Source organism: Cibotium barometz, chromosome 5, assembly GCF_041138505.1.
Source record: "Cibotium barometz isolate CiBa-2024 chromosome 5, ASM4113850v1, whole genome shotgun sequence".
Lineage (NCBI taxonomy): Eukaryota > Viridiplantae > Streptophyta > Polypodiopsida > Cyatheales > Cibotiaceae > Cibotium > Cibotium barometz.
Window position 1 is genome coordinate 4,689,371 of NC_141050.1, and position 72,089 is coordinate 4,761,459.

Genomic DNA, 72,089 nt, shown 5'->3' on the forward strand with positions numbered 1-72,089 from the left:
AGAATATGTGTCTCGTGAGTTTGAGAGTTATTGTACGGACCATGGTATTCATCATGAACATACAATTCCATATTCACCTCAACAGAACGGTGTTGCTGAACGTAAGAATCGCACTATTATCAATGCTATACGATGTATGCTGATTCATTCTGGGTTATCTCGTGTCTTCTGGAGTGAAGCTCTCTTGACAGTAGTCTTTGTTCAGAATCATCTTCCTACTACTGCTCCTTCTGGTAAGATACCCATCACAGCATGGACAGGTGAAATTCCTTCTGTATCTCATTTTCGAACCTTTGGATGTATTGCTTACATTCATGTTCCTAAAGAAACACGAGCAAAGCTTGATGCTCCTGGCCTTAAAGTTATTTTTATTGGGTATTCTGACACTTCCAAAGGCTACAAATTCTATGACCCGTCCTCCAAGAAAGTGCTTGTGAATCGTGATGCTATTTTCAATGAACAGCTTATGGGCGGTACATGGTCCATGGATGATTCTGATGATACTAAATCTTTGCTTCAAGCTTTTCCATTCTTGTGTGATGATGAATCTTCTTCTATAGAGCAAATTTCCTCTTCACAACCATCTAAAGAGCAACTTTCCTCTTCACAACCATTGATTCCGAATGCTGTCATTGATGATGTTGACATTTTTATTGATCTGCCTATTGATTTTGAGCATGGTTCTTGTCATGTTTATGATGAAGATTTTGAGGCTAATGTTTTCTCTACTTCTGAAGATCCAGCCACGTACAGTGATGCTATATGTTCTCCACAAAAGGATCAATGGCAAGAGGCTATGGAAGCAGAGTATGATTCTCTTATCTCTAAAGGTACATGGAGACTCACTGAGCTACCTCGCCGTACTGCCATTAAGTGTAAGTGGGTATATAAGACAAAATTTAAAGCAGATGGATCCTTTGACAAATTAAAGGCACGTTTAGTTGCCAAAGGTTATTCTCAAGTTGCTGGCGTTGATTATCACGAAACCTTTTCACCAGTTGTTCGCATTACTAGTATTCGGGTTTTATTGGCATTTGCTGTTCAATTTGACTTAGAAATTCATCAGATGGACGTGCGCACAGCTTTCTTGAATGGAGATTTGAATGAAGAAATTTATATGGAGCAGCCAGAAGGATTTGTTATTGCAGGGAAGGAAGATCTCGTTGCTCGTCTTCATAGGGCTTTATATGGTCTTAAACAAGCTTCACGGGCTTGGTACATCAAGTTTGATCTTTTTCTTACCTCCCATGGTTTTCTCTCTTGCTCTTCTGATCCCAACTTATTTACCAAACACCAAAATGGTAGTTTTGTAATCCTTGCCCTTTATGTGGATGATACAATCCTTGTTTCCAATGATTTGGGATTTCTACACCAAAGTAAGCAGTTGTTATCTTCGGCATTTGATATGGTGGATCTTGGAGAGCTTCACTCGTGTCTTGGCATTCAGATTCAAAGGGATCGCAGTAAAGGTATTTTATTACTTCGACAGTCAAAGTTTATTGAAGATACTATTAAGAAGTTTGGTTTGGAATCTGCACATTCAGCAACTACTCCTTGTCTTGCGAGTTCCATGAAAAACACTTCTGATGGTGGTGGCCAGCTTGTTACAAATCAACCATATGCTAATTTGGTTGGATGTCTTCAAGTTGTTGGTTTGAACACTCGTCCTGACATTTTGTTTATTGCTAACTATCTCGGGCAACACCTTGCATGTCCTTCTCTTAAGCATTGGTCTTCAGCAAAGCGCGTGTTGAAATACTTGAAAGGCACTATAGATTATGGTTTGGTTTATCAACGACAATTCACATCCGACTCCATTCCATCTCTTTCTCTTTTGGGTTACACAGATACAGATTGGGCCAGCTCACATTTATCTATGCGATCTACTAGTGGCAATTGTTTCTTCATTAATGGTTGTCTTATTTCTTGGACCAGCAAGAAACAACGTTGTGTTGCAGTTTCTACAACCGAATCTGAATATGTTGCGGCATCACTTGCAGCTCATGAACTCATTTGGCTTCGACAAGTGTTGACAGATATCGGCCATTCTCCTCTTTCTAGTACACCCTTGCGGTGTGATAATCAGAGTGCTATTAGTCTTGCAAAAGACTATGTCCAACATAACAAGTCAAAACATATTGCTGTGCATTACCATTATGTTCGATACGAAGTACGCAAAGGCACTATCATGATTGAACATTGTCCAAGTGACCAGATGATTGCAGATATTCTTACCAAAGGTCTCAATGAGTCACGCTTCATTCTCTTGCGCTCAGAGCTTGGAGTTGCCTCGGGCTCACTTTTTCTAGATTAGGCTCTTTACTCTTATGGTAGCTTTGTACATATATCGTTGTAATCTTCTAGACACCATGCACTTTGCACATTCCACAATTGCTCACTATGACCTCTTGGTCCTTTTGTATATTTGTACATAGATGCACAATGCACTTTCACATCATTACTTCTGGTTCATATTTTCACATTTGTATAGGGGCTTGGGTTTTTCCCTTGTACTCCCCAAGGGTTTTTTCATCCATAGCTAGAGACCCTTGTTTGAGTGGGGGTGTTGGAGCTCTATATATGGCTCACTCTACCTAACTTGGTCTCACCTATATATATGTATCTTGTCCTCAATATGAATCAGTGTTTGGGAGCGTACATGATGTGTCTCTTGTCTCATCTCTTTCTCTCTACATTTCAACACATTCTTCGCCTACATCCAAAATAGTAATAGTCAGTGCACACATCTGATTAAACACATTAATTCATGACCATATCAGACTAGTGCACATAGCTTGATTAAGCACATTAATTTTGGCAGACAGCGTAATAGCTCACACAACTTGATTAAACACATTAATCTTTGTAGATGATATAATAGGGAGCATGCAAGAATACAATATCCCAAAATAAAATAATGGGCATCCCCAAAGAGGTTACGACTAACATATGCACATACATTGCTTAAAATTTCCATGAAATCAACCATTATTCCTTATATTTACTGATGTAAAGCTACCAAGTAGGTTGGGGGATGTGCTTGCTTTCCTTTACTAGGTGCATAATGAGCCACGCCTGCCAGCTAGTCTTCTTATGCAAGCATGCACTTAGAGTGCGATAATATTAATAAAGGAGACTTGATAGATGAGTTTCTCTCAAGGTGGTTATAAGCTAAAGTAGGAATCAACCTACTCTTTTTGGCAAGGAGGGCCCGGGTGATAATCCTAAGAAGAAAGGAAAATTCAACTATTGTCAAAATCCAACTTGTTATATTAATTAATAAAGAAAAAAAGGTTTGAGATGGAGAAGAAGAAAGAGTCAAGCATGACTATAGCTAATTCATTAGCACCAAGTGCTAAAAATAGGGAATTAGCGAATCATTCACATGATGATTGGGCATTGCATAATAGTTGATATTAGAGTAAGTGCTCTTGGATCTTACCTTTCTCGTTTTATCTGATTATCACCTTCTCAAGATTCTCTTTTGATTGTCTTAGATCGAGCTATCCTTTGAGTAGGTGCTTTTGGCTCTCACCTTTCTCATTTTCTCTCATTATCACCTTCTCAAGATGCTCTTCTAATTGTCTTAGATTGAGCTATCATTTGAGGTGGAGAAGGTATATCATATAAGTTAATAAATTTATTGGTTGATAAAGTAACATGATTTTTAAAACTTTCAAGCCGTTTTTGTCAGATTTCATGACCTGTTTGCATGCTATAATGTTTCAACAAACATCCTAGGGGAGTGTTCGTTTGAATTGTCTTTATTGAATTTTAGGTTTCAAGTAGTGTAACGACATAAATTTTTTGTTTTGACATGGTGTGCATATTCCATAAGTATAAAAAGGTTGTCTCATTATCACTTCTTTGTCATCATCGACATTGCATGTTCGATCTCATCATTAACTTCTTTGGTATCATCGTCATCATTGTTATCTACTTTTGCATCCTTGCTAGTGACATTTCTACAATACATTGTGTCATTTTCATACAATTTGCATGTCTCTTCACTATCAATTCATTAAATGGGCATTGCCAATACTTTTAGGTTGGGATATTTGCATTTTGTGTTATAGATTCATTAATTGCAAAATAAAATGGTTTGAACTATGTATTTAGGATGCTTTCCACCATTAGGAATAAGATTAAGGGAACTAACTACCCATTGTATTGGTTGCCAAAGGGCTTTATAATGTTTTTATTAGCATTGATCTTACCAACATAGGAAAATAGAGGAACTTTTGACAGTGGCCACAACAATGAGTTGAGGAACAAAGGTCTTTGCTATAAATGTGGTGAGAAGTGGCATGAAGAACACTTCAAGTCATGCAAGATTAAGGATGACACTATCAACATGGTTGTCTCAATTGTGAATGAACTTTATGCATTTAATATTAGATTAAGTATTGTACAAGAAATAGCCCACTTATGAGGGTACTAGAGAAAGGGTGTTACACACTGTGGAATACCTCATCAAATAGAAGGGTTTACCTAGTGAAGAAGCATCATGGAATCCCGCCACAATTCATGTGAGAAAATTTTGGATGCATTTGGTGAGGTAAATGTAGGGGAACAACATTGATTCAACTTGCTAGAAATTCCTATAAATCATTGTTTAGAGAGATTCATACCACTTGAGAATGAAGATACTTGCATTGCTAAGATAGCAAACTTGATGTACTTTCTTGGAGAGTAAGTTTTGGGTTGTTTTCAGGGAAAATGATGAAGGTTATAGCTATTGGAGATCATTTACAACCATGCTTGAAAAGTATAATGATTCTCTCACAATTGGATTAAATATGACATTCATTCATTCACCTTTGGATGATTGGTACCCAAGCACTTATGATTGGAGATCCTACCCATGTGGATTATCTAATTGATGCAAGGTTTCACAGATGAAACCTGTAGGTGGGGATGGTTTATAAGAAAGTTCTTATGGACCATCTATAACAGTGGGGTCAAGGCCATGGGCTTGGGGGGAGTTGCCCAAGTATGGGGTGCATCAATATGTGGTAGTATATAAAGATAGGAAGTATAAATACCAACTATGGGATCTAACCAAGGACATAATCATTTTACTAATCAAATGAAGCTTTCAATATTTCTTTGCTATGGTGTTTCTCTCCTACACGAGAGAGAGAGTGTGTGGACTCCTCTTAGGTCTAGACCATGTAAACTTTGGTTAGATTTTGTAAAAAAAAATTGCTTCATTTCTCAATTAAGTTCTCTTGTCTTTATGAGTTACTCATAGTGCTTAGTCTCATTCATTATGGCTAGTCTCGTTATTCTTATTGCTAATCAACACTTTGTGTGAGTTACTCTATGTGAGTGTTAATCTACCCTTATTTGTTAATCTACCCTTATTTGTTAATTTGTTTGTCTACCATTAAGAAACCCTCTTGTTTTTAACATGTAGTAGATCATTAAGAACTATGTTTACATATCTAAAGTCACAGAATATTTTTTTTCCCTTTCTTGTTTAAATAACTTTTTTATCTTCATTTATTTGTAATGGTTGTTAAAATAGTATTGGAGGTGCAAAGCTCTTACAAGAAGGGAGAAAATAGAACACTTAAAGAATCTACAAAGGTACTCTTAGTACATCTGAAAGTTTACTCAATAGTGCTAAAACTTTAAATATACATTGCGTATAATTTTGCATGTGACACTTTTCTTAAAATCATGTGACACCTCCTCTAAAAACTTTTACAGCTACATGTTGGGTGAGAGTCTCATGCCCTTGAATCTTCGTGAGATTGAAGATATTGAAAATAGAATGGTTATTGCACTTAACAAGATAAGAGAAAGAATGGTAAGTGTTGTTTACATTTTATTACAAGTTTTATCTTTCAATGGTATGTGAAAATATTATTCAATATGGTAAAAAATATCATTATTTTCTTAACGTTAATTTTTTTCTATGTTCAATGATGTAGGTGCAACTATTACAAGATGAAGCTCAAGAACTTTGTGAAAGGGTAAGATTTATAAATAATAATGAGATGACGAATATCATTTTCAATCTTTGATATGTTTGATTTAATATTAAAATATTTTTTTTTGTTTAAATAAAATTATAAATTTAGCAAATAGAATTTTCATGAATAAATGTATAATAGAAACAAGTTAGTATTAATTGTATACTATTATAATAGACATAATAAGAGCCACCATATTTACAACAAAATAACAGGCATAATAAGAGTCTACAAAATATAACAAGATTAAAATTTTACGGCCTATATTTGTAATAAAGTGAAATGGTCTCATATAATGAATAATGGACCCAAGGTCAATGGACCATGTCCATGGACAACACTTAGTGTGAAAGGGGTGGTCATGCATATATGTGAAATAGGCTATATTTGGGGTACCTTTTGTTGATAACCAACATAATATAAGTCAATTTCTCTCTTCTCTCTCTAAACCTAGGCTAATCATCCTAATCTAGGATAATTAGGTTAATCCAAGGTTATCCAGAAGCTCTTCTCTTTCACTGGTATAAGAGCTTAGTTTTTGATCCACTTGCTTCTTGGTTTCAAGAAAATTTGAGAAATTCTTGGATTTTTTTATTTTCTTGATCAAGAAGAGGGACATGGTGATCTTGATTGGGTGAATTTAATCTTCTTGATTCATTTTCTAAGCTTTTGGGGCCATGCGTTTCGTAAGGACCAAATTTTGAGGAAATCGCTCTTAATTTCAAATCCCAGGACCAAAATTGGGAAAACGTTTGCTAATCTAAAGATGTTTTTCCCCTTTCCTCTTATTTCTTGCTTGATTTTTGAGTGATACAAGGCTTAAATCTCTAGTTAACAGCTTGGCATATCTTAGGGCTTTGACTTGCGAGGTAATAAGCTTCACAATGAGACTAGCTTTGGTAACCTTTGTTGAGGATTTCTACCCATGAGGGCGCTCGACAACTACGTGCATCTTCTCATCTATTGGAGCCAAATATCTACCATTAAAGCTTTTCATGACTTGTGGAAGGGATTTAACATTGATTGGATAGTATACTAGTGGAAAATGACATCTATACACTCCTTCTTCCTCATGGCAAACTCGCACAGGTCGCTGCCAACGACGACTGAGAAAAAAATATCTAGAAAATCATGAGGTTCAAGCTTCATAAACCTTTCATAACCTCTCAAGCTTATTCCATAATGCCTTCTCTTCATGTTTGAAAGTTTGTTCGGGCTACAATTAGTCAAAAAATGGCTGTGTGTTTTCTTCTTAGGGTTTTTTTGAGAAGAGAGTGCACAATGTGGCCTAATTAAGTGCTAACTAAGATGCTAATCATGAGTAAGATTTGATTTATACTCTACATAAACCTTTAAATGAGCCTTGTCTCATGCTAAGATAGAAGGTTATTTATCAATTTGGGGCTTTCATAAGATTGCATGCAATTGGATAATTGCTCATGCTATTCACTTGTATGGAGAGCTATATCATGCCAATTAAGACCATATGCAATCATATGTCTTCAATTGAAGCATTAGGAGAACACTAAGCAATATTTGGGTAATTTTCATCCATTTTTATCATTTCTTGGTAATTGAAGGTTTATATGGCTCAATCTATGGCATTTAGATCCTTATATGCACTACTACATGTCATTGGAAAGTTTTAGATGCCATTCATAGCCATTTCCATGCTATGATATGTCACATGACATGTATGAATCATGATATGGTTTCATATGAGCTTATGGGATGAATATGTATGCCATTGATCATGTTTTATGCAAGTGATATAAGGCATGCCATATGCTCTTGTGAAGAGGCACATGTTTTGAGAATTGTGGAGGAGTGCAAGTGACTGAAGTTGTATATGGGAAGACATGCTTTTGAATCTCCCCTTTGCAATCATCATCGTCACCATTAAAATCTTGTATTGATTGACTGGCATGCATCTATAAGTTCCATTTGTAAGTGATCTACACTCTCATCCTTTTCTAGGCTTTCATTTGATTCTTGCATAACTAGAAAGCTAGATATGTGGTGAGGGTACCTTGGCAATTAGGGAAAGAGGCCAATGATAGTGTGCCTTGAACTCACCATGCCATGAGTGCCATGGTAAAGTGGTACGGTGAGGGATTAGGTACAATGGTGGTGAAGACTTGGCACAAGCCCTTGCTCTTGGAATTAAAAATTGAGTAAGGGGGTTGGAAGAGCTTCCTCGGGAGATTGGCAATCTTCAAAGAACTACATCGACCTCCAAGTGTTCTCAATGGATGTATTTTGATGGGCAAAGATTTGGCAAGCAATGGATATAGTATTGCAAGTGAAATTTAATTGAGTTTACATTGAGATTTCATTGCAAGTGAAATTTAATTGAGTTAACATTGAGATTTCATTGCAAATACAAAGGAGGCATTGTCAATTTTTTTCAAAAGCACATATACAAGGCACTTGGGGTTGGATTTGGATGCACAAACATGCAAATTTATGTGGTGCATGGTTTTAAATGGGTCCAAGACATTGCCAATGCAAAGGGGAAGTGTGGATAGCAATTGGAGACAATCTTGAAAGTTTTCTACTACGTTGCTAAGACCTAATTTAGTCCAGGAGGGTTGGGGCTATTTTCAAGTGGTTTACATAGCTTTATTCTACTCTCTAAGGGCTCCATTTGGATCTCTCAATTTCTCCATTATGACTTCGTCCGGCAAGTCTCCCCGTCGCAAGGCAAAACTGGTGCAATGAAGATTGAGATTTGCGCATATGGGGGCATTGTACATTCCATTAGCTCCCTGACAAACCAAAGGGTTCTTGATTTCGACAACATTGACTTGATGAAACGGTAGTAGTTGTGACCCGTCAAAGGGGTCAAACAGAGGAATGTTGCCAATCAAATTTGGTCAAGGCATTGACATGGATGTGTAGGGCTAGCTTAAAGCATTTCATCAAGCTAAAGACTTTCAAAATCTCCTTCCATTTGATGAAGATTTGGCCACATTTGTGTTAAAGTTGACTTCTCCAAAAAATCAAAAGAGAATAGTACAATTTGACTTCTCCAAAAGTTGACTTCTCCAAAAAATCAAAACAAAGAATAGTACAAGTTGACCAAGTCAAAGGCAACTACATAAGTAGATAGAGCATTGAAATACCCCTCTATAGATCCAAGGAACATTCAATTTGGATTTTGGAAACCCTTTCAAAAGACTTTTGAGCAATTAAGATGATGCGGAAGGCCAAACCCAAAAAAGGGAACTACAAGGAAGCTCTTAAGTATGAAGCGGGCACATAGGAAGCATGGGGAAGATTGTATTAATAATTTTAAGGACAAAGGTTTGTGCTTCAAGTGTGGTGACAAATGGAACAAGGATCATTCAAAGGTTTGTAAGGCCAAGAAGATGACCCTAAGTATGATTCTCACACCGAACCTTGCCCATGAAGACATTAAGGAGGATGTGGATGAATATGAGGAGTATTTTGAAGATAACAAAAATGAGGTTGAAGATGTAGAAAAGGATGGTGAATTTCCTTTTGACTTGGGGGAGATGTAATCTCTTAAAATAATTCGGGGGGACTAAATGTCATTAATTATACTTTTCACTATGTCCTTTTTATGATTCTTGATTGCTTTTGATGAGATTTATGATGAATTTATAGTAATGAAGACATTTCCATCACACAAATAACCATGCTTTCCAAAAACTAAATGTGGTTTTTGTAATTTTCTCAAAGAGGACAAGATCCTGATCACAATTCTATTTTTCAAATAAGAAATTTGACTTTGTTAAGTGCTTGCTTTTCACAATTTGGTGATTTGCATGCTTTTTGGTTATTTATAGAATGAAGGAAAGCAACAATGCTTAATTTGACCAAATTAAGCATGGTTGCTTTCTTACATGCTTTAAATAACAAAAAAAAATACAAATCTTTAATTGTGAAAAACAAGCACTTAAGCAGTGAGATTTTTTTTACTGATCTCATCCTCTTTGAGAAAAGCACAAAAAACACATTTGCTTTTTGAAAAGTGCGATTCCTTTTGTGATGAAGATGTCTTTTATAATATAGGTTCATCACGTGTCTCATCAAAAGCAATCATTAAATGATCATAGTCCCCCCCCCTGCACCCCTTTTTCCCCTCCCAAATATGTTACTAACCATCTCTTTCCTCCCAAAAGTGCCACATGTGTCACCAACCACCCATCTCCTCCTCTAAATTGAGAAGGTCTAGGGAAGAGTTGTATTCCAGAATAGAGCCCCTCCCCCCTCGCCCAACCCCCGGCCTTGCATCCCCCCCTTTTTCCCTCCAAAATGTGCCATTAACCACCCATTTCCTCCCAAATGTGCCATTAACCACCCATTTCCTCCCAAATGTGCCATTAACCACCCAATCCCCGGCCTTGCATCCCCCCCTTTTTCCCTTCAAAATGTGCCATTAACCACCCATTTCCTCCCAAATGTGCCACCAACCACCCATCTCCTCCCAAACGTGCCACCAACCACCCATCCCCTCCTTGCTCCTCCTCTAAATTTTAGGAGGTGCAGGGCAGAGTTGTATTCTAGAATACAGCCCTCCCCTTGAGCTCGAAAAAATGCAAGATTTGGATTCACTATCTCATTTTGAGTTCCGGAAGCCGCCTCCTTCCTGTATTCTAGAATACAGCCCTCTAGAGCTCGTATTTCAGAATACAGGAAGGAGGCGGCTTCCGGAACTCAAAATGAGATAGTGACTCCAAATCTTGCATTTTTTTGAGCTCTAGGGGAGGGCTGTATTCTGGAATACAACTCTGCCCTGAACCTCCTAAAATTTAGAGGAGGAGATAGTGACTCCCAATCTTGTATTTTTTCGAGCTCTAGGGGAGGGCTGTATTCTGGAATACAACTCTGCCCTGAACCTCCTAAAATTTAGAGGAGGAGATGGGTGGCTGGTGGCACGTTTGGGAGGAGATGGGTGGTTGGTGGCACATTTGAGAGGAAATGAGTGGTTAATGGCACATTTCAGAGGGAAAAGGGGAGGGGGAGGGGGGAGGAGGTGTGGGGATGCTTTTTTTTGTTGGGGGGGCAGGGGGGATGGAGGTACAGGCCATAAATGGGAGGGGTGGGGGTGTGGGCGGAAGGGGCGGGGAATGGAGGGGGTGGAGCAAGTTGGGGGGGGGGATGGCAGGGCACGGTGGGGTTGCATAGCTTTTTTGGGGGGGGGGAGGGAGGGAGGTGGGTTAAGTTGGTGGGGGGGAGGGGTGGGGAATGGAGAGGGTGGGACAAGTGGGGGGGCGAAGGGTCGGGGCGGGGCAGGGTGGGAATGCGGGGGTGCCGACGAGTTTGTGGGGGGGGGAGGGGAGGGGAGGCAGTGTAGTGCTGCGAAGGAGCCGTGTGAGAGGGGAGCAGGCCGGGGGCAGAGGGGGGTACAAGGAGCAGTTGGGGGGGCGCAGGGGGAGAGGAGGTGCAATGTGGATTGTGGGAGGAGGGGGTAGGGTGGTGGGGGTGATGTGGGGTGGGCGGAGGGAGCGCAGGGGGGGTTGGTGTGGTGGGGAGCAGGTAAGACTTTGATTTTTAATGAGTTCATAAATTTATATTACAAAAGATATATTCATCACAAAAGCAACTGATCTTTCCAAAAAGTAAATGTGCTTTTCATGATTTTCTCGAAGCGGATGAGATCAAATAAGAAATCTCACTGTGTTCAGTGCTTGCTTTCCATAATTAGTGATTTGCATGCTTTTTAGTTATTTTTAGCATGCAAAAAAGCAACCATGCTTAATTTGGCATGGTATGCTATAAATAACCAAAAAATATGCAAATCTTTAATTGTGGAAAGCAATCACTTAACAAAGTCAAATTTCTTATCTGAAAATAGATTCTTCATTAGGATCTCGTCCTCTTAGAGAAAAGCAAAGAAAGCACATTTGCTTTTTGAAAAGCACCTTTTGCTTTTTGGAAAGCACGATTGTTTTTGTGATGAAAATCGCTTCTCTAATATAAATTTATCATAGATCTTGTCAAAAGCGGTCATAAATAAAAAAACACGTGGTGAAAAGTATAATTGATGACGTTCACCCCCTGTCCCACATTATCTAAAGATATTTTTTTGTTATAACAATGTTTTTGTAGTATTTATATCTTAAGAAGATGTGAACATCTTTGTTTTTTAATTTTTAAAAAATAACAATCATTTTAATTCCTAAAATTTTGATTTAAATTGAACTCTCCATTGATTGGTAATAACAAATGATTGTTTTAGACCAAATTTGTAAGCTTTTTTAAGATGAAAATTAATATTTGTCATGAAAGTGACCAATTTTGAGTGGAGTTTGGAACTTAAAAAAGTGTCTGAGCCATTTGAAACAAAAATGTCACTAAAACTATCTAAAATAAGGTTACTAATTTTTTTCCACATAAATTATTAGTTTTTTTCACATTTTTAGGTGATTTTAGGTGTTTTTTTGGAGGGACCAAAACTACACCTCACGCCCTGTTGTATTTTGAAACGGTTATATGTTTACCCTCCTATGCAATATCTCAAGTGATGCCTATGTTGGTTGTAAAGGGGAAAATACATTGAGGTTGAAGGCGTAAATTAATGGAAGGGTGGCACATGTTTAGATTGATATTGGAAGCACGCTGTCGTGCCATGGCACGTCTATGGTGTGAAACCATGCATGTGAGGCCATCAAATGCAAATCCAGATGCATGGGTTAAGTGCCATGACGAGTCATTATATGAAGACATGTACATATGTTCATATTGTAAATGAGGTTCAATAAGACGAGCTGAGGCTGAGCCAGGTCTCGGAGTTTTTGTATATGAGTGTGGTGGGTGATGGTTCTGCTGTTACTCAGAGCTCATGGGTAAGTTGGAAACATTCAGTTATATATGATGGTATGAGTGGCTCGCCAAAGGGATATGTTAATGATGTTAATGGCTTCCCATGTGCATAATGTGTAGTAGCTTCTTTATGGTATCGATGGGCCGAGTCAGTGAATACCTCCTATGGGAGTGCAAACATGAGGGCATGCCAATGCACAAGGGAATGCATTTATGAAGACATGGAGATATATTTGAGTGAACAATTGGGGGATTCTACAAATCACATGGTCGATATGATGACATTATAAACCATGGAGGCATCAAGAGCAATGGAGATCCAATGGAGCATTAGAGTGCCGAAGTCTTTAGCGAATGCGGGAGACACAATTGGATGATCAACCTTGTATTGGAAAGCTTGCCTTGACGCCAATGTTAGGAGCATCACATACCTTATTGAATGTAGATTATAATAAGGGATATTATGAGGGCAGCTTACGTGGCATAAAAAGGAGAAATAATCGAAAGCATTAGAAAAGGAAAGGTGGCGCATGAGTATTTTGGAAGAGGGAAAATGCGTGAAGATAGCTGCAAAAGGTGGGGGGAGCGCCGAACTCCTTGCGGGAAAGTATAGAAAAATCAGAGAACTGGGGGGGGTGTGCATATCAGAGGGGAGTCTGCAGAAAAGAGGAGAGCAGAGACGCCTTCGACCAGAGTCTTTAATTACGAGCTGGCGCGGCGACTGTTCATGTCATGTAGGAGTTAGAATTGAAGAGCTAATCGATTGTTATCCAGTGGTGCGATTTTCAATATATATATATTTTTTGCCTTTCACGGCCTGCAGCGTGGCGCCGTATGGGAATTTACAAAAATCATGTGAAATCCGCCTTGCCACTTTCAGATAAGTGTTGATTTAATTTTATATTGTTTCACTATTCTACCTACCCACGATTTGAAAAATCGTAGAGTCTATAAAACTTTAAAGGTTTTGTAAATCAAGAGGGACTTGATATGAAGAGTTGTGATATTAATGCATCAAAAAACGTGGAATCAAAGTATCAGAAAATGCAGCAAGGATTCTGGTAAATTTGATTTTGTTTCTACCCTACTGGATCTGGAATGCAAGTCATGGAATTTCTTAAAATCATGTGAGCATGTTATAGTTATGCCATATATCGTCTTGTGTTTGTGAGTTGTTGGAATTTAAAGGCAGGTTTTCAGGTGATAAAGAACATCATGAGATGATGGGATTGGTGACACTGGATGTATGGAATGAAAATGGTCACATGTATGTTGGAAATATTTGAAGGTTATGTTATGCCTACATGTGATTGGCTTGAAGGATTTGGAAAAAGGAGCCAGTGAATCTATGCTTGGAAAGGGACAAGCACTTGGTACACAATTTTGTGCAATCATCAGGATGAATTCAAGGATGTATTGAGGCGAATTGACACATGTATATGTCATTAAAAATGGATATGTCCTATGCTCCTTGGAGAATTTTGTGTGTGAGTTTCCGTGTGAAATTTGGTACCTACTCTCACAGCTAGAAGTCGCGTACTTTCCTAGCGACACCGTCCACGTCACGACAGCTCTTTGGTGAACTCGACGTGAAACTGCTGGGGTGAGAGTGTGGTGAAATATACAGGGAAGCTATGGCTGAGAATTCTGAGGGTCAGGGGGTTCATTTTGATCCCGGAGTTATGCAGATGTTTCAGATGTTTACTATGTATATGCAACAGCAGCAAGCTGCTGAGAGGGGACAAATTTCCACGACCAAAGCACTACAATCAATTGTGAAAAAGGTGGATCAATTTGATGGAAAGGATATCACAAAGTACCTGCGCAATTACATAAAGGAAATGGAGCTAAACAGGGTGACTGAGGAGGATATGGTTCAAAGTTTTGAGCTGGTATGTGTTCCTGAAATAAGAGAGCGCATAAGGGGATTGCAGACAGCACATGGTGGCAAAAATTGGGAGGAGTTCAAGCTTGCTTTAAAGGACGAATATTTCATGGAGGATTCTGAGCGAGTGACCAAACAAACTTTCTTGGAATGGGTCACGAAACCTAAAATGGGAATTTCTGCCACAGAGCTGCTAAGAGAGTTTGAGAAGCGTTATGCCCAGCTGTCAAGGATAGAGCGTACAACTTTGGACAGAGAAAAAACAGAGCTCTTCTTACAAGCAGCTGGGAAAGATCTCCAAGAAAAACTGGAAATTCTCCTCGAGGATAAGGATACAGAGCAGGGACTAAAGAGTGGAATGATGTTGAGGATGCGGTCACTATGCTAGCAAAGCGGCAACGAAGGAGGGATAAAATGGTGATGAGCTCGGGAACTCCTATAACTGCTGTTACCCCTGAGAATCTACCAAAACCAGCTGCTACAATCCCAAAGGTAGAAGGGCCGATGGATGAGCTTATTAAGGGCATGCGGGACTTAAAATTGAAGATGTCCAGGATTGAAGAAAAGGGGCTACCATTAGGGCAGGCTTCTATGCAAAGGCCTCAAAGTAAAGAAGGGTTTACATACAGATGCATATGGTGTGATGACCCAGAACATGCAAAGAAAGATTGTGCTAGCTACAAAGAAGCCCTTAAAAATCAACTTGTGTTTTTAAAAGATGGGAAAATCCACCTTACAGAGACTGGACTTCCATTGAGTACAAACTTTGGGAAGGGAGGGATGAAAAAGCTGGTTGAGGATATGGCTGCTAGTCATGCCATCTCTATGGTTGAGGCAGCAACCTATGGATTAAAGGCTGGTCAATCAAAGCAGGGATCTGAGAATGATGAAAATTATGAGAATGAAGACTTTTGGCCATCAACAATGGAATTCATTGCATCAAAGAAGGTGTCTAAGCAAGCTTTGCATGAGGCAGGTGACTGTATACGTCTTGAGACTGGCTGGGAGGAGCCTGTGGATTCTTTATCTGTTCATGCCTACATTGCTAAATGCCAAAATAATGAGGCACAGGTAGAGGAGAAGCGTAAAAGGGAAAATGAGGAAGGAGGGCCATCGAAAAGAGTTACACGTGGAAGTGAAAAGAAGGATCCTGGACCATCACATATGCCTCCACCGCATAGGCAGACCTCCACAGGAAGTATCAATGGAAGAAGTGCCAGCAAAAATGAAGCATGAGAAGGAGAAGGGTAAAGGGAAAAGTCCACTCTACAAGCTTCAATCTGATATTGAAGCTGCAACAGATCTCAAAAAGGTGCTTGAAGAGAGGATTCTAAACAGCAGGGTGGAATTTACACTAGGGGAAGTCTTGGGGATTGCAAAGAAAGAATTTCATGATGAGATAATTGATATTATACAAAGGAAAAGGCAGTCTATAATTGAATCTATTCCATCACAAGGAGAGGCAAGCACTTCCAAGACTCATGGAGTACAGGTACAGCAAAAGGAAGAGAGAGAAAATGTGGTGGAATGTAATCACTCTGCTGATGGGGCACGACAAGTGCGCTTTGTAGAAGAGGACGATGAAAAAGAAGTTCTTACAAAGAGTCATTACTCCAGGAGCCATTGGGCAAGAGCAACCACCACTGAAACCATTGTCAAGATAGGTGACTTGGAAGAGCCGTATGTCGCTCTAATTGATCATGGGTCTGAAATAAATCTTATGGCTAAAAATCTCTACAACAAATGTAAGTGGCCAATGGATGTAGATCATGGGTGGATGATTAAAGCAGCTAATAACTCATCTGGAGAGCTCTATGCAGCATGTCCAAATGTAAGGGTAACTATAGGGGATGTGAAAGATGATCAGAACTTCTTTGTTCAGGAGATGTCATCGTATCCCCTCATCCTTGGGCAACCCTACATTACTGCTGTAAGGATGGAAACAAAGGTTTTGGATGATGGCTCGGCATATGCAAGAATAAGGAGTAAAGATGGCAAAAAAGCTGTTCAGTTTTTGACAGTTTGCATTAACCATGAAAGGAATCGTGAGTCTCTTCGCGTGAGTCTCTTCGAGCACAGTCGCTCCCAAAGATAAATAGAGAATTCATGAATTACAGGGAGATGAGGGATTTTGGCCAGGTGCCATTGTAAAGCGGGATTCCAATGGTACAAGGGAAAATGAGTTCTCGCAGGACTCAATCAATGTAAATAACTTTTCAGCAAATTTTCAGGGATTCTCTAGCTATGGGTCACTAGTCTTTGTAAAAAGCAAGGATTTGAAGAGTGGCATGCGTAGACATGTACAAAATGAACAAAAAAGTCTTGAGCAGTGTGGTCTTTTGGAGAAGAATGAGTTTATTTCAGCAGGGGTGCTTGATGAGGTGTCATTTGTAGATACTATGGATGTGCTTTTTGATATGGGAAGAGCATGCTTACAGGGAGGAAATGAGATGATAGAGGTGTCATCTGTGGAGATGTATGATATAATCCAGGAATTTGAGGGGGTGGAATGTAAAAACATGAATTGCGAGATGGATGCTCATGTTGATACAAAGTACAAAACAGTTGCAAAGAAGGTGAAACCAGTTGCCTTGCCTTTGCCACTAGGAAGCAAGGAGAAGATAGATGAAGCTTCTATGCAACCAAATCTTAGAGATCCGAAGAAAATTGGGCATAAGTTTACACAAGAAACTCTAAAAGAGCTGAAGATTGGTGAGAAGGATTTTCTGTTGCCAGTTGAAAGGGAATGCTTTGAGGAGATGCTTGTAAAACATGGGAAAGCCTTTGCTTTTCAGCCGCATGAGATAGGCTGTGTTGATCCAAGTGTAATAGCACCAATGGTGATCTTTACTGTTCCACATGTGCCCTGGAACCTGCGGCCAATTCCAGTGCCAAAGGCTCTCTTGCCAAAGCTGATGGAATTACTAAAAGAAAAGATCAGGATGGGAATCTTGGAGCCATCATGCGCTCCATATTCCAACAGATGGTTTATTGTACCAAAGAAAAATGGAACATTGCGCTTTATTCAAGACATGCAACCTGTAAACAAAGTCACAATCAGGAATGTGGGAGCAGGTCCGATTGTGGATGAGTTTGCAAAAGCATTTGCAGGGAAAGCTATATACTCTATGGGTGATCTGTATTCAGTTCCAGCTGGATATACAAAGCAGGGACTTAACCACAATGAGAACTCCTTTGGGATTAGTAAGGATGTGTACCTTACCACAGGGAGCCACCAACTCAGTGGCACATATGATGAATGGAATGAATAAAGTCTTACGAGACTTCATACCACAAATAACTATGCCATTTTTGGATGATGTGCCAATAAAGGGCTGTGATGAGAAAGACAAAGATGGGGATTTGGATTCAAAGGGGTGCCGCAAGTTTGTGGCAAATCATATAAAGGATTGTGATATGATTCTATCCAGGCTTGAAGAAGTGAATCTTACTTTATCTGGGCTGAAATCAGTGTTTGGAGTTGGTGAAGTGCTAATAGTGGGACATCTTTGTAGTACTAGTGGACGCCGACCTTGTCCAGCCAAGATAGATGCAATACAAAGAATGAAAGAGACATGCAATAATGTTACAGAGCTGAGGAGATTTCTTGGAGCATGTGTCTTTTATGTTATTTGGATCCCACATTATGCACATGTAGCAGATCCTCTTTATCAACTTTTGAGGAAAAATCAAAAATTTCTGTGGAGTGCAGTACATATTAAAGCTATGCAGAAGCTGAAATGTTTGCTCCAATCATCACCTACTCTGAGGAAGGCAGATTATGAGTGTGGCAGGCCTGTGATTGTTACAGTTGATACTAGTCCTACTGGGATAGGATGGGCAGTAGGGCAAGATGATGAGGATGATCACAGGTATGTAATCAGATTTGGAGCAAAGGTATTAAGCATCCGACAAAGAAAATATCCGCACATCAAGAGAGAGTTATGGGGAATAGTCACTGCTCTAAAATGTGAAAAAGAATATCTTATTGGGGCATCTGTACTTGTGGAAACTGATTGCTTGCCACTTCTTGGGATGATAGCAAGTTGTACCACTCCAGATATTGCTATGCTTAGGTGGATTGCTTATATCAAGTCACTAAATCCTGAGTTTGAGCATATTGCAGGAAAAGATAATCCAGTTGCAGATATGCTATCAAGAGCCAGGTATAAAGATGAAAAAGAGATGATTAGTGACATTGATGATGTGGGTACAAAGTTCTACACTACTGCATATGCAAAGGGGGACCATATTTGCCTATCAAATGCACTTGAGTCTTTTACTGAGGAAATGTATGAAGGAGATTGGTTGCTTATTGGTCAATACTTGAGTACTCTGACAAGACAGGAAAATTGGTCTGACTCAGAATTTAAGAGGATCCGCAGAAAAGCATATGGTTATTTTCTAAAGAATGGGTACCTCTGGAAGCATCCTAAGCAGAGGAATGCTATGCCACAGAGAGTCATATGTGATAAAGAGACTCAAGGGAAGCTTGTAAAAGAATTCCATGAGAGTCTCTGGGCTAGACATCGAAGTGTGTGGGCCACCTTTACCAAAATAAAGGAAAAATATTGGTGGAAAGGAATGTACAAGGATATTTCCCAATATGTGGAAACATGCATGGTATGCCAAATGTACTCAAATGTGCGGCATCGTGATGGCTTGCAACCAACCTACCCACCTGCCATGCACTACAAATGGGTAGTGGATCTAGTTACAATGCCTTTTGGAATTTGGTAGATGCGGTACATAGCACTTGCAAGAGAAGATTTGACAAATCAGGTAGAAGGGCATGCTCTTAGAACAAAGAGTACGGAAACAGTATGCAAATTTCTCTTGGAAGATGTGATTTGTCGGTATGGTTGTGTTGGGAAAATAACAGCTGATAGGGGTGAGCTAGACGTTGAAGAAGCAAGGGAATTCTTCTCTAGAATTGGCATCCAAACTGTCCCTAACATGTGCTTACAATCCTGAGGGCAATGGTAAAAGTGAGCGAGGACATCCTCCAATCATTATAGCTTTGGCTAAGGCATGCAGAGAAAGAATGCTACCATATGCCTTGTGGGCTGACCGTACAACTCATAGCTCAGTGACAGGATACATGCAGAATTAATGTATGGTCAGAAGCCAGTAATGCCAGTTGTTGCAGAAGTAGTTCCAACTTGGAATGTATTGCCCTGGATGGAAGGATTGAGCAGGGAAGACCTCCTTGCATTGCGAATAAGGCAACTGGAGAGAAGGCCAGAAGATGTAGAGCTTGCTAAAGCTCGCTTGAAAGATGCAAGGTTGAAAAATAAAGAAAGATTTGATAGAAGACACAGACTCTGGCCAAAACCTATTGAAGAAGGTGATTGGGTTCTAATGTATGATAGTAGCCTTGACAACCAGTTCAGTGTTCAAAGGAAGTTTGCAAAAAGATGGTTTGGCCCTTACATTGTCAAGCATGTGCATGGAAATGCCACGTATACTCTGTGTGAGCTTGATGGAAAAGAGATAAAGAATCTTGTAGCAGGCAAAAGGATCAAGATGTTCAAAAGAAGGCTTGATAATGATCCTTTTGATTCACAAGGAACTCAGGATGAGAGGCTTGATAATGATAACATGAATATGGCTGAAGAGGAAGAGGATGATTTTCCTAATAATGTTGAAGATGAGGACAACATTCAGATATATGTGGATCTTGATGATGATTTGGCACATACCAGAGGATGTGCAGGTTTAGAGGGGGTGGATGTCGTGCCATGGCACGTCTATGGTGTGAAACCATGCATGTGAGGCCATCAAATGCAAATTCGGAGTTTTTGTATATGAGTGTGGTGGGTGATGGTTCTGTTGTTACTCATAGCTCATTGGGTAAGTTGGAAACATTCAGTTATATATGATGGTATGAGTGGCTCGCCAAAGGGATATGTTAATGATGTTAATGGCTTCCCATGTGCATAATGTGTAGTAGCTTCTTTATGGTATCGATGGGCCGAGTCAGTGAATACCTCCTATGGGAGTGCAAACATGAGGGCATGCCAATGCACAAGGGAATGCATTTATGAAGACATGGAGATATATTTGAGTAAACAATTGGGGGATTCTACAAATCACATGGTCGATATGATGACATTATAAACCATGGAGGCATCAAGAGCAATGGAGATCCAATGGAGCATTAGAGTGCCGAAGTCTTTATCGAATGCGAGAGACACAATTGGATGATCAACCTTGTATTGGAAAGCTTGTCTTGATGCCAATGTTAGGAGCATCACATACCTTATTGAATGTAGATTATAATAAGGGATATTATGAGGGCAGCTTGCGTGGCATAAAAAGGAGAAATAATCGAAAGCATTAGCAAAGGAAAGGTGGCGCATGAGTATTTTGGAAGAGGGAAAATGCGTGAAGATAGCTGCAAAAGGTGGGGGGAGCGCCGAACTCCTTGCGGGAAAGTATAGAAAAATCAGAGAAGTGGGGGGGGTGCGCATATCAGAGGGGAGTCTGCAGAAAAGAGGAGAGCAGAGACGCCTTCGACCAGAGTCTTTAATTACGAGCTGGCGGCGACTGTTCATGTCATGTAGGAGTTAGAATTGAAGAGCTAATCGACTGTTATCCAGTGGTGCAATTTTCAATATATATATATTTTCTGCCTTTCACGGCCTGCAGCGAGGCGCCGTATGGGAATTTACAAAAATCATGTGAAATCCGCCTTGCCACTTTCAGATAAGTGTTGATTTAATTTTATATTGTTTCACTATTCTACCTACCCACGATTTGAAAAATCGTAGAGTCTATAAAACTTTAAAGGTTTTGTAAATCAAGAGGGACTTGATATGAAGAGTTGTGATATTAATGCATCAAAAAACGTGGAATCAAAGTATCAGAAAATGCAGCAAGGATTCTGGTAAATTTGATTTTGTTTCTACCCTACTGGATCTGGAATGCAAGTCATGGAATTTCTTAAAATCATGTGAGCATGTTATAGTTATGCCATATATCGTCTTGTGTTTGTGAGTTGTTGGAATTTAAAGGCAGGTTTTCAGGTGATAAAGAACATCATGAGATGATGGGATTGGTGACACTGGATGTATGGAATGAAAATGGTCACATGTATGTTGGAAATATTTGAAGGTTATGTTATGCCTACATGTGATTGGCTTGAAGGATTTGGAAAAAGGAGCCAGTGAATCTATGCTTGGAAAGGGACAAGCACTTGGTACACAATTTTGTGCAATCATCAGGATGAATTCAAGGATGTATTGAGGCGAATTGACACATGTATATGTCATTAAAAATGGATATGTCCTATGCTCCTTGGAGAATTTTGTGTGTGAGTTTCCGTGTGAAATTTGGTACCTACTCTCACAGCTAGAAGTCGCGTACTTTCCCAACGACACCGTCCACGTCACGACAACGCATAGATTTGTTAACACCAAATCCATGTGCAGTCTCAAATTATAGCCCGTAGGTAGCATGAAGTTCAAATGGATAATGGAGCAAAGATGGATTTCACAATGGTATGCAAATATGTGAGGTTGATTCTCACAAATTATTATACTTGCAAGGCTGATTTACTTGTATTGGATATGGGACCCATTAACATTGTTTTAAATACAATTGGTTGGCAACTCTTGGGTTGTTTCACATGAATTTCTAGAAAGGGTATATGAGTTTCATGCATGGAAACCATGAGGTTACATTGATCAGAAATCATGTGCTAAGTATTAAGGTGATCAATGCAACACAACTCAAGAGGCAACGAAAGGACATGTATATATGTTTTTCAGAAGGAAGAAAGCAATGCGGAAAAGGGTGACATTATGCATAAAGGTGTGAAAAAGGGGTATGAAAATGTGTTCCAAATGCCAAAGTGCTTACCAACCAAAAAAGGGAGGTGGATCATGGAATAGAACTTGAGCCACATACCTAGCTCCTTAAAAAACCACCTTATATAGATCGTCAACAGTGGAGAAGGATGAAGTGGCAAAGCAAGTACAAGAGCTTATGGACATGGGATGGGTTACTCCTAGCCGATCACTTTTTTCATCACTCGTACTCTTGGTCAAGAAGAAGGATGGCACTTTTCGCATGGACTATAGGGATTTGAATAAATCTACAATCAATAATAGATTCCCTATTCCATGAATTGATGATTTGCTTGATAAGTAGAAAGGTGCTTATTTCTTCTCCAATATTTATTTGAGATCGTGCTATCACCAATTAAGAATCAAGGAATGTGATGAGTACAGAATGGCATTTTGGACCAAGAGAGGTCTTTACAATTATTTGGTTATGACGTTTGGGTTGTGCAATACACCAGCAACATTTCAAGCCCTAATGAACAAGGTGCTTGGACCTTTTCTCTACAAATGGGTGCTTGTATTCTTCAATGATATCTTGATATATAGTAAAGGGGAGAAGGAGAACTTAATGCATGTAAGGGCTGTTTTGGATGCTTCAAGAGCCAATAACTTGTATGTAAAGGAGAGCAAATGTACATTTATGTGGATCATAATAAGGTTGAGTGTGTTAAAAATCAGCCGATGCCTACAAATACCACTCAATTAAGGGGATTCTTAGGCCTTTCATCATTTTATAGGAGGGTCATTAAGAGGTATGCTCATATTACCTCTCCTCTTTTACTGACAAGCTTAAGAAAGAACCTTTATTTTGGGATGCTATAGCCGATAAGAGCTTCCAAGAGCTTACGGAAATGCTCATATTAGCCCCTATACTTGTATTTCCAGACTTCACGAATCCATTTGTGGTTCAAGCCGATGCATGTAAAAGAGGCATTGGGGCTGTTTTGTTCCAAGATCACATAGTGATTGCATTTGAGAGCCAAAAGCTTAATGAGAAAGAAATAGTTATGCATGTCTATGATCAAGAGATGTTGGCAATACTTCATGCAATAAGAAGTGGAATCATTACTTATATGGGAGTCATTTCTTTGTGAAGATTGATCATAGAGTGCTTCAATACTTCTTGTCTCAACCTACGCTCTCTTCCAAGAAAAGATGGGTGGCTACATTACAAAATTATGATTTTTCTTATATGAAAGGGAAAGAGAATGTTGTGGCAGATGCATTGTCACGTATATGGATGAAAGCATATTCAAGGTAACAAAATATCATGCCCATGGACATACAAGTCAAAGGGTGCACTTAGCTCATTTCCACTTGTATTTTTCAATTTCAAAGTACCTTTTTTCAAGTGCACTGTTTGGTGCATTTCTTCTCACTCCACGTAAAAATCATTGTTGCCACATTTAACACCCTATAGTACTGGGTTTCCTCGATCAGCTAAATAGAGAACATGATGAATTGCAATCAACATTAATAGCAAATGTGCACAATACATTGGCTATTATTAAGCAGCCAACAACCAAAGAAGAGTTCTTTCTTAAGAAGAGTACATTTACTACTCTCATGAAATGTACTCACCATTACTAAGGTCGCCAAAGTTCTGCAAGTTTCTAGGCATTCCTTGTACACACCGCAAAAAATAGATGTAGTCCCAGATAAATGATACTGATCGCTTATTCTCATTGAAAGTATGCTAACTACATGGTACTTGCATACTAACTACATGGTACTTGCAAACTAACTACATGGTACTTGCATGCTAACTAGCATGCTACATGCTAGTTTAGCATACCTGCATACTTGTTAGAACACTAAATCATGCTAACTAGCATACTTGCATACTAACTACATGGTACTTGCATACTAACTACATGGTACTTGCATGCTAACTAGCATGCTGCATGCTAGTTTAGCATACTTGCATACTTGTTAGAACACTAAATCATGCTAACTACTATACATGCATGCTAATTAACACAATTATAATTCTAACTAGCATAACTACATGTTAGTTAGCATACCTGCATGCTTCTTACAACACTAAATCATGCTAACTACCATACTTGCATGCTAATTAGCACATTCAACATTCTAACTAGCATAATTGCATGTTAGTTAGAATGATTTCATGTTAGTTAACATACTTGTATTTTAGTTAGCATACTTGTATTTTAGTTAGCATGCTTCATTCTTGTTAAAACACTTAATTATGCTAACTATCATACCTGCATGCTAATTAGCACATTTATAATGCTACCTAGCACAACTGCATGGTAACTACCATACCTACATTCAAGTTAGATCAGTAAATCATGCTATTTAACATAATTGCATGCTTGTTAGCACACTTAGGTATGCTAACTAGAATACTTGGATGCTAATTGGAATAGTAAATCATGCCACCTAGCATACCGAGCAATGTATACTTAATCAATCATGCTTGTGGATGCTTTGTTCTTACATTGTAGGTTGAGTTGTTTCAGAAATGCAAAGCTGCCCATCTTTATTGCAATCTTCAATTATGCTCATTTGACTATTTGAAGTCCTTCTTTGTTTGTTGAGAAGATATACATGCTACTGTGAATATCATGTTCAAATGTCTTTCTTCAAAGACACACTTAACTAGATGTGCTCTCAAAATTTTGGTCTCCATATAAGAGTGAATGTGACTTTAGGTGTGAGGTTTATGCAGGAGATGGTGCAACCATGGATCACATCACACAGGTTTATACTTTCAATGGTGTGACACAATCAGTAGTCTGCTCAAATGAGGAAGATGAGTCATTCCATTTAAGGAGGTGCTTGATGAGAGAATACGATGCTTATGGTGTAGAGAAACTGCCATGATGCCCTTTGGAGAAAGAAAGAAAGGGCAGACTATAATTGTGAAGGTATTTGAATATGTGGAAGTAATGCACAAACACGGAAAGAAAAAGAAAAGAAAAGATATTGTGAACAAGGGAATGAATGGATGGACTCACCCTCTGCATCTTCCTCAAACATTCTTGACATTATGCTGCCTTGAGATCCCTCTTCCCTCTCTTCTGGAATTAGAGTAGGTATGTCCAATTCTCTTTCCCTTGTTGGCTTGTTTCTTGGATACATTGTATCCCTGACCTAGTTAGCCCTTAACTTGGCTTCATGAAGCCGTTGACATTCTTCTAATAAGACCATGGCATCTTCGAGCTTTCTTATCTCCTCTTTAGCATTTGGGTATTCCCCAACTCCTTTAGAGGTTGATGGTATTTCCACTTGCACCTCTAGGTAAGGCTCTTTTTGGTTAACCACTTGATCCCCTTCTTCTCTCGATTGGGCGGATCCACTGTAGATCGTATCTTCCTTGGATCCATCTTGGATTGTGACCCTGGTGTCACCCTTATCCACTTTTTTCACTCTTCTTCTTCGACTAGTTTTGGAAGTGGTCGCATCTACCCAGTTCTTCCCCTTGTCCCCCAATTGGGCCTTGGCTCGTGTCAGGACATTGAGTAGCGTGATATTTGCAAGCTACACACACTAATGGTCCGGATGGTGGCCTAGTTAGAAGTGGAAGTTGAACCACCTGCGCGGTATGGAAAATCCTTGATCAAACGATCAAGGCCACATTTAGTACAAGTAAGTACTGGCATGTCATTTGTAAGATCCCTGTTCCCACCGAGCAACGGATTTGGGGTACTGGCAGAGCAGAGCGGAAGTAGCGCTTCTCGCGCGGGACAGGGGTCCCACACTCGGGGCCTCACCCACGGATATCCGGATAAGAGACTAATCCGTCGGTTGTTCCAAAACCGAACCCGGAAAAACTTTCTTAACCGGAAGCACGGGCGATTCCACCAGGATAACTTTTTACTCTAACGTAGTCAAGATCATTTCTGATCGAGATGATCCAATTACTTCTATAAGATACTTAGTCGGTTCAAGGAAGAAACTTGCACTTGGATCATTGGGATCAACGCTTTTTTCCCCATTCAAGAGGCACAGCCGTTGATTCCTATCCATAGAACAGTTACTGTCCGGGATTTTTTTTTTCTATCGTAAAAACAAAAGTTTGAGTTTCGATTTACGGATCCATCAGTCCAGCCTAACCCCATCCAATCCCATGGGTTAGCCAACCGCCCAACCACTGTAGTGATGGGATCCAATTAAAAATTTGGTTAGGTTTTGTCCCGGGTACCAAGGAAAAGAGTTCCAAGGCCCCCTAGCCGGATGTTCATGCAAAATAAAACTAGTCACACCACTCACACACCCAATATGAAATTGCCTTTTTCAACCAGATTCAACCAGTTTAAAACAATCCTTTAATAAAACCATAGTATCATTGATCACCATCTTCCAATTTATCCAATTGATTCTTAATTTCCCATCATTCCTTCATCAGAGTATCTATGGCATCATTGGCAACTAGAACGCTCAGGAGCCGTTTCGATAGTTCCTAGCCCATAATACTTGGCAATATAATCACTTAACAAGATGGACTCTCATTGAAGATCAGCAAGATCAACCAACAGATCCATATAAGGAGCCATGGACTCATCCATTGAAGACCAGCAAGGTCAATCAACCAGATCCATGCTCGATTTCAGAAAACAACTCCAACTCTGTTCCAATATCTTCCTCGACGCACGCGTGGGTATCCTAGGCAACCCAGAGCCCGAGCACCGTATGGTCAGCACCCTCTAGGATCCTTCGCAGGTAACCTAGCGCTTCACGCATAGGCCGCTTCCTTGGCCCCTCATCCACCGTACCGGAAGCTCACCATTTTAATCGCACCGAGGCTGGTCAAGACCTCGGCCGACCTTGCTACGCGAGACGTCCTTCATTGACTCCCCGTCAGCAGTTGCAACTTTACCATCACGACTTTAATCACAAGACGGTCAAAATGCTCCCCCCAGCATTCTTGACATAAAACAATCATTTACAAACAGCATTTACAAACAGTATTTACAAACAGTTTACAACACAATTTCTATTTTAACTTTCATTTTTTCACATTATCCCTCATCAATCTACATTACTTATTCCATATTCCATTTATATGTATACTCATCCCATCACATCATTTCTATCTCATCACTTCAGATTCCCTCGCATCGCATATCGTATATTCACATCCATACATCCATATCTATATGCGTACATTCACATCTACATGCATACATCTACATCTCTATGCATACATCCACATCCACATTCACATTCACCTCCATACATCTACATCTACATGCATACATCCACATCTCCATTCACATCTACATCTATACATCTACATCTACATGCATCCATCCACCTCCACATCCACATCTACATCTATACATCTACATCTACATGCATATATCCATATCTCCATTCCCATCTACATCTATACATCTACAGCATCCATCTACCTCCACATCCACATCTACATCTATACATCTACATCTACATGTATACATTCACCTCCACATCCACATCCGTATCTATACATCTACATCTACATGTATACATCCACATCCACATCTATACATCTACATCTACATGCATACATCCACATCTCCATTCACATCTATCTCTATACATGCAACCATCTACCTCCACATCTATACATCTACATCTACATGCAACCATCTACCTCCACATCCACATCTATATCTATACATCTACATCTACATGCAAACATCCACATCTCCATGCATAATAAAATTCTTTTAATTAATCTAGGATGATAGTTCCTAGAATATGGTAGGAAGTCCTCTTTTTATGCTTTGAATGAATTTATTTTATGCGTAATTTCTATAAAAATTTTGCCATAGCTCCGCTACTATGACTGATAAATCTCAGTTTTTTTTCTAAGGGATAAAGCTTATCATTAAGGAAATAATTAGAATGGTCTCTAATTGGGTCATTAAGAAAACAATTAGAATGGTCTCTAATTGGATCATCAATCCATAATGGTCTCTAATTGGATCATTATGAAAACAATTAGAATGGTCTCTAATTGGGTCATCAATCCATAATGGTCTCTAATTGGATCATTAAGAAAACAATTAGAATGGTCTCTAATTGGGTCATCAATCCATAATGGATTGAATCATCAATGTGCATAAACTAAAAGCATAGCAAAAAGCCATTAATTTGGCCTCAAGCATAGCTTAATCTTGGATTAAGGAAAGGCTTTATGAAAAGCTTCATTTGGATTGAGAATGGGTCATGAGTATGACCATTTCTTGAATGAGAGAGAGAAATTACATAAAAACCATTAGAATTTAAACATAAATGGAAATTAACTTCAATAGCAATTAAAAAACCATACCAATTAAGCTTCTCAAGCTTGAGAGGGGTTGAGAAGAGAGAATCATTGAGTAATTATAGAAAGATCAAAAATTCAATGTACTTACCTTATAATTTGCTTGATTCTTTATTCACGGTAGAGGCCCCCAACCAATCAATTGGTTTAGTATGTTGATGGAGCCACCAATAGAGATTGAAGAAAGAGAGAAGTATCAAAAACTAGTGAATTGTTAAAGAATTCACAGTTCTTGGCTTAGGTAGAGTAGAGTAACAAAGCATAAGACTCTATCTAATTTGGCTTAGGTGGAGTAGAGTAACAAAGCATAAGACTCTATCTAATTTGGCTTAGGTGGAGTAGAGTAACAAAGCATAAGACTCTATCTAAATTTGGCTTAGGTGGAGTAGAGTAACAAAGCATAAGACTCTATCTAATTTGGCTTAGGTGGAGTAGAGTAACAAAGCATAAGACTCTATCTAATTTAGCTTAGGTGGAGTAGAGTAACAAAGCATAAGAGACTATCTAATTTGGCTTAGGTGGAGTAGAGTAACAAAGCATAAAAGACTATATTTTTTTCAACAAGGGGAGGCTTCTATTTATAGGAAAATTTGAGCTCCTAACCAAACAAACTGATTCTAGAATTTTCCAAGTCAGTTTGGTCACTTTTTGACCATTTTTAGGTCAGTTAAGTTAACTTTTTGGAACTAGACTTGAATTAGGAGAGAGAAGAGATAAAATATCTCAATTTTTATGAGTTTAAAACTCATTCAAGCATGTGAAATATGCACCTCCTTTAAAGAACTCCCCTTCCTTACATATGTGTCAGAATGGAATCATTTTAATATTGCTCATAGTTTTTTATTAATAAACCTTGTACATTTTCAACTCTTCATCTTATGTGAAATATGCACCTTCTTTAAAGAACTTCCCTTCCTTACATATGTGTTTATTTACTAATAAACCTTGTACATTTTCAACTCTTCATCTTATGTGAAATATGCACCTCCTTTAAAGAATTCCCCTTCCTTACATATGTGTTTATTTACTAATAAACCTTGTACATTTTCAACTCTTCATCTTATGTGAAATATGCACCTCCTTTAAAGAATTCCCCTTCCTTACATATGTGTTTATTTACTAATAAACCTTGTACATTTTTAACTCTTCATCTTATGTGAAATATGCACCTCCTTTAAAGAATTCCCCTTCCTTACATATGTGTTTATTTACTAATAAACCTTGTACATTTTCAACTCTTCATCTTATGTGAACATTTACTCAATTTTGGGTATCTTCTTTTACAATTTGGATTTATCTCCTCCCTACACATGGATTGATGCTATTGGCCCCTAGGAACCTTAATTGGACCATAGTCTAAAGATTTCTGAAAATCTAGACCCTTTAGACTAAGGTTCTTTATACCTATTTCCAATTAACTCAAATTGCACATTGGAAAATTCTTTTTGAATTTCTGTTTCAGGGGAACTTATTTTAATAAGATGAGTTATTTTTCTATCCAAAAATATTCATAATCTGAATATTCTCTCTCTAGAATAATTTTCTCTCTCTAGGCTAAAACAATTAGAAACAAGGTCTTTATATTTCTGAAGAGGGATTGATTTACAGGGGAAGATACTAGACATCAAAAAGGGGTTGGGGGAGGAATCTTATATTCTACCCCACTTAAAAAACGCGAGATGTCCTCATCTCGCAACTTGGGATAATTTCGTAAGATGCACGAATATGAGACTTAGAGAAAAATTTTAATCAAGATTAACCACCAAGAAAAGTCTTAAAGAAGGCAAGATTCAAAATAAGAACAAGATTTAAACTTTATTCATTCTCGGAACTTATACAGTAAAGATAGAGAAACTCTTTACACTTCCATAAGCCCGTCCATCATATGGTCACAAAAGCAGTCCTCACAAGCTGCACAAGTATAGGGTAACTCATCTATGGGAATGATTCTGCTGGTTATTGCCGCACCTATCTCAGTGGTATGAGGTGATCCAACAAAAGGACCTCTGAGAGGCAAGCCAAAAACGGGGTAAAGGCATATCTTCTCATGAGGAAGAAAACACGCCAGTAAGAAGACCCGCTCAGAAAACCCAAGATGCCTTGATCTCATGACGCAGTAGTATCGGGGACCCAAACCCAAGGCTTCGATAACCATGGCCAAGCGGACATTGTTACAAAAGTGCTGCTGACCCCAGGGTGTTACCCTAGTTATGTTTTGATAGGTCCGCCATTTGGTCTGCGCTACCGAAGTTCCTAGGTGAGGAAAAAGTGAGCGCTCATACTGTTCTATAAAGTCTTTCTTCACAGACTCTCTTGCGTCTTGAAGGTGAGAAATCATCAGGGATAAAACTAATTCTTGTTGCCAAGCCATGAAGGAGATTAAGAAAGAAAGGAGATTGATGGGAGTAAGATTACTGTGAGCGACAAGTAAAAGTTACGACTTATATAGAGGAAGGAGCTAGCGTAACCAAGAAGCCAACGGTAACTTGCCACTGAAGTTTTACCGTCTTTCCATGATTTGTGTTTGACACATTTTCTATAGAAGGCATTAAGAATTTTGAGATGAGGAGATAAAAGAAACTTGTAGGCTAAGTCACCTACTTTCATTGAATTCAGATATAAAGGTCACAATATCTGGGGGATAACTTCTTATCCTCTCCAAGAGATAAAGAACTTCTTTTGGGCCGTACTCGAATGAAAACCAAAACCTTGGTATCCAAAACACCGATTCTCACTTCTAAACTCATTGTTCTAAATCCTTAAAACAGGTGGGACTCCTGAGAAGTATTTTAGGAAAAGGGTATTCCTTTTTTAAACAGAAACTTTCTTTTATTTTAGAGAGGGAATAATTATAAGATCCAAAAGGGAGATTCTTACTCCTATATACCTCGAAGGCTGGGGAGGAATCTTACATCCTACCCCACTTAAAAAGTGCGAGATGCCCTCATCTCGCAAGGTAGAGGACAACTCTTTTTCTTAAGATCCAAGTTTATTTTGGGGTTTCTTATATTCTGGTCAACCCAACAGAACATTGGGATAAATATCCCTTATGTAGAACTCATCATTAAATAACAATTCATTCAGATCATGTCATTCATATCTTTAACATGATAATGGTCCATTAGACCGAAAAGTTTCCTTCGGAACATTCCTCCACGGAATTTTCAATCAAGCAAGTTCTCAATTTGACATTCTACCGGTCAAGTATTAACAGTAGCAATCTGACAACACAACCCACTAATCTCATAGTGATTTGCTGAATTCATTATCATCATTCTAGTTATGAATATCGCTATAGGGACTCGTCCCATTCCCCCTCATTGTGATTTCATTATAATTCAACTAATTTTTAAAAATCAACATTTTTCAATCAGCATTTTCAATCATAATCCAAATCAATTCATCCATTCTCAAACAAAATTAAAAATCATATCAATCACATTCGAAATCATCATCTGGATAGCATTAACGCATATAATTTCAAGTCTTAGATTTACTCGTATATACTGTCAGTAAAGAGCTGCAGTATACTCTCGGTATATACGCGTAGTCACGGCCCTTGGAATTATAAGGTGAATACTATCATGTCTAGGCCTCAAGCAAGTCAGGGATTCTATATAATCGCGGTACTTCCATCTGGAGAACCAATTACCAAATTATGAATTTCAGTTTGAATATCAATTTGTATGAATTATATCACACAATTATAACCTTTTTGTGTTTCTTGATAAATTTTTGACATATTTGTCTTCTCAGTTGATCTTTATTAACCAATGCTCTGATACCAACTGTAAGATCCCTGTTCCCACCGAGCAACGGATCTGGGGTACTGGCAGAGCAGAGCGGAAGTAGCGCTTCTCGCGCGGGACAGGGGTCCCACACTCGGGGCCTCACCCACGGATATCCGGATAAGAGACTAATCCGTCGGTTGTTCCAAAACCGAACCCGGAAAAACTTTCTTAACCGGAAGCACGGGCGATTCCACCAGGATAACTTTTTACTCTAACGTAGTCAAGATCATTTCTGATCGAGATGATCCAATTACTTCTATAAGATACTTAGTCGGTTCAAGGAAGAAACTTGCACTTGGATCATTGGGATCAACGCTTTTTTCCCCATTCAAGAGGCACAGCCGTTGATTCCTATCCATAGAACAGTTACTGTCCGGGATTTTTTTTTTCTATCGTAAAAACAAAAGTTTGAGTTTCGATTTACGGATCCATCAGTCCAGCCTAACCCCATCCAATCCCATGGGTTAGCCAACCGCCCAACCACTGTAGTGATGGGATCCAATTAAAAATTTGGTTAGGTTTTGTCCCGGGTACCAAGGAAAAGAGTTCCAAGGCCCCCTAGCCGGATGTTCATGCAAAATAAAACTAGTCACACCACTCACACACCCAATATGAAATTGCCTTTTTCAACCAGATTCAACCAGTTTAAAACAATCCTTTAATAAAACCATAGTATCATTGATCACCATCTTCCAATTTATCCAATTGATTCTTAATTTCCCATCATTCCTTCATCAGAGTATCTATGGCATCATTGGCAACTAGAACGCTCAGGAGCCGTTTCGATAGTTCCTAGCCCATAATACTTGGCAATATAATCACTTAACAAGATGGACTCTCATTGAAGATCAGCAAGATCAACCAACAGATCCATATAAGGAGCCATGGACTCATCCATTGAAGACCAGCAAGGTCAATCAACCAGATCCATGCTCGATTTCAGAAAACAACTCCAACTCTGTTCCAATATCTTCCTCGACGCACGCGTGGGTATCCTAGGCAACCCAGAGCCCGAGCACCGTATGGTCAGCACCCTCTAGGATCCTTCGCAGGTAACCTAGCGCTTCACGCATAGGCCGCTTCCTTGGCCCCTCATCCACCGTACCGGAAGCTCACCATTTTAATCGCACCGAGGCTGGTCAAGACCTCGGCCGACCTTGCTACGCGAGACGTCCTTCATTGACTCCCCGTCAGCAGTTGCAACTTTACCATCACGACTTTAATCACAAGACGGTCAAAATGCTCCCCCCAGCATTCTTGACATAAAACAATCATTTACAAACAGCATTTACAAACAGTATTTACAAACAGTTTACAACACAATTTCTATTTTAACTTTCATTTTTCCACATTATCCCTCATCAATCTACATTACTTATTCCATATTCCATTTATATGTATACTCATCCCATCACATCATTTCTATCTCATCACTTCAGATTCCCTCGCATCGCATATCGTATATTCACATCCATACATCCATATCTATATGCGTACATTCACATCTACATGCATACATCTACATCTCTATGCATACATCCACATCCACATTCACATTCACCTCCATACATCTACATCTACATGCATACATCCACATCTCCATTCACATCTACATCTATACATCTACATCTACATGCATCCATCCACCTCCACATCCACATCTACATCTATACATCTACATCTACATGCATATATCCATATCTCCATTCCCATCTACATCTATACATCTACAGCATCCATCTACCTCCACATCCACATCTACATCTATACATCTACATCTACATGTATACATTCACCTCCACATCCACATCCGTATCTATACATCTACATCTACATGTATACATCCACATCCACATCTATACATCTACATCTACATGCATACATCCACATCTCCATTCACATCTATCTCTATACATGCAACCATCTACCTCCACATCTATACATCTACATCTACATGCAACCATCTACCTCCACATCCACATCTATATCTATACATCTACATCTACATGCAAACATCCACATCTCCATGCATAATAAAATTCTTTTAATTAATCTAGGATGATAGTTCCTAGAATATGGTAGGAAGTCCTCTTTTTATGCTTTGAATGAATTTATTTTATGCGTAATTTCTATAAAAATTTTGCCATAGCTCCGCTACTATGACTGATAAATCTCAGTTTTTTTTCTAAGGGATAAAGCTTATCATTAAGGAAATAATTAGAATGGTCTCTAATTGGGTCATTAAGAAAACAATTAGAATGGTCTCTAATTGGATCATCAATCCATAATGGTCTCTAATTGGATCATTATGAAAACAATTAGAATGGTCTCTAATTGGGTCATCAATCCATAATGGTCTCTAATTGGATCATTAAGAAAACAATTAGAATGGTCTCTAATTGGGTCATCAATCCATAATGGATTGAATCATCAATGTGCATAAACTAAAAGCATAGCAAAAAGCCATTAATTTGGCCTCAAGCATAGCTTAATCTTGGATTAAGGAAAGGCTTTATGAAAAGCTTCATTTGGATTGAGAATGGGTCATGAGTATGACCATTTCTTGAATGAGAGAGAGAAATTACATAAAAACCATTAGAATTTAAACATAAATGGAAATTAACTTCAATAGCAATTAAAAAACCATACCAATTAAGCTTCTCAAGCTTGAGAGGGGTTGAGAAGAGAGAATCATTGAGTAATTATAGAAAGATCAAAAATTCAATGTACTTACCTTATAATTTGCTTGATTCTTTATTCACGGTAGAGGCCCCCAACCAATCAATTGGTTTAGTATGTTGATGGAGCCACCAATAGAGATTGAAGAAAGAGAGAAGTATCAAAAACTAGTGAATTGTTAAAGAATTCACAGTTCTTGGCTTAGGTAGAGTAGAGTAACAAAGCATAAGACTCTATCTAATTTGGCTTAGGTGGAGTAGAGTAACAAAGCATAAGACTCTATCTAATTTGGCTTAGGTGGAGTAGAGTAACAAAGCATAAGACTCTATCTAAATTTGGCTTAGGTGGAGTAGAGTAACAAAGCATAAGACTCTATCTAATTTGGCTTAGGTGGAGTAGAGTAACAAAGCATAAGACTCTATCTAATTTAGCTTAGGTGGAGTAGAGTAACAAAGCATAAGAGACTATCTAATTTGGCTTAGGTGGAGTAGAGTAACAAAGCATAAAAGACTATATTTTTTTCAACAAGGGGAGGCTTCTATTTATAGGAAAATTTGAGCTCCTAACCAAACAAACTGATTCTAGAATTTTCCAAGTCAGTTTGGTCACTTTTTGACCATTTTTAGGTCAGTTAAGTTAACTTTTTGGAACTAGACTTGAATTAGGAGAGAGAAGAGATAAAATATCTCAATTTTTATGAGTTTAAAACTCATTCAAGCATGTGAAATATGCACCTCCTTTAAAGAACTCCCCTTCCTTACATATGTGTCAGAATGGAATCATTTTAATATTGCTCATAGTTTTTTATTAATAAACCTTGTACATTTTCAACTCTTCATCTTATGTGAAATATGCACCTTCTTTAAAGAACTTCCCTTCCTTACATATGTGTTTATTTACTAATAAACCTTGTACATTTTCAACTCTTCATCTTATGTGAAATATGCACCTCCTTTAAAGAATTCCCCTTCCTTACATATGTGTTTATTTACTAATAAACCTTGTACATTTTCAACTCTTCATCTTATGTGAAATATGCACCTCCTTTAAAGAATTCCCCTTCCTTACATATGTGTTTATTTACTAATAAACCTTGTATATTTTTAACTCTTCATCTTATGTGAAATATGCACCTCCTTTAAAGAATTCCCCTTCCTTACATATGTGTTTATTTACTAATAAACCTTGTACATTTTCAACTCTTCATCTTATGTGAACATTTACTCAATTTTGGGTATCTTCTTTTACAATTTGGATTTATCTCCTCCCTACACATGGATTGATGCTATTGGCCCCTAGGAACCTTAATTGGACCATAGTCTAAAGATTTCTGAAAATCTAGACCCTTTAGACTAAGGTTCTTTATACCTATTTCCAATTAACTCAAATTGCACATTGGAAAATTCTTTTTGAATTTCTGTTTCAGGGGAACTTATTTTAATAAGATGAGTTATTTTTCTATCCAAAAATATTCATAATCTGAATATTCTCTCTCTAGAATAATTTTCTCTCTCTAGGCTAAAACAATTAGAAACAAGGTCTTTATATTTCTGAAGAGGGATTGATTTACAGGGGAAGATACTAGACATCAAAAAGGGGTTGGGGGAGGAATCTTATATTCTACCCCACTTAAAAAACGCGAGATGTCCTCATCTCGCAACTTGGGATAATTTCGTAAGATGCACGAATATGAGACTTAGAGAAAAATTTTAATCAAGATTAACCACCAAGAAAAGTCTTAAAGAAGGCAAGATTCAAAATAAGAACAAGATTTAAACTTTATTCATTCTCGGAACTTATACAGTAAAGATAGAGAAACTCTTTACACTTCCATAAGCCCGTCCATCATATGGTCACAAAAGCAGTCCTCACAAGCTGCACAAGTATAGGGTAACTCATCTATGGGAATGATTCTGCTGGTTATTGCCGCACCTATCTCAGTGGTATGAGGTGATCCAACAAAAGGACCTCTGAGAGGCAAGCCAAAAACGGGGTAAAGGCATATCTTCTCATGAGGAAGAAAACACGCCAGTAAGAAGACCCGCTCAGAAAACCCAAGATGCCTTGATCTCATGACGCAGTAGTATCGGGGACCCAAACCCAAGGCTTCGATAACCATGGCCAAGCGGACATTGTTACAAAAGTGCTGCTGACCCCAGGGTGTTACCCTAGTTATGTTTTGATAGGTCCGCCATTTGGTCTGCGCTACCGAAGTTCCTAGGTGAGGAAAAAGTGAGCGCTCATACTGTTCTATAAAGTCTTTCTTCACAGACTCTCTTGCGTCTTGAAGGTGAGAAATCATCAGGGATAAAACTAATTCTTGTTGCCAAGCCATGAAGGAGATTAAGAAAGAAAGGAGATTGATGGGAGTAAGATTACTGTGAGCGACAAGTAAAAGTTACGACTTATATAGAGGAAGGAGCTAGCGTAACCAAGAAGCCAACGGTAACTTGCCACTGAAGTTTTACCGTCTTTCCATGATTTGTGTTTGACACATTTTCTATAGAAGGCATTAAGAATTTTGAGATGAGGAGATAAAAGAAACTTGTAGGCTAAGTCACCTACTTTCATTGAATTCAGATATAAAGGTCACAATATCTGGGGGATAACTTCTTATCCTCTCCAAGAGATAAAGAACTTCTTTTGGGCCGTACTCGAATGAAAACCAAAACCTTGGTATCCAAAACACCGATTCTCACTTCTAAACTCATTGTTCTAAATCCTTAAAACAGGTGGGACTCCTGAGAAGTATTTTAGGAAAAGGGTATTCCTTTTTTAAACAGAAACTTTCTTTTATTTTAGAGAGGGAATAATTATAAGATCCAAAAGGGAGATTCTTACTCCTATATACCTCGAAGGCTGGGGAGGAATCTTACATCATTGGGCTGAGAAGTCAATTGTTGGGGTTGGTGCGTATGAACCACATTCTTGTTTAGACACAGCGATTTGATGCAGCCCACCATAGCTAAAACATTTTTAGAGGTCCTCTCTTCATGTTAGAGTTTATGTCCTTACCCTTCCACTGTACCATGGTTTGAAACACAAGTATTGGCATGTTATTCTATAGGACATAGAATTTTGGTGCGATCTCTACAGCTTCCTCATAGTACTCTTCACTAAGTTCTACTTCACGCACCATATCAATATCTTATGATGGCTCTCTAATCAATACTTGGTTGATTTTAGCCTGTCGTGGGCTGTGGTGGTAGAACAGGTGGTGGTAGAGGTGAAGTTTCCTACACCCGAAACATCCCCATAGGTAAATAGGAAGAGTTTGGCTATCCTTCAACTGCAGTAATTTGCACAGGTGGTATTGGTAAGGCCAATGGAGCTCTAGGTGTTGGAAGCTGTGCAACTATTTGGAACCTTGGATATCTGTACATGGAAGTGCCATGATTCCCTAATTTAACACAGTGTGCACAATAGAGTAGTGGCCTTGCTCTTAGCTGTGGGCATTTGGTAGTAGTGTGATTCAATCTATACATGGAGCACCACACCAATTCTCTATGGGGGTAAAGATGGGTATGCCCATGCCCAGATGTTTCTTTTCCCTCCTTTACCTTCAATTTATCTAGTATTGCATTACTAAGCTCTGCTAGAGTCATGTTTCCAACTTTCTTGCTCTGAGTTCCAATCTCTTGGTGACTCGAAACACGTGAAGTCATTGTTTGCCGAAGATATTCTGACATCTTTCGTCGATTGTGGCAATTCTAGCATATTATCTTCATATTCAATTGCCAATTTGCAACAAGCATCTAGAGTAGCTCATTGGGCTAATACTAGATAATCATGCATCTTGTGGTCTCTAACTACTCTCCACCAGAAGCAAGGCAATAATTGATCATCAATTAGAATCTCCCATAGTTTGCACCTTGAGTTTAAGTGCTTTAGTAGAGACACATAGTCTCTCATCGACTCCAATTGCCACTTCTGGCAAAGCTAGGCGCAAACACATTCTTGAGTCGTGTGAAGTTAACCTTATCCTCGGGTTTGAGGGTTTGGAACCACTGATGCACTTTCCCTTTTAGGGTCAATGAGAAAGCCTGAATCATTGTTACATATTCACTAACTGGCCCACAAGTTTCGCGTGTGGATTAAAAAATCTCTACATGTTGAATAGGATCCCCATCCCCATAGAATTTCTGAACGAGCTTGGAAATGATGTGTGGTTTCATTTAGGAGGGTCAGAATTCTAGAGCAGTGCCTAGCTCCTTGACCATTCTCCATCCCATTTCTGTAGCCATACTCAATAGATTCGTCCTTGTGGCTACATTAAGATCGATGGTTGGATCCACCCTTGGTCTTTGAGGAATTGCTTCCCCCCCTACCTAGACCTCTTCCTCTTCCTATGTTGGCTCTTTTAGGAATCTCCGATCTATGGGATGGTCTTGCCACTCCATTTTAGAATGGCTCATCATAAGTCGCTTCTTTATGCCTTTGCATAATTAAGAGTTCCCTGTCCTGTAGGAACATACGATGTTTGATAATTTTCTCAATGTCCTTTTTGGTGTACAGGCAGGCTTTCACTTTTCTCGCCACTCTTGGTAAGTTATCCTCTTCTTCTAGGTTTACAAACTCTTCCTCCGTCTGGGCTCTTCATTTATGGGTTCTAAGTTTGGAATTCCTCACTCACTTCTTCCCATGACTATTTTCGGCTCTTTACCCCGTGATTGGAGTAAGTTTACACTTCCCATCTCCTTTTGTTTGGCTCTTTCCCTTTGAGTATCGAGCTCTTGTTTCCTTAAGCTCAACTCTCATAACTGTCGTTCCACCTCGATCCTCTTTCAGATCTGACTCTACTTCCTCAGAGGGGTCGGGAAGAATACTTGACCCATCCTGGCCGCACTTTCCATGTCTCTTCTCATTTGGGGGGTGCCTGTGTTTGACAGCCTTCGAATTTGAAGTTTAGATAGGTACTTCTTGGACCAAGTCCAGCATTGGTTGATGGACCATGGTCGTAAATTGCGCTTCTTCGTCTCATTGCTAGTTTGGAGACTGAAAAATCCCCGGACAATATCAATGATACTGCTCGATTTGGTTAGAGAGGGTGGTTTCTTCTCTTCCCCAAACCTAGAGTATCGCAACCCTTCTTCCATGGATTCTTCACTACTACTAGTTTCAACATTGGTCAAATTCCTTAAGACACTCAATTGAGTGCTTACTGAGTGGCTTGAACCCACACTTTTTTGATAGTAATATCCTAGGTGATTTGATGCACCATCGTCACAGGAGTGAGGTCATCTCGGATGAGCTTTACAGACCTCAAGTGCATGTATATATGATTTGATAAGCTATTTTGATGTCCCAATTAAATTTTGGTCAGATTTTGTCGACTTGTTTCTGAGGCCGTGAGATTTAGAGAACCAACCATTCACGGTGTGAAGTGTCAAAAAATAGTTTAGGTCGTGAACGCTTTTTGCTTTTGGATTTAGAATTCCATGTTACCTTGTTATGATTTTCAATTTTCTTACCCTTAGTCTAACTATACCAAGTTCGTGATTGAGTTTGATTTGATCAAGGCATGAAATTACAAAAAAAGTTCACACCGTGAAGAGATAAGGTTTCACATCATGAAAATCAATTAGTTCATGTCGTGAACTAAAAATGATTCATAACGTGAAGGATTCTAAAATGGTTCATGTCATCGTGAACTAAAAATGGTTCACGACGCCATGAAGTGCTCTAAAATAGTTCACATCGTGAACGATTTTTTGCACGTTCACGATTTTTAAGTTTGTTAAACCTCGTGGTGTGAGAGGTGTCAAGATAAGGATACCTATTTTTGGCAAGGTAATCCCATGAATTGTGGCATTAATCGTGGCGTTGATGCCTAGAATAGTTCACGGCCTGAAGTTGTACGAAAAAGTTCACATCGTGAATGATTTATTTGCAGTTTCACGTGAGAACTTCCCGCGTCGACTAAGGTGATTTTGGGTGAAAACTTATCCAACTATTTCCAAAATGATTTTACCACATCTAAGGAGTATAATACAAGTTCAAGGCACAGTCAATGGCTCCTTATTTTTTTGATTTTTGAAAAGAAGAAAAAACAGAACACCAACGTGCTCGTTCATGTTGATGATGCGAGTGATGCAAACATCAAATTTAACTAGAAAAAACAATGCAGCTCTCTTCCACGACCACTCCACCACACAAATAGACAACAAACACAACCAATTTTCCACACAAATCTTAGCCATTCATTTCCTACACAATGCACTACCAGAATGTAAAGGCAATCATGAATCTTATGTAATGGGAACTGAAACTCCAAGAGGAAGAAAGAAACAAAGGTGTTTCCCCGACAGCGGTGCCAAAAATGTTATAGGCTACCACACCTCCAAGAGGGAACCCAATGCATTCACCTAAAGGATGAGCAATAGAACACAACTATCATAGGGCACTTACCAATGCTTGCACCATCGCATAAGGCAATCACTCTCTCTCACTCTCCTACACAAGCAAGAAACATACAAGAATAGAAGAGGCACAAGTGCTAGAATACTCTCTCTCAAGACATAAAGAAGAGCTCTCATAGCACAAAGGGGATTGTCTCTATTCATTATGAGAAAATGCCTTATATACATTTGGCCATTATTCACACTTGGGCGCCCAAAACTTAATTAACTAAGGACTTGTTGGCCAATATCTCATAATGTACAACTTTTATAGTGCCTTTTCATGTCACTTATTAATGTCCTCAATTGAAGGAGCATACTTGTTAATCCAAAATGGGATTAACATTTAATCTTCCACCCATGGAGCCAGAGTCCTTGTCAAATCAGGAGGGGGGAAGCTAGTGGAAGGAAGCTCTCTCTCTATTTTCTCAATAAGTTCATCCGCAGGTGTTTGTGTAGGGGCCTCCGCCCTTCTTTTAGTTCTGGGGTACTGCTTTACCTCTATAATTTTCTCCACATTTTTTGTAGTCTTGGGATGCCGCTTGACCTCCAATACAGAAAGTAAAGCCTTGCGGCATCGGGCTTTAAATATCATCTCTTAGGCACTAGCCAAAATTAATGCACTGAATTTATAACAAGTGATACTACAGCATGAGAACATTCCAAGCTTAAGGACTTTGTGGACATGGGGACTTTCAGGCCTTTATGGACATGAAACTATAATAGCACCATTATGCAAATCAGTGAATTGCCTTAAATATCATGCATTACAACAACGATTACATAAAAGCAAGTACATTCCAAGATAGCAAAAATTAAAGAGTTGCACCACTGTGGGCAATATGAACTAGGGCGTATAATGGCAGCCAAGTAGAATAGTTGGTGCATGGAAAAAATAGATAGAACACATGAACTACAAGGCTATCTTGGGACAAATAGATGTCTCTGCCCGGCAGAGAATGGAGTCAAAGTTTCTTGCATGCACAAGCTTTGGAAATTTTCATCGATGAACAGGGCTTAGATTTGGGTGATATACCTTGACCCGATGTGCACTTCACTTTCTTTTTCGGAGTTACCCGATTTGTTGAATAGTTGTGTGCCTTTTTCCTTGACATTCTTTGTATGACTTTTTCCAAAGTAGAGTTATCCTATGCATCTTGCCTCACTAATTTCATTCAAAGGTTCTACGAGATCGCACCCATTGACACTCATAGGATCTAACACAGTCTTATTTATGTATGTAGAAAGAAGCCTCCAGCTTCTTTGACTCATCATCTAAAGCACATTGACTATCTGAAATATTCGAAGGTTCTACTAGATTGCACACACGATGACACTCGCACGATCCAACATAGTCTTATTTGAGTATGTAGAAGACTCTATCTTCTTTGAGTCACAATCCAAAGCATGTTGACTATCTCCATTAGAGTAAATATTGGCTTTTTTCTCCAATACTACTGATCAAAATTCCCTAATAGCAAGGGAATGCTTGTCTTCACCTCCCTTTTTGACTCTACATTTGGCTAGTATAGTGCTTCTGAGCTCGATTTCTTGAAGAAAAAGATGTGGATTTTTTTTTTGGGATCAGGTACCCCTTGAGGCCTCTGCAGAATAGAGAGAAGAAACATAGATTACCTATGTTCACTACCATAATATATGCTAACTTGCATATAGTTATCATTGTTTTACATGTTAATTAGAACACCCATATGCGTACAAGCATAGTTCTATGCTAAAAATAATAATAACTATACTAGAACACTCATATCCTAACAAGCATACTCATATTATAATTAGCATAGTTGTATGCTAACAAAAAAATGACTATACTAGTTAGCATATTCTATGTTCACTATATATGCTAACTAGCATAGAATATGCTTACTAGTATAGTTACCATAGTTTGCTATGATAATTAGGATAGCCATATGCTAACAAGCATACTCAGATGCTAATTAGCATAGTTATATGCTAATAAAAAAACTTATTAGATACTAATTAACACAGGCTAATTGTGTGCTAACTAGCATAGTATATACTTGTTAGCATATAGTTAGCATAGTCTTCTATGCTAGCTAAAATAGCTATATGCTAACGAGAAGAGTCATATGCTAACTAAAATAGCATAGATATGCTAACTAGAAGACTCATATGCTAATTAGCATAGTTGTATGCTAAGTAAAATAGCATAGATATGCTAACTAGAAGACTCATATGCTAATTAGCATTGTTGTAAATTCAAGGTCTTATCTACTAGCTAAAATAGCTTACGCTAACCAGAAGGGTCATATGCTAATTAGCATAGTTGTATGCTAAGTAAAAGCTATGCACACCTCTTAACATAAATTGTGCTAGGGGTATGGTAACAAGGATTGTCATATGCTAATTAACATTGTTGTATGTTAATTAGTATATGATAAAAAAGGATTGTTAATTAATAGCTTAACGATGGTAAAAAACATATAACCAGCATAGTATATGTTGATTAGCAACTAACATAAACAATGCTAGTTAACATAGTAATAACATATAGTTTGCTAAATAGCCAAGGCATATATGTACTACTAAACATAAACCACGAGCTAATGTCACTCAAAAAAGTACAAGGGTGTAACCTGATATCCAAATGACATTTATAACAGCACTTTGTGGAATCACAAATCACACTTTTCTTCTCTACATTGTGTACCTTTTGAGGTGCAAATAGTTGCAAAACACATGGAATGGTATACATGGTTGCACGATAGTGAGACCAATGTGAAAGTTTTATTCGCATCCAAAAATACACCATAATAGGTCTGCACATTAACCTGGGAGAGTAAGATTTTCCATGCTCTTACTTCCGTAGGATGGCGCATTAGGAAAGAGGAAAGCCCTGTTGCTTGCCTAAACTTTGTTTAGCATGTCGTGAATGAGGACACGCTGTCCTGCTAGATTCTTCTCGACTTAACTTAGTCTGCAAAACATATGTATGTGAGAAATGTACCAGTGTGAATCTATAGAAAAACAAACCATGTACAACAAAAAATAGAAGACTATTTACCTCTATCATAGAGATGTTCTCTAAATCATATGAACCCCCTCCAATCATCTCCAAAGTGCCTGGTTGTGTTGATATTTTCACTAGGTTGGATTTCTCAATCGAATCTTTGGAGGAGGCAAGGATGCCATCGACTCTTTTGCAACTTCAATCTCCAATCTCAATGCAAACGGGAAAGTACCTACTCTCTCTACAGTCATCTACTTTAGCTTTACATCCTCCTCATAGACTGCTTTTGACAAAAATGGCACATTTTATTTCTTTCGAGATAAAATTTTCAGCATCCATGGTTGTAAAATAGTTTTTGGATCATGTTTTCAAGTTGCTTGGAGTGTCCTAACAAATTGTTAGTGTGATTAGGATGTGGATTATGAGTTCATTTTGAGGACATTGTTTGAGATCATGGGGACTGTTTTGACACCTAGCACCGCCTATCACCCAGAAACCGATGAACAAACTGAGAGGTTGAACAAGTGTGTGGAAACTTACTTGAGACACTATTTCCATGATATTCAAGGTGTTTGGGATGAGCGGTTGCCGCTTTCTAAGTTTTCTCATACTAGTATGCATCATGAGAGCTTTGGCATGTCACCTTTTGAGGCACTCTATGGTGGGTACAAAGTGAATATGCCAATGATGGTTAAAAAGCAAGAGGGGGTGAATCATAATGCAAAAGAGGATATGGAAAAGATGGATGCACTCTTGCAACAATGAAAAGCTAATATGAAGCAAGCTAAAGAAAGAGTGAAACATTATGCTAATGTTCATTGGAGGCCATTGGATTTCATCAAGGGTGATTAGGTATTCTTGAGGATTCCCAAAACAAGATATGGTTCTCTCAAGGACAACACAAATACCAAGTTAGCTCATCGCTACTATGGGCCACACAAGGTGGTGAGGCATGTTGGTGAAATTGCTTATCAATTGGCACTTCCATTAACCTCAAAGATTCATGATGTGTTCAATGTGTCATACTCAAATATTACCTTGGAAGTTGAATCACCTCTAGTGAATAAGGAGGGAATGAGTGAGTATGTGTCGGAAGCAATTTTGGGTACAAGAGAAAGAGTTTTTCACAGCTGTACATTAGTGGAGTACTTGGTCAAATGGTGAGGGCTACCTAAGAAAGAAGCTTCTTGGAAATCCTCCTGTACATTGGAGGTATTTTAAGGGTTATTGGATGCATTTTGGAACTCCAAGGAGGGTCAAGAATAGTTAATTAACTTGCTGGAAATTCACGTAAATTCACCGTGAACATCCCTACACCCTTGGAAATTGGATGCATAATGTTTGGAAGCTACTCAAGGTTTTCAAGCCATTATGGAGTAGATTTCATGGCTTGTTTTGAGGGTTTATTGACTATTTTATATCCATATACATGCAATTTTGGCTTCCCATATATTATGTGAGCATACATGAGTCCATTAACATATACTCCATCCATGTGGATTGTGGTTGTACATATCAGTGGTTTTCAAGGATGAAACCTTTTGGGTGGGGATGGTTTGTAACAAAGTGAAATTGTCTTATATGAATAATGGGCCCAAGGAAAATGGACCATTCCCTTGGACAACACTTATGATAGTGTGAAAAGGGTGGTCATGTATATATGTCAAATAGGCCATATTTGAGGTACCTTTTGATAACCAACATAATACAAGCCAATTGCTCTCTTCTTTCTCTAAACCTAGGCTAATCATCCTAATCTAGGCTAATCCAAGTCTAATTAGGTTAATCCAAGGCTAATGTAGAAGCTCCTTTCTTTCAAGATTCTTCTAACTTGAATATTGCATGGTAAATAACACTTGACCATCATGTGTAACATATGCCATTGAGGGAATGAAATGGGTTAAAAGATGATGCTTTTAGGGACTATAAATTTATCATGAGTGAAATAAATAGTATCTAAAAATATTATATAAAAAATTTCCAAAACAACCTTAGGTCCAACTATGTTACATTCTTAGAAATAGACATCTTAGTAAGATGTCTCTTTTTAGTGAGAGACTTCTTATTTGTACATATAGCCATTAAGATGAATTGTGTTGCATATTCTTTTTAGATGTCTCTTTTTAGTGAGAGACTTCTTATTTGTACATATAGCCATGAAGAAGAATTGTGTTACATATTCTTTTTTCATGTGGAAAATATAAAATATAAAAAACTTATATTAAGTTGTATGCATCTTTATTTCTTTTAGGGGGAATATGCAAGAAGATCCATGTTATCCAGATTTATAGGCTTTCCTTATAGACCTATTTTCCAAGCCATATTTTTCACCAACCATCATTCAAATATTTTTTTTTCTAAAAGACTAGTATGTGACCAATTAGGTGATAGCCCAAGTTGTGAAGGTATATGCCTAAGACTAGGAGGTCCTTAGTTAAAACCTGATAATGTTTTCCTCAATGAAATCACCTACAAGTGAATAAAAGGTGCCTACAAGTGAATAAAAGGTGCCTACTGTGGGTGGTGAAAAATGGCAACAACTATGAGGGGATCTTGGACTACTTAAAGCTAGTTTTTTAAAAAACCAATATATTGTTAATAATTTTAAAAAAAACGTCCTTGGTCTTTGATTATAATAATTTTAAGAATAGTTCATGCAAGAGTATAGCTTCTAGATGCTCTAAGGTTCTTGGTTCTTAGGCTTAATTTGATTTTACAACATGTTTAGGAATGACTTACTCTATATTATAGCATATAGGGGCCCTAATATTCTAGTGTTGGAAAACAACTCTGAGTATTTATATTATGTTTTAAGCTAAGGACTAGCATGCGCTTAGAATGCCACCCATAGACATGAACATAGAAACACGCTTATCTCTCGTAGTTCTTAGAGTAGTTTGATACCCACCTAAGGCATTACCTTGCAAAGTGCTAGGATCATGACAACAACCAATTACTACCTTATGAGGAGTTAGCATACTATAAGAGTGGTGTGCCATAGCATACCCACTAAAAACTCTATATGCACCATAATTTTTTGAGTAGGAATTACCATACCCTCACTAGCTGTTGTCTCAAATAAGTTTGTGTATTTCATTTCTATTTTGCTTTATCTATGTGAGAAAATGGTACCTATAATACTTTTAATGTTCCCAATACCAAACTATTGTGGCAAGACAGTGAGCGCACTACTAACCATGCATTAGAGGTATGAAGTGGATGAGATTTTAGGAAAGTGCATGGGATTCTAAGAATTCCCCCCATAATGAACATGATTTGAATGTGTGACTTGAGTGACATGAGTGGGTGAGTCAATGTGGTTGGTTGTGAGAGCTTCAACATCATGTGGAATTTGTTGAAGATCTTGAAATTAAGTAAAGATGTGGATTTTGTTAAAAATCTTGAAAGTAATTTGTGTAGTGTGTTGCATTTTTGTTTTTGAATTTTTGATTGTAGGAAGCCCTTCTTCAAGAAGAAAACAATCTCCTCAAACTAGAGGTAAGAAGTTATGATTCACTGTTTGACAAAGTTGTGTGATGAAGAAACTTAGGTGATCTTATGAAGGTTCTATTGACATATGTAGCTTTCCAAGGCTATTTCTATAAGGGACAATGTTCCCTTATTGGGTTTGAGCACTCATACCATCCAAGAGTGTTCAAGTGAAAACTTATCCTCCACCCACTCTATAGAAATAGTAGTTGCTAAATCAACCCAAGAATCTCCAAAATCAGCCCAAGAATCTCCAAAATCAACCCAAGAAGATAATGTGACTTCTCTCTATCTTGGGTACGTATGTCTTCTACTTGTATTTTGAAGACTTCAATTAATAAAATCTAATATAGTAATGAACCATGTTTCTGAACATCTCCATTATTTCCATGCTCACAAGTCGAAAAAGCTAATGAACCATGTTTCTAACATCTCACCATTATTTCCATGATCCTAGGTTGGAGTTGTTTCCATCCAATGTGGAGTAATACGACATGCTATCCCTCTCATAGATGTAATGCCATCCAAGCTACAGAAAGCGTCAAAAATGTGTAGATATGGACTAGAATATTCTTCTTGAAGGATATTCTTCTAGTATGTGACTACTCTTATTAAAGCTTTATTAACTACCTCTATTTGATGTGATAGATTATTTTGGTGATTCCATGTTCCCACATATTAATTAGCGAGTAAGATAAAATATAGCTATTTTTTTCTAACCTCTTCTTTATCATACCTTATGCAAGGACATTGAGAGACTTCTAGGAAAGCCTTAATCAAATGATATTGTTAATAATAGAGGGATTCAAGGCTAGAGACTAAATATTGCATCGTTGTTTTGTCAATAGTAAAGGGATTCAAGAGTAGACACTAAATATTTCATCTTTGTTTTGTTTGCATAAATTTGGAATTTTCTTTGGATGAGTCTTAATTGATATAAATGGATTAAGTTACATATTCTTGTTTGTCAGTCACATATTTTTATCACCTATATATACTGGATCTTTGTAATGCTACTTGCCTTTGATTCCATCATTACACACAATACTAAAGCAAGTTGAGTGGTGGTGGTTTCATGTAGCTATTATTTATGGCATGCGTTTTGTTTGGCCTTGATGGTGTGTGAAGTCCAAAGTATATTGAAGTTAAATCACTTCCTTATAAAGATAAAAACTTATTTAACCATGGGAGACATGCATCTACATAATGACAGTTAAGATGTTATGCAATCCACATGATTGTGGAAAAATTAAAATTGCACACAAGTGACAAGAAAGTAGATGTTACATTCATAATGTGGTTGAGTGTAGGACCCAAGTAAGAGCAACCTACGTGGACTTTGCAAAAGAGTACATTAGGTGGAATACAAGTCTTAAAAAACAATCTAGAAGAGTTAACATCCGTAATAATTCTCTCTTCTTTGGGTATTTTGTCACTCACGAGCCTTTTGTTCACATGAGGTGTTTATAATAATTTAGAGATTGCAAGCACATATAAAAAAATAGGGTCCATAGTAAAATTTTATTCTTATCCAAGTAGTGAAATAAAAGATTTAAAAAATCTTAATTTTATAAATATGGGAAGAAAGTTATTAGAGATTATGTATATGGTGGACTATTGTATAATCTTTCTCTCTCTCTCTCTCTATATATATATATATATGTGTGTGTGTGTGTGTGTGTGTGTATGTATGTATGTATGTGTGTGTATGTGTGTGTGCAAAAGATAATACACACACACATATATATATATGTGTGTGTGTGTGTGTGTGTGTGTGTGTGTGTGTGTGTGTGTGTGTATGTGTGTATGTGTGTGTGCAAAAGATAATATTCACTTTTTTTATATTTTGAGAACAAAGCTGCGCATTGATTTACAATACTTTCTCGGAGATTGTTTATCCTAAGGACAAACTCGGGAATCTATTTGGTAAGATCCAAGGCATAGATTTTTGTTGAATTAGTAATCCCAAAAAATCTTGTATGACACTTACCACAACAATGAATCCTACACTTATGGATGAATTGAGTGATTTAATCATAGATATGTTGGGATGCATAATGTGTCTCCCCATTCACAACTATAGTTGGATATGGAAAAGATTCCCATAGAATATGAAATATTTTAGTACCCTAAGATTCTCTAAAATTTGATGGATTCATAGCTCAGCATCTATGAGTTAGAATCTACTGGTGAATACACATTTGTGAGTAGAGAAAAAATATAGAAGCAACATCTTTGATGTTGGAAAAAAAGTATTGATAAAAGTCTAAAAAGTATCTTGCCCAAGCTCTCTTTGTCAATCATTTTGATTGTTAAGTGGTCAAAGGCTAACTTGAGTATTTCTTGTTGGAGCTATACATATTACACCCTAACTTGACTTAGATCTCACCTATATATACAAACTCATAATTAATATGAACTAGTCTTTTGGGAGCGTATACGGTGTAACACTCTTCCTTCTTCTCTCTCTCTCTCTCTCTCTCTCTCTCTAAGTCACTCTATCCTTATCTCTTCGTGTTTGTGTATGTCTCTAGTTCTACTGGTAATATGACTTTGCCAATCTCAATGGCTTCATAATTATCATGCTCTTCCAATTAAGAAATTGGTGTATCTTTGATGATATCCAAAACCGAACCCGAAAAAACTTCCCTCGCCCAGAAAGCAAGGGTGATTCCTCCAGGATATTTTTATTCTAACGTAGTCAAGAGCCTTAATTAACCAAACTGATCCGACCGAACCAGTAAGTCACATGGTCACATCAAGGAAAAGACTTGCACTTGGATCATAGAGACCAACGCTTTTTTCCTCATTGAGAGGCACAGCCGTTGATTCTTTTCCATAGAACAAGGACTATCCGGGATTTACTTCATATATCGTACCATAACAGAATTGAGTCTTATTTTAGGGATCCATCAGTTCAGCCTAATTCAATCCCATGGGTTAGCCAACCGCCCAACCATTGTAGTGATGGGATCCATTTAGGATATTGGTTAGATTTTGTCCCGGGTACAAGGGAAAAGAGTTCCCAGGCCCCCTAGCCGGATCTTCATGCAAACTTTAAGCTAGTCACACCACTTACACACCCAATATGAAATTGCCTGTTTCACAGATTCAGCTGCTGCTGTCTTTAAAACAATCTTTTAATGAAACCATAAATTCATTGATCATAATCCCCAAAAAAAACTGGTTAAATTTCAATTTCCATTCATTCCTTCATCGGTGTACCTATGGCATCATTGGGCAACTAGAACGCTCACCACCTGTCAAGGGTCTTTTCAATAGTTCCTAGCTCATAGTACCCGAAAATATATTCACTTATAAAAACTCAGATGGACTTTCCATTAAAGATCAGCAAGATCAACCAGCAGATCCATATAAAAGAGCCATCGACTCATCCATTGAGGACCAGCAAGGTCAATCAACCAGATCCATGCCCAAATTCAGAAAACAACTCTAACACCTTGCTCCATTTTTCTCCCTCGACGCATGCGTGGGTATCTTCGGCGACCGAGCACAGTATGGTCAGCACCCTCTACGATCATTCGTAGGTCACCTAGCGCTTTACTCATAGGCTGCTTCCTTGGTCCCTCATCCACCATACCAAAAGCTCACCATTTAAATCGAATCAAGGCTGGTCAAGACCTCGGTCGACCTTGCTATACATGAGACGTCCTCCGTTGACTCTCCATTAGCTGCTCCTGTTGCAACTTTAACACTTTGGTCTCCACGACCTCATTCACAAGATGGTCAAAATGCTTTCCCATCATTCTTGACATAAAACAGTCATTTAAAAATAGGTCATAAATATAATTTCTAATGAACTCTCATCTTTTCACATCGTTCCACATTCTTCTAAATCAATTCACTTTGCTTAATCCACATCCAATCATATGTATCCACATTCTTCTAAATCATAAATATAATTTCTAATGAACTCTCATCTTTTCACATCATTATCCACATTCTTCTAAATCAATTCACTTTGCTTAATCCACATCCAATCATATGTATTCCCATCGTCCTTCATCCATTCTCATCCAATCACATTGTATTACATTCCATCACATCTATCCACACATCTATCCTCATCATATCTCATCCATTCTCATCTACCTATTCCACATCACATCACATCACATCCATTCACATCACATCTCATCTATTCACAACTACCCGGATCCACATCACATTGATCACATCACATCCATTCACATCACATCTCATTCATTCACATTTATCTTGATTCACATCACATCTCATTCATTCACATCTATCCCGATTCACATCACATCCAGTCACATCACATCTCATCCATTCACATCACATCCACATCACATCCCATCCATTCACATCACATCACATCACATCTCACCCATTCACATCTATCTCGATTCACATAACATTCACATCTATTTACATCACATCACATTCACAACCATTCACATCTATTTACATCACATCACATTCACAACCATTCACATCTCATCGCATCTATTCACATCCATCACATTCATTGCATTCCCATCCCATCACATACATTCTATCCACATTACATCACATCCATATCCATCCATATCTCATCACATCCATACACATTCCATCTCATTCATCCACATCCATCCAGTCATCCACATACACGTCCATCCACATCCATCCATACATTCATATTCACATTCACATATATTCACATCACATCTCATTTCATCCACATTTCATCACATTCACATCCGCATCCACATTCATTTACATCACATCACATCCTTTCACATCCACATCCACATTCATTTACATCACATGACATCCTTTCACATCCACATCCACATCCACATCCATTTACATCTTATCACATCCACATCCACATTCATTACATCACATCACATCTTATCACATCCACATCCACATCCATTTACATTACATTACATCTTTTCACACATCCTCACTTCTCATTCTCATCTCTTCATTTCTAAGATTCCTCCCTCCAGCTTTTGAGGTGTGTAGGTATAAGAACCTTCCCTTCTAATCTTATAATTATTCCCCTCTCTGAAATAAAAGAAAGATCCTGTTTTACCCTTTTTTTGTCCGGAGAGAGAGAAAATGTCTAGAGGGAGGTAATTCAAAATTGAGATATTTTTGGATATAAAACTCTTCCTAGTGTCTAAAATGGTTTCCCTTGAAACAGAAATTCAAAAAGAACTTTCCAATGTTGGAATTAATTGAAAATAGGTATAAAGGACCTTAGCCTAAGGGTCCAGATTTTCAAAAAATTTATTATGATTATGGTCCAATTAAGGTTCTTATGGACCAATAAGATTAATCCAAATGAAGGGAGGAGATAAATTGAAGAATAAAAGAAAAATTCCCAAAAATGTATAAATGCTCACATAAGATGAAGAGTTGACTGAGTACAAGGTTTATTAGTTAAAAATTAAGAGATATTTAGAGAAAATGATGCATTTTTGACACCTCAGTGTGGGGATCTCCCCTCATGAAGGAGACACCTATTTCACATGTGTGGAGGAGTTTTAAACTCAAAAATAATGAGATATTTTCATCTCTCCTCTCTCATGTTTCAACTAGATCCAAAAAGTAAGCTGAACTAACCCAAAAATGGTCAAAAATTGACCAAACTAATCCGAAAAAATCTAGAATCAGTTTTCTTGGTTAGAGACTCACTTTTTCCTATAAATAGAAGCCTCCCCCTTTGTAAAAGCTTATGCACTGTTACTCTGCTCCTGTCCTCTTGAGCCATTTACATTGAATTTTTTAATAATTCAATTATTTTTGGCCTAATCCTCTCCAAAGTGAATTGGTGGCCACTCTTGCTTCAAACAAGAGCAGAACCCTCAATCCCTCAAGCCAAAGGAGAGCTTACAAGCTCTATGTAAGTTAATTTTCTTACTTGTTTAATTTTAAATCCATAGTTTTCTTTATTTTTATGTTTTGCAGTAAATTCAATTAAATTAAAATGTTATGCCTTGATGAAAAGGCCACTCCCTTCTCTTCTTTACATTCTTACCTTTCTTAATCCTAGAAAGATTAACTAAAGGATTAATTAAACTCTTCTTATTGTTTACTCTCTCAAATTTAGAAAATTGTGTAGATTAGAGTTCTATGAATCTAATTTGGGTTAATTTAAGTCAATTGAGGAATGATAAAAATGAGAAATGGTTAGCCATAAAAAGGCGATTATGGTAAAATTTTCTAGAATTTTATGGAAAAGAAAGTTTGTTTTTATGTTATTCCAAAAGAGTAATTCCCACCATTTTTACATCTAAAAGAAATATTCTGATTACTCCATGTACATATTCACCTATGAATATGCATGGATATCACTAATATTAATTATTTTTATGCATAGAAAGATGCATAAAGGAATTATTGTTATTTCAAAAGTGTTATTCTCATTAAAATTGATTTTTATGCATAGAAAGATGCATAAAGGAATTATTGTTATTTCAAAAGTGTTATTCTCATTAAAATTGATTTTTATGCATAGAAAGATGCATAAAGGAATTATTTTTATTTCAAAAGTGTTATTCTCATTAAAATTGATTTTTATGCATAGAAAGATGCATAAAGGAATTATTTTTATTTCAAAAGTGTTATTTTCATTAAAATTGATTTTTATGCATAGAAAGATGCATAAAGGAATTATTTTTATTTCAAAAAGGTTATTCTCATTAAAATTGATTTTTATGCATAAATAGATGGCCAAATAAATTCTATATCAAAATTAGAATTCTTTTAAATTCTATGAATAGATGTGAATAGAGGTGATGAGATGTGAGGTGAATGGATGTGATGTGAATCAAATAAATGTGAATGAATGGATGGATGGATGTGATGTGAATAGATGTGAAGAGATGTGATGTGAATAGATAGATGTGAATGAATGGATGGATGGGATGTGATGTGAATAGATCTGATGAGATGTGATGTGAATAGAGGTGATGGGATGTGATGTGAATAGATGTGATGAGATGTGATGTGAATCAGATAGATGTGAATGAATGGATGGATGGATGTGATGTGAATAGAGGTGATGAGACTCAATTTTGTAATGGTACGATAGATGAAGTAAATCCTGGATAAAAATTTGTTCTATGGAAAAGAATCAACGGCTGTGCCTCTCAATGAGAAAAAAAAGCGTTGGTCTCTATGATCCAGGTGCAAGTCTTTTAATTGATCTAACTATGATACTTATAGGTTCGGTCAAATCTGTTCAGTTAGTTAAGGCTCTTGCCTATGTTAGAGAAAAACATATCCTGGAGGAATCGCTCGTGATTTCCCGGGGCAAGGGAAGTTTTTCCAGGTTCGGTTTTGGAAGAACCGAGGGATTAGTCTCTTGTCCGTATATCTATGGGCGAGGCCCCGCGTGAGGGACCCTTCCCCGTGCAGCAAGTGCTACTTTTGCTGCTAGCACCCTTGAATTCGTTGCGTAGAGGGGACAGGGATCTTTCATCATTCACATCCACATTCATTTATATCACATCCTTTCACATATCCTCACATCTCATTCTCATCTCTTCATTCACATCCACATTCATTTGTATCACATCCTTTCACATAGCCTCACTATCTCATTCTCATCTCTTCATTCACATCCACATCCATTTCACATTTCGTAACATTTTCTATTTTTGATACCGATGGGACTTTTCTAATATTTGATACCGATGGGACTTTTCTAATATTTCTACCAATTGCTTGGCCTAGGTAAAAGGTTTTTTTTTTCAACAGATATTTTCATATTCTTTCTCAAATTTCTCAAGTGAAATATATTCAATATTCTTCTTTTTTATAAAAGATTCATGTGATTTACAAATTCAATTCTACCCATATTTCCCAATAATGCTCAAAATTCCACTTTTGATAAATACTCATAATTTGAATTATGCTAGAAATTTCTCTTTTTCTATTTAATTTCTTGGATCTCAATCATCATGGAAATTCCCTTTTTTAGCATATAATTGATTAATTCTAAATGTCATGAGAATTCCTCTTTTATCATAAAATAAATTTAAATAAAATTTCTCTTTTTTTTTAAAAAAAATATCCATTATTCAAATAGGCCAAGAATTTGACTTTTCCATTTAAATGATTGAATTCTAGATGTCATGGGAGTTCCTCTTTTATCATTTAAGTTTTCTCATGCATAAAATAAATTTATCTAAAATGCCTCTTTGAATTTTAATAAAAATATCCATTAATTCAATTACGTCAAGAATTCCACTTTTACCATTTAAATGATTGAATTACAAATGTCATGGGAATTCCTCTTTTATCATTTAAATAAAATTACCAAATTTTCTCTTTTCTCAATTATTTAATTATGCATAAACCTTCAAAATTACTTTACCATCATTTTGATGAAAAACATTCTTTTAGCCTAGGATATTCATTCCTAGAATATGGTAGAAAGTCCTCTTTTCACATTATGCATAAGAATGAGTTATGTATTAATTTCTTAAAAATTTTACCATAGCTCTGCTGCTATTACTGATAATTTTTAATATTTTCTAAAATAATAAGACTTAGTAATACAATTATGATAGTATAAATATCTTTTACACTTAAATCTAATTTATGGATTTAAATCATAAGATTGCTATAATTTTATTAGCATAAAAGTATAAAAAGCCATTTTCTTAACCTCTGGCTTCACAAGCCTAGAGTTCGATTTGTGAATTGAGAATTGATCAATGAGAAGCATCATTTGAATAGAGAATTGGTCATAGGAATGACCATTCTTTTGGGAAGAGAGAGACATACATAAAAAACATCCTAAATTAAGCATAAAGATAAACTTTTCTTAATTATTCATTACAACTCTTAATAAAAGCTTGATTTGCATTATAAACACTTAATTAGAAACTTCTCAAGCTTGAGAGGGGTTGAGAAGTGAAAACATTGAGAATAGTAGAGAAAAACTATGAAATTACTTCTTACCTCACACATACATCTACCACGTGGCCTACATCATCGGTGGCTCAGAGGTGGTTTTACTTTGTTGGGGCAGGTCACATTGGGTTGTGGGGTCTCTCTCTCTCTCTCTCTCTCATAAAAGATGATCCAACTCCACTTCCTTTGGAGCCTCCATGAAGTTTGCTGATGTCATTCCTTCTCCACTGGGGTTTGTTGTAGCTGTCTCTTGCCATGTGTCCTGGCTTTCCACATTTGTGGCAAGTGAAGGTCCTTCCTCCTACTCTGCCTCTTCCTCGTCCTCGTCCTCGAGAGAATCCTCCTCGGGTGAAGAATGTTTTTTCTTCTCCTACTATTGAGTCAAGCCATTTCTTCTCTTTGCCTCTGCTCTCTTGCTCTAGTAGAGCTGCTTCTATCTCGTGTAGCTTCAATTCAGGTACATTCTTTAGTGTTGCTACAATATTTTCATATTCACCTTTGTCCACACTCTTCAAAAGCACTGCTAGTGCCGCATCATCTTCTACCTTTTTGCCAATAGCTGCCAGCTATTGCTTAATGCTTTTATATTTGTTCAAGTGTGTGATTAAAGGTTCACTTTCCTTCATATCCAATTTGTAGAATTGCATTAACAGATTTATCTTTGAATTTTTAGCTTGTGTGCCAAATAATTTATTGAGTTCATCCCATGCATCTTTTGCCCGTTGTATCCCTGTGATGTGATGAATGATTTCATCATTTAAACTCAGTGTAATAAGTCCCAATGCTTTTTCATTCCTACTTTTCCACTCATTTTTCCCTCTCGTCTTTGGGCCTTCATCTCTTCCCTCAACTAACCCCCATAGATTTTTCCTCATGAGCAAATACATGGTTTTTGTCTGCAATGTGTAAAACTGCTTCCCATTAAATTTGGCTATTTCTTGTGTTGTACTCATGGTGATGTGAAGGGGGTCTTACCTCTTGATCCAATTTCAAGATTCAAGGGCAGTGTCTACCCTTTTACAACTCAATCTGGTGTTTAAGAGATGATTACAACAGCATAAAATCACCAGAAATTTCATTAAAATCAAGGGTAACCAATTTGTACGGAATGGTTGGAGTATCAAACCAACTCCGAATTGTAATCTGAAGTTATAAGAATCTATATCAGATACCTAATGGTTAATTTGAACCCTCAATTGCACCAAAATACAGTGATTAATCACTGATCAATAAATTAATCCACTATTTTGTGTGCAAAAAACAGAGTATGCAAGGAGTCCAGATCTGGTGCCTTCGACCTCAAATGAGCTCAAATGCTTTCAAGGTCATCAATAGCAATGATTCTAGTAGAGGATTAAGCCAAGAAACACAAGATTTCACCAAATATTGAATGCTTAATCTCTGTTTTACCAAAGTCACCTGTAGATTTGATGAAGAGCTTGGATCTCACTGTAGACTTGATGAAATTGAATTCTGACTTCACCAGCTTGTAGAGCATGCTTGAAAACCCCCCTGGAGCTATGAGGAATTAGAGCAATTTGATTAGATGAAGCAATAATGTCAAAAACTCCTCAGAAAAATGGCACCAGCAAAAATCGTGATTTCTCCTACGTTTCTTGGCGGTTTGCTACATCGATTCGACTGACAGGAGCATTAGTGAGTTAGCTACCTTGTGCTAGAAGGGTTTGGCCTATTTTAAAGTGTGCAAGGAGAATTAACTCCTCCACTGGCTGGGGGTACAGAGATGAGTTGAAAAAAGAGGAAAAATTATAATTAGCCTCCTAATCCTAATTAGTAAAATGATTAGCAAGATAATGGGCTCACAAAATGATGGATTCTAGGCATGGCTCTGATACCATGTTGAAATTAGACAATGTGATGAGCTATGGTGGATCAAATACTAGAATCAACATCATTAACAAAGTGATTAGCAAATAATTAAGATGTGATTAGTGAGTAATTAGTAAATAGCCTAACGTAGGCATGGATAATAAAACCAGCAAATTCTCATTAGGCCAATGCCTCAATTTATAGAGTTTACATCAAAGCATCTAATCCCATTGATTTCTCCTTGATTCACTCCACCTCTTTTGCTTGATTCTCTCCACCTCTTCACTTTTCCTAGAATATCTCCACACTTCCTAAATCTTCTCATGCTACCCTTTATTCTTTCCCAGTAGATTCTTCTCACCTTTTCACAGGTTCTTTCACATTTAATCATCCTCTTTTATTGCCTCTAACCAAGGGCTTGTTCCCGCACACACCCTATTCACTTGTATATTTCAACATGACCTTCACGGGAACAAAGTTCAAGGAACTAGAGTTTTCGGATCCCCAGACCTTCAATTAGTAAAAGCTTCTAAGTTGCTGAAAGGACTTAGAAAGAACCAGTAAATTTATGTTGTCAAAATGAACACAGTAGACTCAGAGCTTAAGGCTAAAGAACCAGAATGGTTAAGTGAATTTGATGATCTATTCCCAGCACAGCTAACTGAAATGCCTCCAATTCGGGAAGAAGATCATGTGATAGAATTGACCCTCGGAGCTCCCAGTAGCCTTGCGCATGTACAAAATGCCAGTTCCTGAAGCCATCAAACTCAAGGAACAGCTTAGACAGCTGTTAGAACAAGGGTTTGTAAGACCCAATGTTTCAACTTAGGGTGCGCCAGTTCTCTTTCAGAAAAAGAAAGATGGGATGCTTAGACTCTGTGTGGACTACAGAGGTCTAAATCAGCTGACAGATAAGAATAAGTATCCTATTCCAAGAATTGATGAGCTTCTAGGTGGACAGGCTAAATGGAGCCCATATCTTCATAAAGATAGATCTCAAATCTGATCAGGATCAATTATCACGATATACCGAAAACAGCATCAATACTCGCTATGGGCATTATGAATTTACTCTCATGCCGTTCGGATTAACTAATGCCCCAACTACATTCAATCGCTTGATGCAGGACATTCTCAGAGAATACTTGGATGATTTTGTTCTTGTTTTCTTTGATGATATTATGATTTACTCAAAGAATGCAGCTGACCATGATCATGTCAGAAAAGTTCTTAAGATTCTAAGGAAGCACCAACTCTTTGCAAAAAAGAGCAAATGCACTTTCTCTGCCGACCATATTGAATACTTGGGCTTTCTCGTATATCAAAAGATGGAATTTCTCCAGATTCCGCAAAAGTCCAAGCAGTCATAGATTAGCCTAAACCAAAGATAGTGAAAGAAGTCAGAGGATTCTTGGGATTGACTGGTTGGTATAGAATTTTTATACCAAAGTATGCTCTCATAGCTTCCCCCTGACTAATCTTCTCAAGAAGAATATTTCGTTTCAATGGTCTGCCAGGTGCCAGAGTGCTTTTGATAAGCTGAAGACCACCTTGGTAACCAGTCCCGTTCTGAAGCTGGCAAATTTCTCTCTACCCTTTGAGGTAGTAATAACTGATGCAAGTGGTTTTGCCCTAGGAGGTGTACTTATGCACGAAGGTCATGCAGTGGCCTATGAATCCCGACATTAGGAAGTGAATGGGGTCTTCTTGGGCCCTTTAATTTGCCCCAGCCTAATCAAGGTGATTAAGGAATAGCCCTTTTATCTGCCCCAACCTAATCAAGGTGATTAAGGAATAGCCAAATGGGGGGTTGCCATGTGGACTAAAATGTTGGGTTTTTAAGAGAGGTGTAAGAGTGGTCAAAGGGTGCACTTTTCCCCCCAAAAAGGGGGGGGATTATTTTACAATTTCGGACCTCCATAACTTCTACATACAAGCTCTGATTTGAGCGGAGATTACAGATCCGCCGTGATCTACGCATCAAGAGCTTTCCATAGATATGTTACATGATATGGTTTTATCCGCTAGATTTTAAATTCCATTTTTCCCCCAAAATTCAAATTCGAATAAAGTAGCCGTTTTGAAGCTTCTAAGAAAACGTTTCTTCTTAAGAGAAAAGGTTTGACTCCCTTAAACTGCCAAATAAAAGGGCCCAAGAAGACTCCATTGAGGTCCTAATGAAGCTCAAAACGCATGAGAGGAGTTATGCTATCCACGACCTGGAATTACTTTCAGTAGTCTATTCCTTTAAATTTTGGAGACATTACCTACTGGGAAAAAGATTCACTTTGATGACAGACCATCAGAGTTTAAAGTGGATCTTCACTCAGAAAAGGACCTCAACATGCGCCAAAGAAGGTGGATGCAGACCTTACAGGAATTTGATTTTGAAATTAAGTACCGCCCAGGCAAGGAAAATGTGGTAGCAGATGCCCTCAGCAGAAAAGCCTCCTTGCTTGCAATTATTGTAGTATCAAATCCTTTGATTATTGAAGCAAGAGAGAAGATCATGCAGGATAGATTCTTTGGCCCTATTGCTACCCTACTTATGCAAGAAAGCAAAACTCCTCAGGAGTTGATCAGAGTTCAAGGGTACAGGCTGGATGATGACATTATGTATTATAATCGCAGGCTATGCATTCCCAATGATGAGGGAACCAAGGGTCAAATTTTGAATGAAGCCCATGATAGCCTTATAGGAGCAGGACATCCAGGTTTCATCAAAACCTACAATCAAAACCTACATGTTTGTTGTAAGATTCCTCTCCCACCCCCTTTTTGATGTCTAGTATCTTTCCCTGTAATCAATCCCTCTTCAGAAATATAAAGACCTTGTTTCTAACTATTTTAACCTAGAGAGAGAATATTCTAGAGAGAGAATATTCAAATTTTGAATATTTTTGGATAGAAAAATATCTCTTATAATTAAGATGAATTCCCCTGAAACAGAAATTAAAAAGAATTTTCCAATGTACAATTGGAATTAATTGAAAATGTGTATAAAGGACCTTAGCCTAAGGGTCTAGATTTTCAGAAATTCTTGTAAGATTCTCCCCCAGCCTTCGTCGAGGTATACAGGAGTAAGAATCTCCCTTTCTGATCTTATAATTATTCTCTCTCTAAATTAAAAGAAAGATTCTGTTTAGAAAAGGAAGAACCTTTTCCCTGAATACTTCTCAAGAGTCCCACCTGTTTTAAGGATTCATCAGAACAATGAGTTCAGAAGTGAGAATCGATGTTTTGGATATCAAGGTTTTGGTCTTCATTCGAGTACGGCCCAAAAGAAGTTCTTTATCTCTTGGGAAGTATAAGAAGTTATCTCCCAGATATTGTGGACCAAAGAAAGTAGGTGATTTAGCTTACGAACTTCTTTTATCTCCTCATCTCAAAGTTCTGAATGCCTTCTATAGAAAGTTCTTTAACTTCTTGGGAAGTATAAGAAGTTATCTCCCAGATATTGTGGACCAAAGAAAGTAGGTGATTTAGCTTACGAACTTCTTTTATCTCCTCATCTCAAAGTTCTGAATGCCTTCTATAGAAAAATGTGCCAAACCCAAATCATGGAAAGACGGTAAAACTTCAGTGGTGGCAAGTTACCGTTGGGTTCTAAGTTATGCTAGCTCCTTCCTTTATATAAGTCGTAACTTTTACTTGTTGTTCACAGTAATCTTTCTCCCATCGATCTCCTTTCTTTCTTAATCTCCTTCATGGCTTGGCAACAAGAATTAGTTTTATCCATAATGATTCCTCACCTTCAAGACGCAAGTGAGTCTATGAAGAAGGATTTTATAGAATAGTATGAGCGCTCACTTTTCCCTCACTTGGGAACTTCTGTAGCTCAGACCAATCAAGACATAACTAGGGTAACACCCAAATGGCGGACCTATCAAGACAACTAGGGTAACACCCTGGGGTCAGCAGCACTTTCGTAACAATGTTCGCTTAGCCATGGTTATTGAAGCTTTGGGTTTGGGTCCCCGATACTACTGCGTCATAAGATCAAGGCATCTTGGGTTTTCTAAGTGGGTCTTCTTACTGGCGTGTTTTCTTCCTCATGAGAAGATATGCCTTTACCCCGTTTTTGGCTTGCCTCTTAGTGGTCCTTTTGTTAGATCACCTCATACCACTGAGATAGGTGCGGCAATAACCAACAGAATTATTCCCATAGATGAGTTACCTTATACTTGTGCAGCTTGTGAGTGCTGTTTTTGTGACCATATGATGGACGGGCTTATGGAAGTGTAAAGAGTTCTTCTATCTTTACTGTATAAGTTTCGAGAATGAATAAAGTTTAAATCTTGTTCTTATCTTGCTCTCTTTGAGACTTTTCTTGGTGGTTAATCTTGATTAAAATTTTTCTCTAAGTCTCATATTCGTGCATCTTGCGAAATTACCCTAGTTTGCGAGATGAGGACATCTCGTATTTTTTAAGTGGGGTAGAATGTAAGATTCCTCCCCCACCCCCTTTTTACTGTGAGATCCCTGTTCCCACCGAGCAACGGATTTGGGGTACTAGCAGTGGAAGTAGCACTTCTCGCGCGGGACAGGGGTCCCACACTCGAGGCCTCACCCACGGATATCCGGATAAGAGACTAATCCGTCGGTTGTCGAACCCGAAAAAACTTCCTTTACCGGAAAGCACGGGCGATTCCACCAGGATAACTTTTTACTCTAACGTAGTCAAGATCATTTCTGATCAAATTGATCCAATTGCATCTATAAGATATTTGGTCGGATCAAGGAAGAAACTTGCACTTGGATCATTGGGATCAACGCTTTTTTCCCCATTCAAGAGGCACAGCCGTTGATTCCTATCCATAGAACAATTACTGTCCGGGATTTACTTTATCTATCGTAATAACAAAAGTTGAGTCTCGATTTATGGATACATCAGTCCAGCCTAACCCCATCCAATCCCATGGGTTAGCCAACCGCCCCCAACCACTGTAGTGATGGGATCCAATTTGGAATTTGGTTAGGTTTTGTCCCGGGTACCAAGGAAAAGAGTTCTAAGGCCCCTTAGCCGGAAGTTCATGCAAACATAAAACTAGCCACACCACTTACACACCCAATATGAAATTGCCTTTTTCTTAGCATCAGCTAACTTTAAAACAATCCTTTAATGAAACCATAGTACCACTGATCACAATCTTCCAATTTATCCGGTTGATTCATAATTTCCCATCATTCCATCATTCCTTCATCAGAGTATCTATAGCATCATTGGCAACTAGAACGCTCACCACCTATCCACTCAGGGGCCTTTTCAATAGTTCCTAGCCCATAATACTCGGCAATATAATCACTTATAAAAATCAAGATGGACTCTCGTTGAAGATCAGCAAGATCAACCAACAGATCCATAAAAAGAGCCATGGACTCATCCATTGAAGACCAGCAAGGTCAATCAACCAGATCCATGCCCGGTTTCAGAAAACAACTCTTACTCCTTGTTCCAATATCTTCCTCGACGCACGCGTGGGTATCCTAGGCGACCCAAAGCCCGAGCACCGTATGGTCAGCACCCTCTAGGATCCTTCGCAGGTGACCTAGCGCTTCACTCATAGGCCGCTTCCTTGGTCTCTCATCCACCGTATACCGGAAGCTCACCATTTTAATCGAACCGAGGCTGGTCAAGACCTCGGTCGACCTTGCTACGCGAGACGTCCTCCATTGACTCTCCGTCAGCAGTTGCAACTTTATCAGTTAGGTCTCCACGACCTTAATCACAAGACGGTCAAAATGCTTCCCCAGCATTCTTGACATAAAACAGCCATTTACAAACAGCATTTACAAACAGTTTACAAATACAATTTCTATATTAACTCTCATTTTTCCACATTATCCCTCATTAATCCACATTACTTATTCCACATTCCATTTATATGTGTACTCATCCAATCACATCATTTTCCATCTCTTCACTTCAGATTCCTTCACATCACATATCATATATTCACATCCATATCCACATCCATACATCCACATCCACATCCACATTCACATCCATATATCCACATCCACATCCACATCCACATCCACATCCATACATCCATATCCACATCCATACATCCACATCCACATCCACATCCACATTCACATCCATACATCCACATCCACATCCACATTCACATCCATACATCCACTTCTACATGCTTACCTCCATTTTCACATCCTCATTTATACATCCACATCCCATATCCACATTCATACATACACATCCACATCCACATTCACATCCATACATCCACATCTACATGTTTACCTCCATTTTCACATCCTCATTTATACATCCACATTCATACATACACATCCATATCCACATCCATACATCCACATCCACATGCATACATCTACTATCACGTCCTCATTCATACATCCACATCCACATACATACATACATCCACATCCACATTCTCATTCACATCTATACATCCATATCTACATCCACATACATACATACATCCACATCCACATTCCACATTCACATCTATACAGCCACATCTACATCCACATTCACATCTATACATCCACATCTACATCCACATTCACATACATCCACATCCACCTTCCCATTCACATCTATACATCCACATCTACATCCACATACATACATACATCCACATCCACATTCCACATTCACATCTATACAGCCACATCTACATCCACATTCACATCTATGCATAAACATCTTCATGCATACATCCCTTTCCACATTCATACATCCACACTCCCATCTCCACATCCACACATCCACATACATACATCCATTTCCACATTCCCATTCATATAACCCCATATGCCTTCACATCTAATCTTTTACATCACATCCATTCTCGCCCTATCACAACCCATATACATCTTATCCTATCACATACACTTCTTACCTCATCCCATACACATCTTATCAAATCTTAATTCATCTTATCACCTCATAACTTATTTCATAAGCATCTTATCACCTCTTCTCCCATCTTATCACCTCTTGTCACATCTTATACACCTCTTATCACATCCTATCACATCTCATATCTATTTATAGAATACAAGAGAATTCTTATATTTGATATAAGATTTCTTTACACATTTATTTATGCATAAATTCTATTTAAGGAGATTAATACTTTCGAAGTAAAAATCAATCTTTTATGCATCTTCTTATGCATAAATTCAATTTGGTAGGAATTACACTTTTAGAATAAAAGAATTTCTCTTATGCATCTAAGTTATGCATAAAATCCATTTATGATGAAAATCACACTTTTAGTATAAAAGAATATCTTTTATGCATACCTCTATGCATGAAATCCAAATATAATAAAAGTCACACTTTTAAAATAAAATAATCAACTTTTATGCATACCTTTATGCATGAAATTCAAATATAATAAAAGTCACACTTTTATAATAAAATAATCAACTTTTATGCATACCTCTATGCATGAAATTCAATTATGATAAATGTAACACTTTTATAATAACATAATCAACTTTTATGCATACCTCTATGCATGAAATCCAATTATGATAAAAGTAACACTTTTACAATAAAATAATCATCTTTTATGCATACATCTATGCATGAAATCCAAATATGATAAAAGTAACACTTTTATAATAAAATAATCAACTCTTATGCACACTTCTATGCATGAAATTCAATTGTGATAAAAGTAACACTTTTATAATAGAATAATCAACTCTTATGCATACTTCTATGCATGAAATTCAATTGTGCTAAAAGTAACACTTTTACATTAAAATAATAATCTTTTATGCATACCTCTATGCATGAAATCTAATTATGATAAAAGTAACACTTTTATGTTAAAATAATAATCTATTATGCATACCTCTATGCATGAAAATCAATTATGCATAATATAAAAATCAATTTCTCTATGAATATCTTCAATTAATCTAGGATGATAATTCCTAGAATATGGTAGGAAGTCCTCTTTTCATGCTTTGAATGAAATTATTTTATGCGTAATTTTTATAAAAATTTTGCCATAGCTCCGCTGCTATGACTGATAAATCTCAATTTTTTCTAAGGGATAAAGCTTATCATTAAGAATTAATTAGAATGATCCCTAATTGGATCAATAATCCATAATGGATTGAATCATTAATATTCATAAAATATATAAACTAAAAGCATAGAAAAAAGCCATTAATTTGATCTCAAGTATAGATTAATCTTGGATTAAGGAAAAGCTTTATGAAAAGCTTCATTTGGATTGAGAATGGGTCATGAGTATGACCATTTCTTGAGTGAGAGAGAGAAATTTCATAAAAACCATTTGAATTAAGCATAAATAGAAATTTATGTAATTCTTAACTATCATTAATCAATTAACTTCAATAGCATTCATCAAATTATGTAACTCTTCACTACCATTCATCAATTAACTTCAATAACATTCAAAAACCATTCTAATTAAGCTTCTCAAGCTTGAGATGGGTTGAGAAGAGAGAAACATTGAGAAATTATAGAAAATGATCAAAATTAACTAATTACCTTACAAATTGCTTGATTCTTTGTTCATGGTAGAGGCCCCCAACCAATCAATTGGTTAAGTATGTTGATGGAGCCACCAATGGGGATTGAAGAAAGAGGGAAGCTCTAAAAACTAGTGAATTATTAATGAATTCACAGTTCTTGGCTTAGGTGGAGTAGAGTAACGATGCATAAACACTATATATTTTTCAACAAGGGGTAGGCTTCTATTTATAGGAAAAATTTAGCTCCTAACCAAACAAACTAATTCTAGAATTTTCCAAATCAGTTTGGTCAATTTTTGACCATTTTTAGGTCAGTTAAGCTAACTTTTTGGAACTAGACTTGAATGAGGAGAGAGGAGAGATGAAATATCTCAATTTTTATGAGTTTAAAACTCATTAAAGCATGTGAAATATGCACCTCCTTTAAAGAACTCCCCTTCCTTACATATGTGTCAAAATGGAATCATTATACCCAAATATCTCATATTTTTAATATTGCTCATAGTTTTTTACTAATAAACCTTGTACATTTTCAACTCTTCATCTTATGTGAAATATGCACCTTCTTTAAAGAACTCCTCTTCCTTACATATGTGTCATAGTTTTTTTACTAATAAACCTTGTACATTTTCAACTCTTCATCTTATGTAAAATATGCACCTCCTTTAAAGAACTCCCCTTCCTTACATGTGTCAAAATGGAATCATTATACCCAAAATATCTCATATTTTTAATATTGCTCATAGTTTTTTACTAATAAACCTTATACATTTTCAACTCTTCATCTTATGTGAGCATTTACTCATTTTTGGATACCCAAAATATCTCATATTTTTAATATTACTCATATTTTTTAACTAATAAACCTTGTACATTTTCAACTCTTCATCTTATGTGAGCATTTACTCATTTTTGGGTATCTTCTTTTACAAATTGGATTTATCTCCTCTCTACACATGGATTGATGCTATTGGCCCATAGGAACCTTAATTGGACCATAATCCAAAAATTTCTGAAAATCTAGACCCTTAGGCTAAGGTCCTTATACACATTTCTAATTAATTCTAATTACACATTGAAAAATTCTTTTTGAATTTCTGTTTCAAGGGAATTCATCTTAATTATAAAAGATATTTTTCTATCCAAAAATATTCAAAATCTGAATATTCTCTCTCTAGAATATTTTCTCTCTCTAGGTTAAAATAGTTAGAAACAAGGTCTTTATATTTCTGAAGAGGGATTGATTACAGGGAAAGATACTAGACATCAAAAAGGGGGTGGGGGAGGAATCTTACATTCTACCCCACTTAAAAAACGCGAGATGTCCTCATCTCGCAAACTAGGGTAATTTCGCAAGATGCACGAATATGAGACTTAGAGAAAAATTTTAATCAAGATTAACCACCAAGAAAAGTCTCAAAGAGAGCAAGATAAGAACAAGATTTAAACTTTATTCATTCTCGGAACTTATATAGTAAAGATAGAAGAACTCTTTACACTTCCATAAGCCCGTCCATCATATGGTCACAAAAACAGCACTCACAAGCTGCACAAGTATAAGGTAACTCATCTATGGGAATAATTCTGTTGGTTATTGCCACACCTATCTCAGTGGTATGAGGTGATCTAACAATAGGACCTCTGAGAGGCAAGCCAAAAACGGGGTAAAGGCATATCTTCTCATGAGGAAGAAAACACGCCAGTAAGAAGACCTGCTCAGAAAACCCAAGATGCCTTGATCTCATGACGCAGTAGTATCGGGGACCCAAACCCAAAGCTTCAATAACCATGGCTAAGCGGACATTGTGACGAAAGTGCTGCTGACCCCAGGGTGTTACCCTAGTTATGTCTTGATAGGTCCGCCATTTGGTCTGAGCTACAGAAGTTCCCAAGTGAGGGAAAAGTGAGCGCTCATACTATTCTATAAAATGCTTCTTCACAGACTCACTTGCGTCTTGAAGGTGAGGAATCATTATGGATAAAACTAATTCTTGTTGCCAAGCCATGAAGGAGATTAAGAAAGAAAGGAGATCGATGGGAGAAAGATTACTGTGAATGACAAGTAAAAGTTACGACTTATATAAAGGAAGGAGCTAGTGTAACTTAGAAGCCAACGGTAACTTGCCACTGAAGTTTTACCGTCTTTCCATGATTTGGGTTTGGCACATTTTTCTATAGAAGGCATTCAGAACTTTGAGATGAGGAGATAAAAGAAGTTCGTAAGCTAAATCACCTACTTTCTTTGGTCCACAATATCTGGGAGATAACTTCTTATACTTCCCAAGAGATAAAGAACTTCTTTTGGGTCGTACTCGAATGAAGACCAACACCTTGATATCCAAAACATCGATTCTCACTTCTGAACTCATTGTTCTGATGAATCCTTAAAATAGGTGGGACTCTTGACAGGGAAAAGGTTCTTCCTTTTTTAAACAGAATCTTTCTTTTATTTTAGAGAGAGAATAATTATAAGATCAGAAAGGGAGATTCTTACTCCTGTATACCTCGAAGGCTGGGGGAGAATCTTACATTTGTAAAAGAAGATACCCAAAAATGAGTAAATGCTCACATAAGATGAAGAGTTGAAAATGTACAAGGTTTATTAGTAAAAAAATATGAGTAATAGTAAAAATATGAGATATTTTGGGTATCCAAAAATGAGTAAATGCTCACATAAGATGAAGAGTTGAAAATGTACAAGGTTTATTAGTAAAAAACTATGAGCAATATTAAAAATATGAGATATTTTGGGTATAATGATTCCATTTGATACAAGAGATAAACCCTTTTGATGTGAGTAAGAGATCAATTTTCATATACTAAGAACGTGATGCCGGATTTAAACCATAAAGAGTGCGTTGAATATGACACACAAGATGTTCCTTGCCAGGAATTGAAAATCCTTCTCATTGTTCCATATAAATCTCTTCTTTGAGATGACCATTAAGAAAAGCAGTTTTCACATCCATCTGATGAATCTCCAAATCAAAATGAGTAGCAAATGGCAAAAGGACACGTATGCTAGTTATGCAAACAACAGGGAAAAATGTATCATGATAATCAACACTTACAACTTGTGAGTATCCTTTTGCACAACCAAACGAGCTTTGAACTTATCAAAAGATCCATCATCCTTTGTCTTTGTTTTATATACCCATATGCACTTGATAGGAACACGATCAAGAGGCAAATCAGTAAGAACCCATGTACCTTTGGAAATCAAGAGGCAAATCAGTAAGAACCCATGTACCTTTGGAAATCAAAGAATCATATTCGGCTTGCATAGCCTCTGCCCCAGTGATCCTTTTGTGGAGAAGAGATATCTTCTATATAAGTTTTCGGATCTTGAGCATTCATAGCATCATCAAAACTGTCATCATAGAAATGATTTGAACCATGTTCAATATCAATGGCAAGATCAATGTATATATTAAGATTATCACTAGAATCCTTTGTAGGGTCTTCAGAATCCTTCATAGGAGAAGAAGGATGCACAACATCTTGAGAGATACAATGCTTATCAAACAAAAAAGGAAAAGCAATGAGTAAGGATTAAGTATCATCAAAATCCTTACTAGACCACGTACTCGGGGGGTTCACCTAAAAAATGTTAGTGTACCACATGAGTTCAACAAGAGAAGTTTTTTAATTAGATACATTGAGAAAAATTAATAGAATTACAATAACAGGAGGGGTTTTTTAATTCAACTCGTTAGTTCATAAGTAAAGAGGGGTTGTTTTATTGGGGGGAAAGTTTTAGTTAAGGGGTTTTTTAAATACCTCCTGAAAACACGTGATACCAAGGGTTTTATAGTAGTGCACCCCCCGAGACCATGTACCTCCTATCAAACATTCATCAAATAGAGCATCACGACTGATGATGAATTTTTGAGAAGTAGGATCATAAAAATTATATCCTTTAAAATTATGAGAATATCCAATAAATTTAACTTTCAAACCAGGAGGATCCAACTTTTTTTGCATTTCTTTTGGCACATGAATATAATCAATACATCCAAAGGTGCAAAAATATGATACAAAAGGAGTTTTCCCTGTCCAAATTGTAATGGGAATCTTACCACAACAGGTGCAGTTGTGGGAAGATGATTTTGAACAAAGACTACTTTATGAACTGCTTCAGCCCAAAAGCTCTTAGATAATCCATAATGAATAAGCATACATCTTATAGCATTAATAATAGTTTGATTCTTACACTCTGCAATGCCATTTTGTCGAGGAAAATATGAAAAGTGAACTCATGTGATGAATTCCTTATTCAATACAATAGTCATTGAAGAGATTTGAAATATATTCTCCACCGTTGTCACTACGGAGAGTCTTAATAGAGCGACCAGTATGAAGTTCAACTACTTTCTGATATTGCTTGAATATGGATAAGGCTTCAGACTTATGCCTCAAAAGAAAAACATATGTAAAATGAGAGAAATCATCAATGAACGTAATGAAATAACAATAGTGAGATTTGGAGGGAGGAAAAGGTCCACAAATATCCATATGAATGAGATCTAAAAGGGCATGTGAATGTGTAGAGGTAGAGATATGAAAAGGTTGTCGATGATGCCTGCCAAGGGCACAATACTCACAAATACCCATGAGGACAAGCTTTAAGATCCATACCTTTGACGAGATCACAACGATGAATATCAAGAAGCTTTGCAAAATCGGAATGAAGAAATTGATGATGCCATAACTTGAAATCAA

The 72,089-nt window shown here is 37.6% G+C and overlaps 1 protein-coding gene across 1 annotated transcript; it reads left to right on the plus strand.

The window, feature by feature from the left end:
• Nucleotides 1–5,534: 5,534 nt before the first annotated feature.
• On the plus strand, nt 5,535–48,980 carry LOC147637987 (MADS-box protein J2-like). The gene is made up of 6 exons (XM_086794733.1): nt 5,535–5,592; nt 5,716–5,815; nt 5,940–5,981; nt 48,099–48,140; nt 48,226–48,428; nt 48,589–48,980. The coding sequence occupies exons 2-6, from the start codon at nt 5,720–5,722 to the stop codon at nt 48,617–48,619; spliced, it is 414 nt and encodes a 137-aa protein (XP_086650859.1). The 5' UTR covers nt 5,535–5,592; nt 5,716–5,719; the 3' UTR covers nt 48,620–48,980.
• The last annotated feature ends 23,109 nt before the right edge of the window (nt 48,981–72,089 follow it).

What these genes read in the sequence shown, in the direction of transcription:
- LOC147637987 (XM_086794733.1), top strand. Translation starts at nt 5,720, where the DNA reads ATGTTGGGTGAGAGTCTCATGCCCTTGAATCTTCGTGAGATTGAAGAT. An exon ending in ACAAGATAAGAGAAAGAATG is followed by an intron (nt 5,816 to 5,939) that starts GTAAGTGTTGTT and finishes TCAATGATGTAG; the next exon opens with GTGCAACTATTACAAGATGA. An exon ending in CTCAAGAACTTTGTGAAAGG is followed by an intron (nt 5,982 to 48,098) that starts GTAAGATTTATA and finishes TTTTGATTGTAG; the next exon opens with GAAGCCCTTCTTCAAGAAGA.